The 60,948-nt window shown below is 44.9% G+C and overlaps 1 protein-coding gene across 1 annotated transcript; it reads left to right on the forward strand.

Moving 5' to 3' along the window:
• The first annotated feature begins 27,310 nt into the window (after positions 1-27,310).
• On the forward strand, positions 27,311-60,663 carry adra1aa (adrenoceptor alpha 1Aa). The gene is made up of 2 exons (XM_080216907.1): positions 27,311-28,223; positions 60,167-60,663. The coding sequence occupies exons 1-2, from the start codon at positions 27,311-27,313 to the stop codon at positions 60,661-60,663; spliced, it is 1,410 nt and encodes a 469-aa protein (XP_080073033.1).
• Positions 60,664-60,948: the final 285 nt, after the last annotated feature.

Below are 60,948 nucleotides of genomic sequence, written 5' to 3' on the forward strand. Positions count from 1 at the left end.
GATGGAGGTGAACTCGTTGGGGTCTTTTAAGAGACTTCTGGATGAGTACATGGGATTTAATGGGATTGAGGGTTATAGGTAGGCCTGGTAGGTAGGGATATGATCGGCACAACTTGTGGGCTGAAGGTCCTGTTTGTGCTGTAGTGTTCTATGTTCAACACCAATGGTTTTCTCTGGAATGGTCTTATTTCAGTGAAGTTACATTTGTCCACATAACAGTCATTGTGCTTGGAAGAGTAATTACATTGGTGAATCACTTTGAGATGTTGACAGTTCTGGTCACCCTATCATAGAAAGGATATTATTAAACTAGAAAGGCTGCAGAAAAGATTTACTGGGATGCTATGGGGACTTGATGGTTTGAGTTATAAGGAGAGGCTTGATAGACTGGGACTCCTTTCCCTGGAACGTAGGAGGCTGAGAGATGGTCTTATGAAGATCTATAAAATAATGAGGGACACCAAGCAGCTAGATAGTCAATATCTTTTCCCAAAGGTAAGGGAATTTAAAACTAGAGGCCATAGGTTTAAGGTGAGAGGGGAAATATATAAAAGTGTCCAGAGGGGCAATTTTTTCACACACAGGGCAGTGAGTGTCTGGAACAAGCTGCCAGAGGTAGTAGTAGAGGCAGGTACAATTTTGTCTTTTAAAAACATTTAGATAGTTACATGGATAAAATGGGTACAGAGGGATATTGGCCAAATGTGGACAATTGGGATTAGCTCAGTGGTTAAAACAAAAGGGCAGCATGGACAAGTTGGGCTGAAGGGCCTGTTTCCATGCTGTAAACCTCTATGACATGATGGACTGAGCTCAATCAATGTCACAATCACAGCATCTAATGTGACCAAGTCCAATCCCACATCCTCTCCACAAAGAGCGTCTATTTCCACCTCCATAACATGGCCTGCCATCACCATGCTAAAACCCTCATCCATATCTTTGTTATCTTCAGACTCAACTGTTTTAATGTCTTCCTGGCCAGCCTCCTAGCCTCCTCCCCCTGCAAGCTCAGCCAGTGATCGTACATTATCCTTCATTAATTCTTCACATCTGTCACCTCTGTACTCACTGACCTGCACCAGTTCCCAGCCTCCTTAACTGCACTGACTTCATTTCTTCCACTCGGCACGTTGGCACAGTGGGTTAGCACTGCTACTTCACAGCACCAAGGGCCCAGGATCAATTCCCTGTTTGAGTCACTGACTGTGTGGAGTTTGCACGTTCTCCCCACGTCTGCGTGGGTTTCCTCCGGGTGCTCCGGTTTCCTCCCACATTCTGAAAGACATGCATTGACCCAAACAGGCACTGGAGTATGGTGACAAGGGGAATTTCACAGTAACCTTCATTGCAGTGTTAATGTAAACCTTATTTGTGACTAATAAATAAAACTTTAAACTTTATCAATGTCCCAGCCTCTGAAATTCCCCTCCATTGTCCTCTTCTCCTTTAAGACCTCATTTCAAATACATATTTTTGGCTAGTCTTGTTTGTAGTCTGGTTACACCATTTTCAGATGTTAAAGTTGTAAATGGCAAGTATTGTTGTTTCACGGCAGAATATTTAAAACTCTGGAGAGGTAAAGTTGAAGGTGTTTCATTTTAAGCACTAATTTTAACGCGTTAGGCCAGACCATGCCTTCAATCACTGGGATGTTCTGCTCCATCACCCTCCCCATCAGTCAGGCTTTCCTTTCCAAAGGAAACACCAGAATCAGTTTTAGCTCCATAAACCCAAGGATCGAACTAGTGAACGCTGCTTCCCTGAGAGACAAATTAAGTATAAACACCAATATAAAAGCATTAAAAGGTGTTTTGTTGCAAGCGAACACCAACTTGACTGAACAGTATTAATGAGGAAGCTGGGACGGCAGTAATTGATGAGCTGAGAGACATGTTGACATTGGGGGCCTTGTCTGACAATGGAGATTGTGAAAGGGTTATTAACAATCACTCACAAGTGATTCTGGTTGTGGCACAGAGTCTAAATTCAATCAAAATTAATTTTGCAAGAAAGACGGGAGTAAAAATAGAAATGTCACTTTGTGCAACTCCACTTTCCCCGCCTCGTACACCAGGGCATTGATGGAGCGAGCTCAAATCCCTCAGTTTCCTGATTTGATTGTACAGCTCACACATCGATTCCAATGCTTGAACGTGCTGTTTTAAATATTAACCATTCAGACAGAATAGTACATGGAGGATTTGACAGGAATACCAGTAATGCCAGTACACAAGTAAAATGCCAAGTCATTTTAATGCCCGCTTGCATTTTGAATCACACTGAATTCTGTCGAAGTTACAGGGCAAGAATCATGCATTCAATCTAACTGGTCTGCGCAATATTTGTACTCACCTCCCACAGTATTCCACTGTACTCTGTTTATCTCTTTGTATCCTGTCCCCTGTAACCCTCTATTCCCTCCTCCTTCTGGTACACCTCCAGCCTCCCCTTGAATACATAAATGCCACTGCGAGGGAGTGAGTTCTACTCTTTTTTAAGTCATTCGTGGGACATGGACATCATTGGCTGGCCAGCATTTATTGCCCATCCCTAGTCATCCTTGGAGGGCAGTTGAGAGTCAACCACATTACTATGACTCCGGAATCACATGTAGGTCAGACCAGATAAAGGTCGGCAAATTTCCTTCCCTAAAGGACATCAGTGAACCAGATGGGCTTTTCCAACAATCAACAATGGTTTCATGGTCATCATTAGATTCTTAATTCCAGACATTTTTTTATTGAATTCAAATTCCACCAGCTGCTGTGATGAGATTTGAACCCGGGTCCCCTGAATATTAGCTGAGTCTCTACAGGAATAGTCTAACAATAATATCACTAGACCATCACTTGCCCTAAATTTTGCCACTGCTTCATTTCAAAAAATAATCCAAACATTCCTTACTGAGTAAATGAGTTCTCTTCCATTTACATCCTCTATCTTGACTTGCCTGACTTATTTCACAATGATACTCAGGGCTCAAATTAACTTAGTTTATCTGCACCCTTTAGTTATTTTTTCAGTGACAGTCAAGTCACCTCTGAAATGAGTTGAGAGGCTGGAAGCCTCTCCATGTGCAATAAGAACTGAAGAAAGTGCACATGTTGCTTTCTATCAGGAGGCACTGAAGAACAGAAAGGTGTACAGAGTCCTGACCACCTCTCTTTTGTTTTCCATTTCTCACATCAACTTTGGACTTAGAGATGAAAATCCAGCCGACAGTGGCATCCCACACCAACTGAACAGGTATTGAGAACAACTGCTGAGATGCACATGATCCTGGGTGTACACAAACAGCTACACCTGTCACCAAAGCCAGGTGAGGAAGTTCGATAAGTTGCCTTGAGTGCCAGCTACCTGACCTTAGACTTCTCAACTTTCAAATTCATTCATCCAGACGCAGCAGACACATTGCCATTGCAATCTCTTGGCGGACGTATCTTCCAGGGTCTTGGAGTTAAAGACTTTAAGATGGGCTTTTGCGTGTAATGGTTAATAGTTCTTCATTTGTCCATCCAATTGTTGATGCTAAAAGATGGGTTTATAAATTCTATGATCAAGTGTATCCAAACAGGCGCCGGAGTGTGGCAACTACAGGATTTCTGTAACTTCATTGGAGTGTTAATGTCAGCCTAATGTCTGTATGGGCTTCCTCTGGGTGCTCCAGTTTCCTCCTACCCTCCAAAGATGTGTGGGTTAGGTTGATTGGCCATGCTAAAATTGACCCTAGAGTAAATGTCTGTGGTTACAGGAAGAGGGCCTGGGTGGGATTGCGTTTGGTACAAATTTGATGGGTTGAATGGCCTTCTGTACTGTAGGGATTCTATGATAAACTCCCCATTGCTCAAGCAAATGAAAAGCTGGAAATTGAAAGATTCTGGTTTGAGCGTCACTCCTCACTGTGCTTTTTCAATCATTAAAATTTGTGACAATTAAATAAATTATAAAACGTTTTCCACCTCCATCAGCAACCTGTGTAAGGTGCAGAAATCTGGCCCATAACCTGCACTGGCATTTTCAGGCAGTAAACATAAAGGACTGTCAGGAATGAGTCCTGCATACCCTCTCAGATGGACAGAAAAGATCCCATTGGCCACGCTTTCAAACAAGAATGGGTCTCTTCTCCCTGACGCTCCCTTATTCCCCCAATCAACATCACCAAAAACAGATTACCTGATCATTATCACATTGATGTATATGGAATCTTGCAGCATGCAAACCGGCTGCTGGGCTTCCCACACTACAATGACTGCATTCCCAAAAGTACCTCAAGAAAGTGCCTAGGCATATCCTGAGATTGTGAAAGGTGCAGCCTCAATGGAAATTAATTCCAGCTGAGATCAGGTCATTCAACATAGACCAGGGCTTAAACCAAACACCTCACAAACCTGCATCACTCCCTCACCCTTTACTCACTCTGCCCTCAGGCAACCTTTTTATTCCCCCCTTCTCGAATCCAGTTTGAATGGGAATAACTCAATGTTTATCCCTGATAAGATGAAATGGGTGGCACAGTGGTTGGCACTGCTGCCTCACAGCGCCAGGAACGCAGGTTCGATTCCAGCCTTGGTCACTGTCTGTGTGGAGTTTGTACGTCCTCACACACTCCAAAGATGTGTGGGTTAGGTTGATTGGCCGTGCTAAAATTGACCCTAGAGTAAATGACTGCGATTACAGGGATAGAGCCTGGGTGGGATTGTGGTTGGTACATATTCAATGGGCCGAATGGCCTTCTGTACTGTAGGGATTCTATGATAAATTTCCCATTGCAAAAAGCTGGAAATTGAAACATTCTGGTTTGAATGTCACTCTTCATTGTGCTTTTTCAATCATTAATATTTGGAGTTCATGTCAATTTGTCTTGCTGACAATGCAGGCAGATGGTCAAAGGCACAGAATATCCAACTTAACATTAAGTAGTTTTGCGCATTTTATCTTTTGGGGGCATTGCATGAGTGTTGAGTCAGTGGAATCTAAAAACAGTTCCACATTTACATATTTAGAGGCACAAGTGTCACATTGAGCATCACTGTTCTCTACTTCCGAGCAAGGTTGGAAAACCGCACAGGTCACGATGCAAGATTGCTTCAATCAATCCAGTTCACTGTCAAAACAATAAAGGCTCCAATTGTGATGGTTTATTCAGTCTCTGCAAAAACCTCTGACATGGCAAAATTCAAGTTCCAAGACAAATTGATTTATTATAGTCATGTATTGGTACACAGTGAAAAGTATTGTTTCTTGCACACTACAGAGACAAAGCATACTGTTCATAGAGAAGGAAAGGAGAGAGAATGTAGTGTTACAGTCATAGTGAGGGTGTAGAGAAAGATCACCTTAATGCAAGGTAGCAGGGAAGAAGCTGTTTTTGAGTCAGTTGGTATGTGACCTCAGACTTTTGTATCTTTTTCCCAAAGGAAGAAGGTGGAAGAGGCAATGTCGGGGGTGTGTGGCGTCCTTACTTATGTTGGCTGCTTTTTCGAGGCAATGGGAAGTGCAGACTAAGTCTAAGACTTTAAGGACTTTATTTTGAGAAGGATCTCTGATATTAGATACTTGTTGTCAATAATCAATCACTTTTAATGTCTTGCCTGGTACATTTTGTACAGAAGGCAGACATGGTGGTTTGTTGCTCGTTGCTGCCTGGGGTACCTCTCCTCCTCCAGAACAGAAATCAATCCTCAAAATAGCAATTGCTATGACTTTGTTATTTCACTTGTTCTAGAAACTTACGAGAAAAAGAATAAAAGAGGTTACATTTATAAAAGTTCATTTCAGCTCAGGAAATTGAACCCCGTCTGACAAATCAACAGGCTTGGCATTTGCTGTTCATCTTTTCAACCTCGATGATGTCCTAGACTATGAACCTTCACCTGCATTTCTCAATGTAGCCAAGTCTCAGTCGTGCTGCACCTTTGGGTCCTGACCAACATCATCTTTCCAGAATGACTCTCCATCACAAAGATTTCACCTCATCAATCTTTTTTCACCAACCAAAGAAATTGAATCAAATTAACTGAGGGGCGAAGATTTCACCTAATCGTGGATCAACACAATTCAGATCAACAGTTCGGATCATTCAATCAGCTTTGTAGTCATAATGTTGCGCTGATAAGTGATTATGACAAATCAGTAACACGGAAGGCTTATTTTTACCTATTTTTGCAAGGAAAATGGCCCATTTGTTCACAGTAATTTAGAACAACCTAATGAAATCCAGAGCACAGCAAACTGGATTGGAGTTGGAGAAATGAGAATCCAGGATCCAACTCCCTGTCAAGACACCCGTGAAAATGGTCTGGGACATTTCAAACAAACTTTTACTGGTCTGATAATAACCTGTGCAGCTCTCGTGTCACCAAACAAAACATTCTATCTTTACTTCCTGCTGCAAAACCAAATGAATTTGCAAAGAGGAAGTCAGGCCAGGACTTTGATGGAATATTTTAATGGAATATTACACCAGAAACATGCAGCCAACTTTCTCCTTCAGATCCTGGCTGTCACATAGCCCACCCCACCCTGCCCCACCCTGGCCTGCCCCGCCCTGCTCCACCCTGGCCTGCCCCGCCCCACCCCACCCCGCCCTGCCCCACCCTGCCCCGCCCCGCCCTGCCCTGCCCCACCCTGGCCTGCCCCACCCTGGCCTGCCCCACCCTGGCCTGCCCCACCCTGGCCTGCCCCACCCCGCCCTGGCCTGCCCCGCCCTGCCCCGCCCCGCCCTGGCCTGCCCCGCCCCACCCTGGCCTCCCCCGCCCCGCCCTGGCCTGCCCCACCCCGCCCTGGCCTGCCCCGCCCTGGCCTGCCCCGCCCCGCCCCACCCTGGCCTCCCCCGCCCCACCCTGGCCTGCCCCACCCCGCCCTGGCCTGCCCCGCCCTGCCCCGCCCCGCCCTGGCCTGCCCCGCCCCGCCCCACCCTGGCCTCCCCCGCCCCACCCTGGCCTGCCCCACCCCGCCCTGGCCTGCCCCGCCCTGCCCCACCCCGCCCTGCCCCACCCTGGCCTGCCCCACCCTGCCCTTCCCCGCCCTGCCCCGCCCTGGCCTGCCCCGCCCCACCCTGCCCTGCCCCGCCCCGCCCCACCCTGCCCCGCCCCACCCTGCCCCGCCCCACCCTGCCCTGCCCCACCCCACCTCACCCTGGCCTGCCCCGCCCCACCCTGCCCCGCCCCCGCCCTGCCCCGCCCCACCCTGCCCTGCCCCACCCCACCTCGCCCCGCCCTGGCCCGCCCTGCCCCGCCCCACCTCGCCCCGCCCTGCCCCACCCTGCCCTTCCCCGCCCCGCCCTGCCCCACCCTGCCCCACCCCGCCCCGCCCCACCCTGCCCTTCCCCGCCCCGCCCTGCCCCGCCCCGCCCCGCCCTGCCCTGCCCCGCCCCGCCCTGCCCCACCCTGCCCTGCCCCGCCCCGCCCCGCCTCTGTAATGCAAATATCCAGCACTAACCATTTCTCTCTTTTCCTTTCCAATTTAACATTTCTGCAAAAGAATCATGGCTTCAGTCAATTAAAACATCAAAGACCATTTTCCTGTTATGACAATTAATCAGCTGCTCACATTTAATTTCAGAGTTAATGAGAAAACCAAACAGGAACAAGGCTGGGATCTAATTCAGCAATTTAACTAATTTAAAGGATTGTTATTTTGGAGAGGAGGAAGAGTGGTCTAATTAACCACAAACATCTCTGCAGTTTGGGTCTGCTGCTAACTCTACAAGCATCATAAAATCACTTGCACTGTCCCCACCAATACAGCCAAGCAGGACTGTTCCTCCACAGAAGGCAGGTGCAAGTGTTACTTGCTGATAGTTTGCCGAGTCACTTTTGGAAGGAGGTCCATCCTCTGAGGCCAGATGCAACTTAACACCATTCCAAAGCCATGGATGTTGACTTTGAGCACAATCTGTGCTTTGCACTTTAAGATTCAGCAGTTTGAAAGGAAATGGATGAGTGGTTGTGCACTAGGTGTACACCCTGAGGGTTCACCATGAGCAAGCTCAGTGGCCAACTGCCTCATTCCCCACAACAATTCATTTTTCTTTGTCCTTTAACCTTGAGTCATTACTCTAGAATATAGAACATTGAACAATACAGCACAGTATAGGCCCTTCAACCCTCAATGTTGTGCCGAGCTATGTCTAAACCCAAGAACAAGCCATCCCACTCCCAGTCACTCTGTTGACTCAATGAGGTACCTCAGCACCACTTGGGCCTGGCTTTTGGTTCTGTGGGTGCTAGCTGTCCTCAACATCTCAACACAGGAAATAGGAGCAGTAGTAGGCCATTTGGCCCTTCAGGCCTGCTCCACCATTTAATAAGATCTTGACTAATTTGTTTGCGTTTTGATTTCCACATTCCCATCTACCCCCAATACCATTTGCCTGACAAGAATCGGTCTCTACCTCTGCCTTAAAAAACATTCAAACATCACTGCCTCCTGAGGTTGTTCCCTCACCCGGTCTTTCTCACATGCACTGAGATGCACATGAACTTTCACGGTGAGAGACATCACAACCAAGTCAGGTGTGGCCCTTGTCTCTATTTGACAGCAGAGGCTGTGGTCAAGAGTGGGCTGCCTTTCCCCAGCTAGAGCCCAGAGACCTTGCCATTGTGGACCTCAGGTTGGTGTTTGCCCAGAGACCAGCGCACTCAAGGCAGATCAGGCAGTCAGCACGCAGACTCCATGGTCTAGTGCTACAACTGAGCTGGATCAAGAGAAGCACTGGTGAGAATGGTGAGGGGCTCAAACTGCCACCTCTACTCCCAGTGGGTAATTGTCTGCGAGCAGCACACTCGTCTCTAGTTCTACTCAGACTTACAACTTAGAACATAGAACATAACAGCGCAGAACAGGCCCTTCGGCCCACGATGTTGCGCCGACCAGTTAAAAAACAATGACCCTCTAACCTAAACCAATCCCTTTCCATCCATAAACCTATCCACGGATCTCTTAAACGCCCCCAAACTAGGCGTATCTACAACTGCAGCAGGCAGGGCATTCCAATCCTTCACCACCCTCTGGGTAAAGAACCTACCCCTGACATCCGCCCTATAACTACCACCCCTTAATTTAAAGCTATGCCCCCTCGTGCTAGCTTTCTCCGTCTGAGGAAAAAGGCTATCACTGTCCACCTTATCCAAACCTCTAATCATCTTATATGTTTCAATAAGGTCCCCTCTTAGCCGCCTTCTTTCTAATGAAAACAACCTCAAATCCCTCAGTCTCTCCTCATAGGATCTCCCCTCCATACCAGGCAACATCCTGGTAAACCTCCTCTGCACCCTCTCCAATGCCTCCACATCCTTCCTATAATGTGGGGGCCAGAACTGTACACAATACTCCAAGTGCGGACGCACCAGAGTTCTGTACAGTTGCAACATGACGCTGTGGCTCTTAACTTGATAAAGGAGAATGGGGAAATAGTCTTCATACCCGGTTAAACACAACTCAAAAGAAAATCCCTGTTTTTTGTAAATGTTGTGGGGTGTACAACACAAAGTACTATGGGCTTCTCAGGGTGGCTCTCAAATGGCCACTGACGATGAAGGGTTGCAGCAGTGTTTGACTGCACATCTACCAATGCATCACCAAGGCTAGAGTCATAGCGTCAGAAAGATTCACAGCATGGACTGGTCATTATTCTTGGGCAGGTTGTGTTGCAGATTGATAGGCAAAGAACAGGCAACTGGGGCTAGTCACAATGTGCTGAATGGCCTCCTTCCATGATGTATGATTCTTTGTTCAAATGTTTCCTGTGTGGAGATGCCTCAAGGACAAAGCTTGTGGGTTTACTATCAAATAAATTGGATGGTCTTTAACCTGGTGTTGTGAGACTTCCGACTGTGTTTATCCCAGTCCAACGCCGGCATCTCCACAGCAAAAACATCCCCACAGACTGACCAGCCACTCCTAATGGACCATGTCTCGAAAAACATTCTGCCCATTTAGAATGGCAGAACTTGAACTTGTTACTTCCCCATTGTGTGTTGCAAAATTTAATAAAGAAATTACAGGACAGAATGTAAGCCAACTTGTGACTAATAAATAAACTAAACACTGCTACGGCCTCATCTCAAGTCCAGTGGCTGGATTCAGGTTGCAAGCAGACCCTCCCACCATACCACCGCACCCCCCCACCCCACTCCCGAAATGTGCTTTGAATTTTGCATGCACAGGATGATGTCCCATCAGGAGGTGACCCGCATTAATCTTGCCTCAAACCTCATAGGGGAGAGAGGGATAAGTTTGTCAAAGCTTTTTGCCTTGCAATGATCAGGACAGTTCACAAGAAGACCAGGTATAAAAGGGAGCAGCAGTTGATACTGCTCCAGAAGAGGGGTTTTGCTGAGTTTGACCCCACCCCTCTACTCCCAACCGGAGTCCATTGAAGACATTGAAACCTTGAAACTGCACTCAACTGATCTCACGCATGCCTATTGTGGATTCTGAAAGAGCTGCCTGACTTTCACATATCTCATCGCTTTGCGAGGCCTGAAGACCAACCTGAACATCGATGTCAATAACCCTGACAATAAGGTAGAGATCATCATCCTTAACAAGCATGCAAATAGAACGCACACTATTCTCAATGATGGGTCCAAATTCATGTCCATTGGACCTTTCTTCTAACAACCGGACGGTCTCACTTGAAGGTAAGCTCACAGAAAAACAGCCTGCTGGACTAATGTCAGAGCGATAATAGAAATCCGACAGTGCAGAAGGAAGCCAATCAGCCCATCGAGTCTGCACTGACAATAATGTCAAGTGAGCAATGGGACACAGTATTGCTAGTGATATGCAAATCCTGTATGGATAATCCCACCCAGCCCCTATCCCCATAATCCCACATTGTTATCCTGCTAATCCCTCTAATCTATGCCTCCCAGGACGCCTAACCTGCACACCTTTGAATTGTGGGAGGAAACCAGAGTAACTGGAGAAAATCTACACAGACACAGGGAGAATGTGCGGACTCCACACAGACAGTGACCCAAGCCGGGAATCGAACCCAGGTCCCTGGAGTGTGAGGCAGCAGTACTAACCATATACATATACATGGTGAAGGACTCCTTCAGAGAAATCCATACAGGATTTGCATATCACCTGTAATACTGTATCCCATTGCTCATTTGACATTGTCAGGATATCTTTCTTTGGATACGAGGACCAAAACTGTTCATGGTAATCGAGGTGTGGCCCAACTAACGCCTTGTGTAGTTTTAGAAATACTTCCCTATTTTTATACTCCATTTCGTTTGAAACAAAAGCTAATACTGCATTTTCCTTCCCTATTACTTGCTGAACTTGCATGCTAGCTTTTTTTGCTTTATGCACAAGGACTCCAAAATCCTTCATCATTCTGCAGTCTTTCCCTATTTAAATAATATTCAGCTCCTTTATGCATTTTACCAAAGTGCAGAACTTCATATTTTCCAACACTATATTCCATCTGTCAAGTTTTTTTGCTCACTCACCCTTGCTCCCTCTGTAGATTCTGCATCACCTTCATCACTTGCCTTGCCACCTATTTCTGTGTCATCCACAAACTTGGCAAGAGCATAGTCCCTTCACTGATCCAAGTGCAGGCTGCAGGATAATGATGACTCTGAACAGATCATTTTGCGCTGAATATCACTCAAGCTCACGGACAGGCCTCAGGGCGTCACTTTCAGCTCCAGAAAGTGGCCAGTCCACCTCAGAATACTCTGCAAGGGCAAGAGACATCTCAAAGATTTCTGCAACAAATGAAGGTAGCAGTTTCACGCTATTAACTGTGGTGGGATTTGCCAGGATGCTGCTTCAAGCCAGAAATACATTCTGCCCATCACACAGATGGGTATTGAGAATTGAAATCTCATGCTGGGTATGTATGCCATAGGTTCCAAGGATTGGTGGATCGTATCAAACAGCATATCTCTCCTGTTGTTTACAATGGGCAGGGTACAGACCATACTTAACCATCCCATGCTTGCAAAATTCAAAGCACAGGGTCGAACATGTGATTTCGCGATTGGACAACATTTGTTCAATAATTCTCAGCATGCTAAGAATTATGGTGACAACCAATTTAAGATTGTCAGTTGAGCTCACAGGCTGGCATGTTTGCATGCACTGGAAGCTACACATGTTAATATGCGGTGCCCTGTTCTTTGTCGATAGAAATAATATGCACATATTGCACTTGTTTCCGTTGAACCAAATAAGTGACAGCCATTCACTGATTCATTCCACAGGGCAATGTCTTGATCAATCAGGACCAAACTGCCTGGTTTCACTTTCAAACAATGTCTGGCAGTTAACTGTCAGCCACCCTCCACTGGAGCATTCCCCATGGCAATGCTTCTACCATTCAACACCCTCTTCACATACAGTATAAATTGTTTTTCCCTTTTCATTTAGTAATCTTGCAAACTGTCCTGATGAGTGCAAAAGAAAAAGATCTGACAGACATGGCTCTGTTCTCAGCAGTACTCAAGTTCTGGACAACTTCTCGTCTGCTTTAGTGTTGCCTGGTTCCAAATGGCATCAGATAGCATTTAGAACTGGAGCAATCCTGCCTAGATCTTGAATGTATTCAGAAAGCATAATATTCCATAAATCATTGAGGGACTATCACATTGGGCATTGGAGTACATTTTCCAATGGAGCCATGTTAGACATACTTGCAAGTCCTTTGCTGTTTATTTCCCCTGCTCCATGATGGTTACATCAAGAAAAGGAACCAATCCTTGAACTGGCAAACGCTTCAACCCTCTGAAGGAAATGTGCCCCCGCCACCTTTAATGCGTTGTGGTGTTAAGGCAACAACGAAGATGTGATCCTATTTCTACTTCACCCCTGGCTGGTTGTCTCTGTGAAATGGAGATCCTCATTAATCCTGGTTAACCTACACTGAGTGAAGGAGAAGTGGCTTTGTTTTGAACAGTGTCCAAATTTCAGCAATCAGTTGTATCGTCCAGTGTGCATTTGCTGACGAGGTGTTCACAGGCACAACTCAAGGGCAAGCCAATCTTAAATCAAATGATTAAAGCACTTTTGTTTACTGATCTGGGCGGTACAGAGAAATGAAAGGGGAGATATGTTCCAAATTCTGCTGACGATAAGCTATCAGCTGATTTCCTTCCAAAAGGTTAAAGGTGAATTCAGGTTGTTGTGCATGGAAGACACAGATAATCGTACCTGCAAACGATGACCTAGTGACGGTGCTGATGGTGGATGGGCTGATCCCAAATCCCAGAGAGGAGTCAGCAATGTCAACTTTTGTAAAACTTGTATTAAATTCAAAGGCAGAATGGAGTTGGTGGTCTGATTACATTTACTAAGAAATAGGAACAGGAGTCGACCATTTGGCCCCTCAGGTCTGTTCCGCCATTCATGGCTGGTGCAACCTTGCTCACGTCCACTTTCCTCCCCTTTCCCTACAACCCTTAATTCCCTTACTGATCAAAAATCTATTTATCTCAGTTTTACTATGTGCAAGGACTCTGTCCCCACAGTTCTCTGCGACAAGGAGTTCCAAAGATTCACAGCCCTCTGCAAGATGAAATTCCTCCTCATCTCAGTTTTAAATTTTATTCTGAGACAATACTGTCTGGTCCTAGAGTCTCCCATGAGGGGAAAACATTCTGTCAGCATTTACCCTGTCAAGCCTCTGAAGAGTCCTATCTGTTTCAATGAAATCACCCTCATTCTTCTAAATTCCAATGAGTAGAGTCCCAATCTGTTTAACCTTTCCTCATGAGACAATCCCTCCATAATTGGGATCATCCTAGTGAACCTTCTTAGAACTGTCTCCAATGAAATAATATCTTTTCCTAAAATAATGGGACTAAAACTGCTCGCAGTATTCCAGATATGGTCTCACCAACACCTTGCATAATTACAACAAGGCATCCCTGCTCTTATTCTCCAACTCCTTGAAATAAGAGCCAACATTCCATCAGCAAATTTTATTTCTGCTTGGATACAAGGCCCATGTGATTGACATTGTCATGAAATGAGCTTTGAGAGGGAAAGATTCCATTGGATGATATCATTCTAGGAGCGGGTGCAAGTTTCCCTGTGTACCATTGAATCTCACAGAAACAGTTAGTCTGTTAAGAACCTGAGAGAGAGAGAAAGAGAAAGAGAGAGGGAAAGAGAGAGAGAGAGAGAAAATAAAGACACAGAGGCAGTAAGTCGATTATTCACCTGCAAGGTGAGATCAAAAACCTGTGCTCGGATTGAAGAGACCAGGAAGATTTGCCTAGCTTTGCCTTGAGGAAGTGAAGAATGTTATCTCCAATTTCAATGAGATCTTGATCAATTGGGCCAGTGGGCTGATGAATGGCAGATGGAACCTAATTTAGATAAATGCGAGGTGATGCATTTTGGTAGATTGAACCAGGGCAGGACTTACTCAGTTCATGGTAGGGTGTTGGGGAAAGTTACAAAACAAAGAAATCTGGGGGTACATGTTCATAACTCCTTGGAAGTGGAGCCACAGGTGGACAGAGTGGTGAAGAAGACATTCAGCATGCTTGGTTTCATTGGTCAGAACATTGAATACAGGAGTTGGGATGTTTTGTTGAAGTTGTACAAGACATTGGTAAGGCCACACTTGGAATACTGTGTGCAATTCTGATTACCCTATTATAGAAAGGATATTATTAAACTAGAAAGTGTGCAGAAAAGATTTACTAGGATGCTACCAGGACTTGGTTTGATTTATAAGGAAAGGCTGGATAGACTGGGACATTTTTCTCTGGAGTGTAGGAGGCTGAGGGATGATCTTATAAAGGTCTATAAAATAATGAGGGGCACAGATCAGCTAGATAGTCAATATCTTTTCCCATAGGTAGGGGAGTCTAAAACTGGAGGGCACAGGTTTAGGTGAGAGAGAAGAGATACAAAAGAGTGCAGAGGGACATTTTTGACACACAGAGGCTGGTGAGTGACTGGAATGAGCTGCTAGAGGTTATAGTAGAGGTGCGTATAATTTTGTCTTTTAAAAAGCATTTAGAGAGTTACATGGGTACGATGGGTAGAGAGGGATATGGGGCAAATGGGATTAGCTTAGGGGTTTTAAAAAAAAGGGCAGCATGAGCAAGTTGGGCCAAAGGACCTGTTTCCATGCTGTAAACCTTTATGAATATGAGTCTCTATTTCCAATTCATCGCGCAACATAAAAATCAGTGCAGGAGGTTGAATTTATCTGACCAGAAAATAAACTGTTCACCTAAGGAGCAGAGTAAAATATAACCAAGGCATAAAGATTTTTGATTGTTATCTTTCCTGCCGTTTTGGGTTTAATTTGCCAATTGAAATAGAATTTGTTCCTGTTGTTTGTTGTCTTGCAAGTCATCAGTCTCTGTGGGAATCGGAACAGCATGTATAAGTTCAGATGAGAAGAGACAGGAGTCTGGTACTTGCAGATGTGAGGCAGAGCCAGCATGTTGATATTATACCAGAGGTACTCTTTGCCTCAGGGACAACGCTTCTTGAAATGTTAAAAGCCAGTGATTCCAAATTTATTTGTAAAAATATTTGAAGCAGTCCAGTGGCTCAACACAATTTTGTTTCAAACTTTGACACCCATCAGATTCACTCAACACTTCTGGAGACACCAAAACAAGCAAACTCCGAGGATCAGGTCACACGTTTTGCTTGCACATATAAAGCTGTTGATAACTTCAAGTGGTCCCATGGTACTTACTGCTCATGAACTACTTTTCAAGTTGTAGAAAATCTAACAGCCTATTTGCACAGAACAAGCTGGAACAAACCGCTGTGAGATAGTAACCAAGTGATCTTTTTGAGAGGTGTCAGTTGAGGGATAAACACTGACCAGGTAGGGGACAGAATTCTCTGTTTTTTGTGCACTGCCAGGTGATCTTTTACACTCACCTGGAACAAAGTGGTCTTGAAAAACACTCTCTTAACATTAATTCTGAGCCAAAAGATGAGCTTGGCATGAATTGTTCAACAGGGATAGTCAGTAATGTGACACCACTCTACTTTCTCTTACTTAAGGGCTTGAAGATGAACATGCTGATGTCTAAATCATATACCTGATATCAAACTGGCTCACCCACTGTTTTAACTGTCCCAGGCCACCTGTGACACCAGGATGTTGTGTCAGTATACAGCTGGTAAACAACCTTCACTTTACCAAGAGGCCTAAGGCACTGAATCAGATTTGTCACTTCTGATATAAAGTAAAGTTTGTTTATTAGTGTCACAAGTAAGGCTCACGTTAACACTGCAATGAAGTTGCTGTGAAATTCCCCTACTCGCCACACTCTGGCACCTGTTCAGGTCAATGCATCCTAACCAGCACGTCTTTCAGACTGTGGAAGAAACCAGAACACCCGGAAGAAACCCATGCAGACACAGGGAGAACATGCAAACTCCACAGACAGTGACTCAAACCGGGAATTGAACCCGGGTCCCTGGCACTGTAAGGCAGCAGTGCTAACCCACTGTGCCGCCCCATATCTATCAATGTGACAAAAATAACACCAGAGAAATTGAGGGAATGAGTGTTAGCTTCAACGGCTGATGGATTCTTTCATCTTTCTTTCCTCCAGGAATCTTATAATAGATGTTATTCATGATGTTTTAGTCAGTAACCCATGAAATTAAATGTTTGTTTTATTTTCTGGCTCAGCTATGTGCAATGATTTGCTGAAATGTCTTCAGGAAAGATTGTCTCTTGCTTCTCTGAGTTTCCTGAAATGACTGTGCCTTACTGGAAGATTGCCTTTTGGAGACTGACAAATCAGAGTAGGCAGAATGTTATGATTCATAACTTTGATTTTGGGTGTGTCGCAACCTGGTGAACAGTCTGTAATCCTAAACTTCAGTTTTTGAAACTTCTGCAGTTAATTTTTTTTTGTTCATTTGTGGGACATGGGTGTCGCTGGCTGGCCAGCACTTATTGCCTTCCCTCGTTGCCTGAGGGCAGTCGTGAGTTACCCACATTGCTGGAGTCAACATTGATAGTCAGTAATGTGACACCACTGCACGTTACATTCCCTAATGGACATAGTGAACCAGGTAGGTTTCTCTGTCATTCGACAATGGTTTCATGGTCATCAATAGATTCTTAATTCTTGATATTTTTCACTGAATTCAAATTCCACCATCTGCCATGGTGCGATTTGAATCTGGGTCTCCAGAACAATCACCCTGGGTCTCTGGATTAATAGTCCAACCACAATACCACTAGACCATCACCTGAGATAACTACTGAATTAATCCTGCATTTCTCATTATGCAGCTGCAATAAAGAAATGTTCGTTCTGTTGGAAATTCTGTGTGTTACCTCGTGTTGGGCCTTGGATTCCCAGAAGGGAATTTACCAGCTGGGAAAATACCTTTTACACCAAATACACTGAGCAAATTTTTGAAAAATGACATTCAGTGTGGCATGCATCTAAAAGGAGGGAAATAGAGCATTGGTGGATGACATGATGAAAATGTTTGTCGAACACAGGGGGGAGGCACCAAATAACTCAATCAAGAAAACAAGCCTTCACTGTTAATCACTAGATAGCAGAAAAATCACACCTCTAATCATTTGTAGCCAAATGTTGAAAGTTATTTTTTTTACTTCAAGCTGGATCAGCAGGCATCGCAATTTGTCAAGGTGACTGTCCAATTTAGTCTCGCCATTGACTATATTTGCTTCCAATTTGTCTTTACCTTGTTCTTTAAATTACAACCTAGTCCTGAATTATGAGATTATGAGGAGAGACTGTAGAAGGTAATGTTTTTCTGTTCAGAGCAGAGGAGGCAAAGATAAAATTTGACAGATGTATCGAAGATGATGATGGATTTCAGGTAAATATTTATTAGTGCCACAAGTAGGCTGACATTAACACTGCAATGAAGTTCCTGTGAAAATCTCCTAGTCGCCGCACTCTGGCGCCTATTCGGGTACACCGAGGGAGAATTTAGCATGGCCAAATGAACAAAACCCAATCAATTCTACATGAATAATTTCTCTTACATCAATTGCCATTTGTAGAACAGTACAAATCTTCACTTTGTACACTGGTATGGTTCCTAATTTTACTCCTGATGGGTCTGGCTGCAGTTTATAGACAATAATTCTAGTTTCAGACTCTCCAACCAGTGATAATAGTATATCTCAATCTCACCTAACTCTTCCCTTTAACAACTTGATAACTCAAATCACCCCTGAATGTTCTCATTTCCAGCCTATGTATGGAATCTATCCCCATCACTTTGAGCCCAGGTGTCATTGGGGTCAATCCAGGCTGCATTCCTCCCATTTATTCACAAAAATCACCAGAATAGTTCACAGTACCCGAAGTGTCAGGGCTTCATGTAACTAAGAGGCCACATTCTGTCAAAAAAAAATCATCGAATCCCTACAGTGTAGAAGGAGATCATTTGGCCCTTCAAGTCTGCATCAACTACAATGCCACCCAGGCCCTATACCCTCTAACCCACATATTTAACCTGCTGGTTCCCCCAACACGCGTGTCAACGTCACATGGCCAATCAACCTAACCCATATTTCGGACTGTGGGAGCAAACCGGATCACCCAGAGGAAACCCATGCAGACATGGGGAGAATGTGCAGACCTCACACAGACAGTGACCCGAGGCCAGAATTGAACCCGGGTTCCTGGAGCAGTGAGGTAGCAGTGCTAACCACTGTGCTACCCTTAAAGACTGACAAGGCAATTGCTTTAAATGTTGCATAGAAGAGTGGACCTGAATGCTGAAATTGCTCTACAGAACCGTTCCATATCACTCACTCCCTCCTCTCTTCTTCTACTTACATTCACCAAACTACATAAACTCCGCATCAACAACGTAGGCAAGTGCCGTTTGCTCTACATCGTACTTGAGAAATTATAACAAAGCCCAGACAGGCAACACAATTGAATTCTTGGGAAACATTCATTAACATTATTCCAATATCCTGATGTTTTGCTCATTTGTTAAGTTATTCAAACAGCTGTTAAGGATCATCTCGAAGAGCAGTATTTCACAGAATGGGTTCGATTCTGGGGAGGACAATTGGCCCATTGTGTCTGCGCTTTGTCTCCGAATGGACACCTCATCGAGTGTCATTGTTTTCTTGTGAGCACATCAACTCAAATCAGTTTAATTAAAATGACACAGTGTCTCATTTGCTGGCAAGTTATTGTGTCAAAGTGAGGCAGGGAATGCTTTCTGTTTTTCTGCGTGATGGACTCAGTGGGATGTTCCAGCCCTGCCACCAAAAGAGAGCATGCTGGAAAATCTCAGCAGGTCTGGCAGCATCTGTAAGGAGATAAGAGAGCTGACCTTTTGAGTCCAGATGACCCTTCACCAAAGCTAAAAGGTATAGAAATTGGGAGATATTTGTACTGTCAGGTGAGGGAATGAAAGATGAGTCACAGCCACAGAAACAAGGAGAGAGGCTGCTAATGGCAGCCCATAGAGAGAATAGAAGGCATGAATGGCCAAAGGGCAGGGAAGCTGAAATCAGACGGTAAACTGCGACAGATGGTATTGGGGGGAGGGGACGGGGGGATAGGTGGGAGAGAGGTAAAATTGAGAAAAAGGGGAAGCAAAGGGGGAACAAAGGGTAATCTGGACTCGAAATGTGAGCTCTTTTCTCTCCCTACAGATGCTGCCAGACCTGCCGAGATCTTCCAGCATTTTCTCTTCTGGTTTCAGATTCCAGCATCTGCAGGAGTTTGCTTTTATCTTCTGTTCCAGTCCTGTCCACCCCAGAAAAAAATCACGGCCGGGTCAGAATGTTTGACAGTCCAGTAGAAGGAATTCAGGTGGGGGAGCATGACTGGAAAATCTCACCCTTTGCTTCCCAGTTTCGTTAGAATTCAAGGTGTGCACATTTCTGGGTCAATCTAATACCCCGAAATGAATGATTTTACAAATGCTGCATCTCAAATGTGCATGGCCACCTAGAAAGAATGTTCAGATTGTCTGGATCCAAGCCTTACTTTCTTGGGAAGTGAGACTTCAATCTGGGCCACGCAATAACATATCTCATTTCCATGTGGTATCTTTGTCGGGATTATTCAGCGGGCACACACACAGTAAAAGACCACAATTAGTAATGAGATAATAGTAGGCAGAAGAACATTGAGCTCCAGAGTATTGGGAGATCTCAATCCTTTTCTTTGTATGGTGCCAGCTGGATTGTAAACTTTTGCTGAAACAATCAGAAAAAAGCAGATGGAGTCTCAGTTTACCAATTTATCCGAGAGGCAACTGGAGCCCTCCCTTGTTAATACCAATGGAGTTTTAGTTTAGATTATCAACTGGCACTTCTGGTCCGAATGTTGGAAATTATATAAAGTTTATTTTATTATTGTCACAAATAGACTTACATTAACACCGTAATGAAGTTACTGTGATAATCCCACAGTCGCCACACTCCAGCGCCTGTTTGGGTACACCAAGGGACAATTTAGCTTGGGCAATCCATCAAACTGGTTTGGACTGTGGGAGGAAACAGGAGGATGCAGAGGAAACCTACACAGACATGGGGAGAACATGCAAACTCCACACTGATGGTGAGCCAAGCCAGGAATCAGGCCTGGGTCCCTGGCACTGTGAGGCAGCAGTGCTAACCACTGTGCCACCTCCATCTGTGTTATCCAGAGTCAAGTTTCACTGCCAGTGAAATCAAACTGTGCCCCGTAACCAAAGTAAATTAATGGCTCTGATCTTTGGACTGCCTCTTCACAAAATAGATTTTGCTTTCAACAGCACAGCAGTGGAATTGAAGTTTTGGGGGCACTTTGATTTTTTAAAAATTTATTCATTTATGGGATGCAGATGTCACGGAAAAGGCCCACTCCTGATTGTACTGAAGCAGTTGGTGGTGAGCTGCCTTTTTGAACAACTGATGTTCATGTGGTTTTTATGTATCCACAATGTTAGTTAGTCGGGAGCGCCAGGATTTTCACCCACTGATAGTGGAGGAATTAGTGTTGTATTTCCAAGTCAGGATGATCTGTAACTTGGGAGATCTTGGCGTCTCCTCTTTTGCTTCGAGGAGAAGAGACCAGGAGGTGTTGTCAAAGTTGCAACGGAACTGGAGGACCCAAGTTTCCTTCTGCTCAGTTTCCGAGTTCAGCCAAGTTTTGATACTTGCTCTGCAATGGGTAATGAGTAATCCAAGAGTCAGATCAGGTATCTGTCATATACCCTCTCTCTCTTTTGAAGAATCCACAGCCCACGTCCTAAATCTGAATTGGTCTGAACAGCGTCATCTTTGGAGTTGAGGATTATCTCATCACATCAGTCATGTTCTCATTGAATGGCAGAGCAGGCGCAGAGCAGGCTTGATGGGCTGAATGGCCTACTTCTGCTCCTATGTCTCATGGTGAAATAAAGCCTCTGACTTGATGAAATGGTGGCCAAATTGTGTTGACGTTGCTGTAAAAGAGATTGATTCCTTTGGCCTTGTGATCTTTCCCTGTTCCTCAAAAGGATTTTTGCACAAAATCTGGGCCAGTCATGTTTTGCCTCCTGTAACTGAAAAATGTGTCTAAGATGAACCAAAGCCCAGCAGTGCAATGAATCGAGGGATGGTTTCATGGTGGTCCTCTTTTTTAAGCAAACCCTTGGGATCAAAGATGATGTGATTTCATTTCTGCTTTGATGAGTTCAGAGGTGTCTTATCAGTCCATTGTGTAATCTGTAGGCTCTGCTGGGTGCTGGCCAGTTGGTGTAGATGGATTGTTTGGAGATTTGTGCTCTCACTCCGAAGCCTCAACCCTCCTCTTCCTGTCTTACTGAGGAAGTCGCACAATGTGTGCGGTGCTTTTCCAGATGGGCCTCCTCCATTTTGATGAATCACCAGCCAGGGTCTCCTGTGAGTTGGTAGGGATGTCTGATCTCTTCAGCAATTCTTCGAGAACTTTCCAAAGGTATTTCCTCTGTCCTCCTGATAATCTACTCGGAAGGAGACTAGTTGCTTCAGGAACCAAGTGTCAGCCTTAGGAACTCCCTGCCCCACCCTGCAGAGCTGGTTTTAAGTGATTAGCACCTGGATGCTGGGCAAATTGAGTTGCAGGAGGATGTTGATGTTGGGCTGCTTTTCTTGCCAGCAGATTAGCGAGATCTGATGAAGGTAGAACTGATGGTACCTCATGGTAATGCCTGGAGGCAGCACGGTGGCACAATGGTTAACACTGCTGCCTCACAGTGCCAGGGACTCTCGTTCAATTCCCTGTCTGCATGTTTTCCCCATGTCTGCCTGGGCTTCCTCTGCATGCACTGGTTTCCTCCCACAATCCAAAAGATGTGTTGGTTAGGGTGCATTGGCCATGTTAAATTCTCCCTCAGTGTACCCGAACAGGCGCTGGAGTGTGGCAACTCGGGGATCTTCACAGGAACTTCATTGCAGTGTTAATGTCAGCCTACTTGTGACACTAATAAATAAACTTTAAAAACTTTTAAGGTCGCAACAATTTTGGACAGGTAATAATAACTGGGTGCAAAGTACTTGCTAGACTAACCTTTACAAAATACCATTATTCTTTCATTGTTTTGTTTCTGAGGCCTTGTTGAGATGATCGTCTGCCTCGTGTTGCTATGCAATTTGCTTCTTTTTAAGCCAGATGCCATAAGTTTAATTATTTCTTACATGCTGTGTGTCCTTTAGGTTTCTCTGTTAATGACTTTTTCTTGAAGAATGTTCAATGGAACAAAAACTTAACACCTTCTAATGATTTCATCTTTCCTCTCTTTTCAAACAAAAATAAAACAATCCAGTTTCCATGTTAAATTTTCTATCACTTATCGTCACTGTCTGCCAGGACAATCTGTTTGGCACCTTCAGCCCTCTGTGGGTGAAGCAATTAAATCTAATTTTTCATCCTACGAACCTGAATCTGTGACCTCTAGTTATGGTCTGCGGTTATGTCAGGCATGTTACAGTACCTCAATTAATCTGTCCAGTTCAGGAGTTATTTCTCATTCATTTACAGAATGTGAGCATCACTGGTGAGGCCACTGTTTATTGCCCATCCCTAATTTCCCTTGAGAAGTTGGTGGTGAGCTGCTTTCTTGACCACTGCACTCCCTGTGGTGTAGGCACACCCACACTGCTAATCGGAAAGGATTTTGACCCAGCAAAAGTGAAGAAATGGTGTTACATTTCCATGTCTGGTTGTTGAGTGACTTGGAGGGGAACTTGCAGGTGGTGGTGTTTCCATGTCTCAGCTGCCCTTATTTCGACTCAATAGTAGCGATTATAGGTTTGGGAGGTGAGGCCTAAGGAACCTTTGCTGAGTTCCTGCAGTGCATCTTGGAAATGATGCACAGTGTATGTCAGTGGTGGAGGGATTGAATGAGGGCGTGAATATTTATGGAAATAGGTTGCTTTGCCTCGGATAGTATCAAGCTTCTTGAGTGTTGTTGGAGCTGCACTCATCCAAGCAAATGGAGAATATTCCATCACCCTAACTTGTGCCTTGCAGGTGATGGACAGGCTTTGGGGAATCAGGAGGTGAGTTACTCGCTGCAGGATTCCTAGCCTCTGATCTACTCTTGTAGCTATATTTGTACGATTAGTTCAGTTCAGTTTGTGGTCAATGGTAGCCCTTAGGATATTGATAGTGGGGGATTGAAAAAAGCAACTGAAGCTCGTTAGGCTCCAACCAGCCAAGTGGTTTATTCTGATTCCCTTTGACTCCAATTTTATTGGGGCTCCTTGATGCCACACTTGATCACATGCTGACATGATGTTAAGGGCAGTCACTCTTACCTCACCTCTGGAATTCAGCCCTTTTGTCCACGTTTGAATCAAGACTAACGAGGTCAGGGGCTGAGTGACCCTGGAAAAACCCAAACTGTGAGTCAGTGAGCAGGTTATTGCTGAATAAGTGCAGATTGATAGCGCTGTTGATCACCCCTTCCATCACTTTGCTGATGATGGAGAGTCGACTGATGGGACAGGAATTGGCCGGGTTGGATTTGTCCTGCTTCTTGTGAACAGGACATCCCTGGGCAATTTTCCACAGTGACTGGGAAATGCATTGGAACAGCGTGGCTGGATGTGCAGTAACTGCTGCAGCACAAGTCTTGTCGGAATATTTTCAGAGCAGTATCCAGCGCCTTTGGCCATTTCTTGATGTCATCTGAATTGAATCAAACTGGCTGAAGACTAACATCTGTGATGTTGTGGATACCAGGAAGAGGCCAAGATGGATCATCCACTTGGCAATTCTGACTGAAAATTGCTGAGAGTGCTTCAGTGCTTTGCACTGACGGGCTGGGCTCAATGTGGATGGAGTGTGTGGAGTCTCTTCCTGCATCAAGTTGTTCAGTTTAACCCAGTGCCCTGCACTGAGAGGCAGCCATGCTCACCACCATGCCACTGCGTCGCCCCACTATGCCACTACATCTGCTGGGTTGGTCCTGCTGGTGAGACAGGACATGATGTGGAGATGCCGGCGTTGGACTGGGGTGAACATAATAAGAAGTCTCACAACACCAGGTTTGAGACCAGAACTCTCCACTCAGAACCCAGCACCCACCCTGCCCCCCCAGCACTCCCTCCTCCCCCCTCATGTCCGAGTGGCCATTGCTCCCACATTCTCTCCCATTCATCGCCATAAATAATTGGATCTCCATCTCTCCTATGAGGCTCTCACTGGGGTCCACGCTGGCTCTTCCCCTTGGCACAGATGGGCACTGCCAGGTTGGCACGGTGCCAGCCTATGCAAAGGGCGCAGTGCTGGTGCATTGTCATGCCACTGCCTGGCCTTGTCCCTCTCTCCCAGGGACTGCACTTACCTTCTATGCGTCCCCCCCTCCTCAGGAGAGGGGGGAATCCACGTGACAGGTTCATGTCTGGGTGAACCTGTTGTAAACCATGCCGTTGTTCACACCGACATGGTTTGAATATCTGGCAGAGGAGGGAGTCCTTAATCATATGGTAATATATTAAAACCGTGAAGGTGAGTATAGGGAGAGGGGGATATGGTGTGAGCCTGACTACCTCACTGGTGGGGGGGGCAAGGAAAATCTAAAATCGCAATCTCGCTTCCAGGGTTTAGCCGAATCTTGAACTCCATCGCCGTTCCCATGGATGGTGAGTGTGGGCTCAAGGTTGCCCCGGACATTTCACTGGGAGGCAGTTTAGAGAAAGTTTACCAAGATGATCTCCAGTATGGAGGGATTGTCTTCTGAGGACAGGTTGCATCTCTACTCATTTGAATTGAGAAGAATGAGAGGTGATCTCATTGAGACATGTCGGATGCTTCAGGGACTTGACAGAGTCGATGTTGAGAGGATTTTCCCCTCATGGGAGAGTCTTGGACCAGAGGGCAGAGTCCCAGAATAAAGGGACGCCAATTTAATACTGAGATGAGGAGGAATTTCTTTTCTCAGAGGATTGAGAGCCTTTGGAACTCCTTGCCAAAGAGAACTGTGTAGGCAGGGTCCTTGTGTATATTTAAGGATAAGATAGACAGATTTTTGATCAGTAAGGAAATAAAGGGTTCTGGGGAAAGGGCAGGAAAGTGGATGATCCTTTGGAATGGCAGAGCAGACTCGAGGGACTAAATGGTCCTATTTCTTATGGTCTTATCAAATGTTAATTCGCCCACCAACTCCATTCTATCTTAGAATTTAATATAAGTTAAATAAGTTGGCTCCAGGGGCTGAATGATCTACTCCTGCTCCTATTCCTTATGGTCTAACGTGGACTAATTTAAATGATCCAATGCAAGATTACAGTTTGATGATTAAGTTTGCAGCTCAGTGGTGAACATAGATTGCATCACCTCTGCCTCATTAGTCGAGTCATTTGAATCTCGCAACGGCTGGAAGCTGCTGTGAGAGATTGGGTAAAAAGTCTGACAACACCAGGTTTAAGTCCAACCGATTTATTTGATAGTAAACTCACAAGCTTTCGGGTTTGTCCCTTCATCAGCTGAGTGGAGAGTTGGACTTAAACCTGGTGTTGTCAGACTTTTTACTGTGTTCACCCCAGTCCAACGCCGACATATCCACATCGTGAGAGATTGGACCAATCCGATGGGTTAATTCACAATTCAGTGTGATGAAGGAGAGTAATGTGTTTTGTGTTTAACTACATTGCGGCACTGGCTCCATTGTTGAGATCATTGGCTCTCCACGTTGCACCAAAACAGTTGTTGAAGATATCAAAGTACAGACAAATTAGGAGGAAGCTGAACCACCACATTGGCAGGGTGGGTGTATACCGGCGGTGGGGCTGGAGAGATGGGCAGAGAGAAAAGGAATGGAAGGATATGTTGATTGGGTTTGATGAAGAAGGCGTCTGGAAGGAGGCAAACACAATGTGGACATGTAATGGGGAAAAAGCAGGATGAGACTACTGAGTGAGCTGATTGTGATAAATGGTGGAACAGGCTGGAAGGGCCAAATGGCCTCCTCCTATCTTCACTGCAATTAAGTTGCCAGTATGTGTTCAGGTACACTGAGGGGGAGTTTAGCATAGTCAATACACATAACCATCATGTCCTTTCGGCTGTGGGAGGAGTGTCGGGGGGGACCCACGCAGACACTGGGAGAACGTGCAGACTCCCACACACACAGTGAGCCGAGCCGGTCCCTGGCGCTGTGAGGCAGCAGTGCTCACCCACTGTGCCGCCTAGTTAATAAAGTAGGGGAATCAGTGGAGCAAAAGGCATTGGCTGTCTCAGTAATCAGAGAGAGATTAGCAGAGTGTAGGGAGCAGAGCCGCGGACAGTTCTCTCTCTCTCTCTCTCTACATTCAGGATGGGCAGATCCTGAGTCCGTTTGATATTTTTCCTGGGGATTTGGAAAGGACGTTCCCACGCTGGGAGACTCCCAGAGACTTGGGGGGGACAGAGTGGGCGGTACATCTTCTCCACCCCTCTCCCTCCGGCAGCTGCTGACACTGAGAAGGAACCTTCACAATTCATCTCCCTGCAGCCTGGGGTGGGGTGGGGTGAGGGGGGGGTGAAATCACTAACAGCTCCCAGCATCAGACTCTCAAACTCTCCTGGAGGGGAGTTTTAACCCTGTCTCTCACCGTCTGCCTGCTGTTGGGATACTTGGCTCTCTCTCTCTCTCTGTGTGTCCTGTCCACCAGGGGAATGTGTCTCCTGTTGTGAAATTCCCGCCTGAGGAAAGCCCATGGGAACAGACCTGTCAGCGGGTTCTCAGGTTCTCAGATGGTGACTGAGTAAGAGCGATCCTCTTCCCCGCAGGCAGAGACAGAGGGAAATCTCCGGCTACTTTGGTGAAGAAGATTCCTCGGGATTACAGGAAGAACAGATTTCCCTCTTGCCGCTGATCTTGGGGATCAGCAGGATTGAATATGAGACTCTTGTCTGAAAATAAGACATGGGTTCTGATAGTTAACTGTTCCAATTGTCACTCCCCAGTGAGTGTGAGCCGGGCTGTTACCCTGGGCATGGTGCTGGGTTCCTTCATCCTCTTCGCTGTCCTGGGGAATATCTTGGTCATTCTGTCGGTGGTCTGTCACAGACACCTCCAGACGGTCACTAATTACTTCATCGTGAACCTAGCCATGGCTGACCTGCTGCTGGGCTGTACCGTGCTGCCTTTCTCAGCTACCCTGGAGATCCTGGGACACTGGGCATTCGGCAGACTCTTCTGTAGTGTCTGGGCAGCTCTGGATGTCCTGTGTTCCACCGCCTCCATCATGAGCCTGTGTGTGATTTCCATTGACCGCTACATCGGGGTCAGCTACCCGGTCAGACATCCCAGCATCATGACAGAGAGGAGGGGGGTCCTCACCCTGCTGGCCGTCTGGCTCTTGGCCCTGGTCATCTCGGTTGGTCCCCTCCTGGGCTGGAAAGAGCCGGCGCCCCCGGATGAGACCATCTGCAAAGTGACAGAGGAGCCGGGTTATGTCTTGTTCTCCGCCTTCGGTTCCTTCTATGTGCCGCTGACCATCATCCTGCTCATGTACTGTCGGGTCTACATTGTGGCCAGGAGGGAGACCAGGAGCCTGAGGGCGGGTAGGAAGAGGGAGAGGTCCCAGGAGGATGAGGTGACCTTACGGATCCACCGCAGGCTATCACCGCCGGACAGTTCACCCCGACCTCCCCAGCTCCACTCCCGAAACAAGGGCTCTCACCTCAGGACCCAGTTCTCGGTGCTGCTCCTCAAGTTCTCCAAGGAGAAGAAAGCCGCCAAGACGCTAGGGATAGTGGTGGGGGGCTTCATCCTCTGCTGGCTCCCCTTCTTCATCGTCCTACCCTTAGGTAAGGAGCAACTTCTTTCAAGGGCTCCGGGTTTGGAATGGGAAATGTGAGTAAAAGTTGGTTTTTTTGTGGGTTTTGTTTGACTCCAGTGAACATTATTTGTTAACAATGACAAACAGCAAGGAAAAGTACACTTCTCTTACCATGACCTTGGTGGCAACATGGAAAAAGTTTACTTCATTCTCGTTATCTGATAACAGGGCTGTTCTGGAGCAGATTAGAGTTGCGATGTTACAGTTGAAACCTGTGACCTTCCGACGACTTGGACGTCAGGGGACATTTACAATCTTTATATTTTAGGTGGTGGAGTACCTTGTTTGTATGTGTCTGATAGATTAATCCAGTTATCTGTCTGAGGCACCAGAGGGTGAACAATATTTAGCCATGGGTTAAACGCCTATGTTAATATTTGTGTTTTTGTCCCTGTCGCACACATGAACACATGGGGTGGGATTGTGGTCAGTGCTGACTCGATGGACCGAATGGCCTCCTTCTGCACTGTAGGGATTCTCTGATCTAATATGAAACGTGGCTTGTTACTTGTGCCCCTTGACATTCCGATGGCATTTTCGTCATTGAATTTCCGACAAACTGTTACATTGTGGGGATTACCATTGACCAGAAACTGAACTGGACTTGCCCTATGAAATACTGTTACTACAAGAACAGTTCAGACGTAGTCATCCTGCAAAGAGTAACACACTTCCCTGATTTCCCCCAAAGTCAGCCCACCTTCCATCAGGTACAATTCAGGGGTGTTAAAGAATACTCTGCATGAGTGCAGCTCCAGTAACATGCAGGAAGCTTGACACCACACAAGACAAAGCTTCCACATATATTCATCCCTCCACCACTGATTGCTCAATGTGCATCATCTTGAAGGTGCACTGCAGGAACTCAGCAAAGGTCCTTAGCTGTCACCCAGATGGACAAGAGCAGCAGATACCTGGGAATACCATCACCTGGAGATTCCCCTCCAAATCACAAACCATCCTGACTTGGAAGTGTATCACCATTCCCTTACTGTCACTGGGTCAAAATCCTGGAATACTCCCTGCCACCACCCACCCACCCACCCCCCTCACCTTGCCAACACAGTTCCCCCCTCCTCCACCCCGAACAGCACTGTGATGTACTAACAGCAGAGACTGCAGGAGTCCAGTTCAAGAAAGCAGCTCACCACCACCTTCTCAAGGGCAACTAGGGATGGGCAATAAATGCTGGCTGAGAAAGTGAAGCCCATGTCCCATGAATGGTTTAAAAAAAAACTGCCTTCAGTGTAATGAAACAGCCAAGGTCCTTCACAAAACAGGATGTGAAACAGAACCCCAGGGGTAGATAGGGGAAGGTGATCTAAAGTGGGAGAGATCATCTGAGAGGTAGAAATAGAGGGGGAAAGACAATCAGCTTTGGGGAGGGAACTGGAGAGCGTAGACCCTGGTTTTGCTAAAAATCAGAGATGTTCAAGAGAGCAGGCGAAAGTGAGCTCAGGTATCTAAAGCGTTGAGGCTGAAGGAGTTAACAGGAATGTGGAAGGTGAGGAGACCACGGACAGATTTGGAAACAAAGGTCATTTTAAAATTGAGGCATTACTTAATTGGGAGCTAATAAATTTCATAGAATATAAGGATGTTAGGGAATGGGGAGAAGGGTAAACAGAAGTGGAAGCAAGTAAGGGCATAGGCAGTAGATCTGAACACAAAATACAAACTCAGTTGGTAGCAAAAGAGAGCACTCATTCTTAGATTTATGTTGCTTAATTTCAAGACAAATAATTTTTTCAGCAAATAAAATTTCCCTGAATTGCAAAGTAATTCACCAAGGCTCAGTCCTTAGCTTTTCAAGAAAAACAGCAAATCTTTGGTTCAACAATTCTGAGGCCCATTCTGTGTTTCCAAAACAAGTCCAGACAGAAATTAAAATTTAAAATGGAAATGGCAAATAAGCAAAAAAAAATGCTTGCAATCCACACAACGACAGTATGTAAACACAGCATTTAAAACTCGGAGAGGTTGACGGAGTTTGAAAGGATTAGTTTGAAAGGATAGTTCCAGCTCTTGGCTGTTCCTTACATTTGGCAAGGTACAGAGGATTAAAAAATACATTTTCATATAAATAAATGAATATCAAAGGGAAACGCATGGCGCGAGACTGCCAATGTCTGCGGAATTCAGTGGGTAAATTTGAAAGTAGTAATACAATACTATAGGATGAAAAAGGAGTGAAAGATTTTCATCGCTTGGACATTCTGGGAAAGAGTGAGTTATTGTAAAACATACTGGAAGTTGTTGTTGCAACAGAATGAGGATTTTGGGTGAGAATGCCAGAGAGAAAGACAGAAGGCGGGGCTGGGGATGCAGACAGAGAGGGACAGAGTAAGAGAGAGATAGACAGAGAAAGAGTGACAGAGAGAGACACAGACAAAGAGAGAGAGATGTGTAAACAGACAGAATGACAGAAAGAGACTGAGACAGAGAGAGTCAGAGAGAGATGGGGAGAAACCGAAGGAAGGTATCAGAGAGAATCAGACAGAGAGGGAGAGAAAACACTTGAGGATGGAGAAAAATTTGAAAAATCAAAGTGAAAGACAAAAAGCCTAAAGCAGAAATAGAAGCGAAGAACAGATAAAGACCCGCCTTTACAATTAATTTGAATAATGGTACAAAGGAGCAACTAGTAGGTTTAATAATCTGGAATGCAAAGCATCTGCTGCAATAAAATTCATTAATCTTTCATTTAGAAACATAATGCTCAGAGTTTTGGCCCCATCCTGAATGGGTGTTTTTTTCAGAATTATTATTGTGCCTTTCTTCAATGTCAGAAGGAGAGAAAATGGATCAAGAGATGAGAGAAGGCAGTAAATTAAGTTTTCAATGCAAACTCAGAATTGAAGCCACGGAAATGATGTCATGAAGCCCACTAAACAGTTGCCAGGCAAAAGACATCAGGAAAGGCATGATTAAAAACAAAATTGGGACTTTTAATTCTTTGGCACAGAGCAAGGTGACAAATTGTAATTCTGAAAGTGAAGCAGGATGTTGGAAGAAAAATGAAAAGATCTACAACAAGAATCATTACAGGAAGTAAAGTTAGAAATTATTAATGTCTGTGCAGTAAACTTGTAATGCCTCAGCAAGCTACCAGAAAAGGAAAAGATGTGGGTTGATAACTCCAGTTGAGGCAGTAGCATTGATACAGGTTCAATGGTGTGGAGATGCCAGCGTTGGACTGGCGTGGGCACAGTAAGAAGTCTCACAACACCAGGTTAAATAAAGCCCAACAGGTTTATTTGGAATCACAAGCTTTCGAACTGCTGCTCCTCCACCAGGCACAATGGGTCAGACATCGGATTTTGGATTCTATAGAGTTAGCACCAATCGCAAAGTTCAACATTTCTAAACATTGTCAAATTGCTTATTCAAGCCAAAGGTGCAAGAATTTTATATTATAATCTACAAGTAACAACCCAATTTTTTTCAGCTTCTGGCTTCATCGTGATTTCTGTTCAACTTGTAGACCACGGCTCCCAACTAAAATATTTATTAACAGCAGGTGTTACTAAATTTCACCTGTTGATAGGGTATTTGAATCACATTAAAAACATATTCAGCAAACTGGCACAGATGTCAAGACCTGTCAGATGTGTCATGTAAGCAATCACACTTGCTGCACCTGGAGACTGATATTCAAACCATGTAGTGAGCGTTCGAACCTTACTATTTAGTTTGGTAAATGTTTCTGCCTCGCACCTTGGGACATTTTCAAACTTTGGGAAGTTCTTTACAAGTGCAGGTTATTCTGTTGCTGTCATTTGAGATGGGAGTTTTATGTTGTAGGGTGATTAAACCTTGGGGGTGAATGGAGATTTGTGAATTTTGCATATGGATCCAGATTGAGGAGATTGATCAGTTATACCACTCAGTGCCTCTTTCAGTCAATTGCAAGAAGTGGAAAAATGATTAATACAACTGCATTATGATTAGCTAATGTTTCTCTAACCAGTTCAGATCTCAAAATAACTCTCATCAACTATTTGGAATAGATCATAGAATTCCTACAGTGTAGAAGCAGGCCATTCGGCCCATTGAGTCTGCACTGACTCTCTGAAAGAGCAGCTTACCCAGACCTTATCCCTGTAAGCTTACTTGTTTACCCCACTAATTAAACTCACTTACACATCTTTGGGCTGTGGCAGGAAACCCATGCAGACACACAGAGTAAGTGCGAACTCCATACAGTCACGTGAGGTCAGTATTGAACCTAGGTCCCTGGTACTGTGAGGCAGCAGTGCTAACCACTGTGCCACCCATTGGTGGTTGTTAAATTCTGCAACATAAAATATTCCATTCAAGCGAAAAATCATCCCGAGTGAAAATGGCACAATTCTTCAGTGCTGATGTAAAAGACACCTGTCTCCTACTTTATTTTTCAAGGCATTAGCAAGTGATTCAAACAATAATACTTGGTGCCTAGTATTTTCTACTTCTCCATGTCTTCTTTCATCTGGATCTTTGTCCTTCTCAACTTCCTTTTCATTGGGGAAAAAATATTTTGGTCTTGAAAAATGCAAGAATGCACAAGTTCAATTCCTGTTGGTACTGAATGTGGGGAACTAGTCTGCTGAAAATCAGAATTACTCGAATACTCCAGAATTAAAGTTTTGAGTTTGTAAGAGGCATCACTTCCCAGTCAGTTTTAATCTTGTTGCAAGAAGGTAGAGATAGCTCATGCCCTTCAGCCCAACTTAGCTCATAAGTACTGACAGTTCTCCACATTTCCATCAATCATGCCTTTCTTTGACTTTGAGACTTTCCTGTATCTTGTGATACACGAGGCTGGCACAGCATGTGCTTAGGTTTCCTTAGTTAGGTTCTCCTGCAAGAGATCACAAGCCTGTCACCAGGGACTGCAGAGCTCGAGGAATTCCACTCCACATCAAGCACTGCTGACCAGGAGACTCTTCTGTTCTAACCACTTAGCATCAGCTTACTGAAAGGATTGGGTAGTCAACCTGTTTGGCCACCATGTCCAAAGCTGCTGGCTGAGAGGCAGAGACCACTGCACCATCAAATCTTATCACCATGCTTTTCAGCAGTTCCTTCAATAAGTTTGGGGTTCTACTTCCTTACCACTGCCTGGAAATCATTCCCCATCTTGGCAGCTCTTCTGCGAAGTCCGCTGGATTATTTGCATGAGTTTAACCGAGACTCTTTTCCTGACGTTGATGGTTTAATTTTCAGTCTGTATTTGCCATTTCTTCATCATTTTAAATACCCATGTCATGTTTTGGACTTTGTTCACTGAAAAGACTTGGTGAAAAATTCTTCTAGCTTTGCACTGGTGTTGGTTCTTAGAAACACAGCGTATTAAAGCAAGTTAAAAAAGGTCAATGGTTAAAATGCTTTGAGCTAGACATGATGTTTCTACACAGACTGAAATTGTTGGCAATGTTTTCCAGTGATCTCAGCAACCAAAAAAGAGAACCTGCTACTGTTGGGAAACACAACATGTTCTGAATTTACTTTCCATCATATTTGGTGTTGTGTATGTTCGCCTCAAGTGTGAAACAAAACAGCTGCAAAACAAACCCTAACTTTTAACCACTTGAAAAGGTTAATTCTTAAACATTTCCTTCAAAGTTGCACTTCTCTATTTTCTCATTTTCTTCATGATATCCCAACCCTCAGACAGCAATGAAGCTGGAGATATGAAATACTTGGCCACACCACCAAATTCAATTAACCTGTACTGAGACTGGGACACAGCATGCATTCTCCGGATAGAAAGTTGAAATAACCCAATATTGAATGGATTATTTCTGGGCACCTACATATTCTAGCATCAGACCTTTCCAAACGGGCAGCTATATTTGTGATGCTTTAGATTTGATGATCATGTGGTAAATGTAACATGTAGGGATGCATCCCTTCTCCTGTTCAACATCCTGGCATATCTCCTGTTGGGATACAGGGGGTCAAATCTTATCAAAATTTCTTTTAAGTGTCAAGATCAGACTGAAAACCAGTGTGAAACCCTCCAGGTACACGGACCAGTTTTCTCCCCAGATCTTGAGCCTCTTGGGCCAAGAAAAACGAGTGGGCAGGGTTTATCTTGTCACTCTGGTGGGGTGGGGCCAGAAAAACATAAGAACTAGGAGCAGGAGTGGGCCATCTGGCCCCTCGAGCCTGCTCCGCCATTCAATAAGATCATGGCTGATCTTTTCACGGACTCAGCTCCACTTACCCACCCGCTCACCAGAACTCTTAATTCCTTTACTGTTCAAAAATGTATCGATCCTTGCCTTAAAAACATTCAATGAGGGAACCTCAACTGCTTCACTGGGCAGAGAATTCCACAGATTCACAACCCTTTGTGTCAAGAAGTTCCTCCTCAACTCAGTCCCAAATCTGCTCCCCCTTATTTTGAGACCATGCCCCCTAGTTCTAGTGTCACCCGCCAGTGGAAACAACTCCCCTGTTTCTATCTTATCTATTCCCTTCGTAATCTTATATTTTTCTATAAGATCTCCCTTCATTCTTCTGAATTCCAATGAGTAGACTATCTACTCAGTCTCTCTTCATAAACCAATCCTTTCAACTCTGGAATCAACCTAGTGAATCTCCTCTGCACCCCCTCCAGTGCCAGTATATCCTTTCTCAAGTAAGGAGACCAAACTGTACACAGTACTCCAGGTGTGGCCTCACCAGCACCTTATACAGCTGCAACATAACCTCGCTGTTTTTAAACTCCATCCCTCTAGCAATGAAGGATAAAATTCCATTTGCCTTCTTAATTACCTGCTGCACCTGCAAACCAACTCCTTAAGATTCCTGCACAAGGACACCCAGGTCCCTCTGCACAGCAGCATGCTGCAATTTTTTACCATTTAAATAATAGTCCATTTTGCTGTTATTCCTACCAAAATGGATGACCTCACATTTACCAACATTGCACCCGATCTGCCAGACCATTACCCAATCACTGAGACTTTCTATCCCTTTGCAGACTTTCAGCATCCTTTGCTCTGGCACTCATCTTAGTATCATCTGCAAATTTTGACACACTACACTTGGTCCCCAACTCCAAATCATCTATGTATATTGTAAATAATTGCGGTCCCAACACTGATCCCTGAGGCACACCACTAGTCACTGATTGCCAACCAGAAAAACACCCATTTACCCGCACTCTTTGATTTCTGTTAGTTAACCAATCCTCTATCCATACTCATACATTACCCATAATACCGTGCACCTTTATCTTATGTCTTTGGTGCGGCACCTTGTCAAATGCCTTCTGGATATCCAGATACACCACATCCACAGGTTCCCCACTGTCCACTGCACATGCCATGTTCTCAAAGAATTCCACTAATTTAGTCAAACATGACCTGCCCTTCATGAACCCATGCTGTGTCTTACCAATGGGACAATTTATATCCAGATGTCTCATTATTTCTTCCTTGATGATAGATTCAAGTATTTTCCCTACTACAGAAGTTAAGCTAGCCAGCCTATAGTTACCTGCCTTTTGTTTACCTCCTTTAAACAGTGGCATCACATTTGCTGTTGTCCAATCTGTGGGAACTACCCCAAAGACCAGCAAATTCTGGTAAATTACCACTAGTGCATTTGCTATTTCTCCCACCATCTCCTTTAGTATCTTGGGATGCATTCCATCAGGACCAGGAGACTTATCTACTTTTAGTCCCATTGGCTTGCCCAACACTACCTCTTTTGAGATAATGACAGTTTCTAGATTCTCACCTGCCGTAGCTTGTTATCAATTTTTGGCTTGTTATTTGTGTCTTCCACTGTGAAGACCAACACAAAATACCTGGTCAATTTTCTCATTTCCAGTTATTACATCCCCCTTCTCATCCTCTAAAGGACCAACGTTTACTTTAGCCACTCTTTCGTTTTATATATTTGTAGAAACTTTTGCTATCTGTTTTTATATTCTGAGCTAGTTTACTCATATAATCCATCTTACTTTTCTTTATAGCTTTTTCAATGGCTTTCTGTTCACCTTTAAAGATTTCCCAATCCTCTAGTTTCCCACTAATTATTGCCAATTTATAAGCATTCTCTTTCAACTTGATATCCTCCTTTATTTCCTTAGATATCCATGGCTGATTATCTCTTTTTCTACAGCCCTTCCTTATCACTGGTATATAAGTTTGCTGAGCACTGTGAAAGATCATTTTGAAAGTTCTCCACTGTTCCTTAATTGTCTCACCATAAAATGTTTTTTGCTCCCAGTCTACCTTAGCCAACTCCTCCCTCATCCCTTTGTAATCTCCTTTGTTTAAGCTGATATTGGATTTTACCTTCTCACGCTGCATCTGTATTTTAAATTCAATCATACTCTGATCGCATCTTCTGAGAGGATCCCTAACTGTAAGATCATTAATTATTCCCGTCTCATTGCACAACTCAGATCGAGGGTAGCTTGCTCCCTTGTAGGTTCCATTACAAGGAAGCTATCGTGGAAACATTCAATGAACTCCTCCTCAAGGCTGCCTTGATCAACCTGGTTTGACCATTTGATATTTGGATTAAAATCCTCCATGATAATTGCTGTACCATTTTTATCTGCATCAGTTATTTCTTTGTTTATGTCTCACCCCACCATGATATTATTTGGTGACCTACAGACTATGTCTGTCAGTGACTTTTTCTCCTTACTATTGCTAATTTCCACCCAAATGGATTCAACTTTTTTCTTCTCCCATAGAATCTATATCATCTCTCACTATCGCCTGATGTCACCCTTAAATATCAGAGCTACACCACTTCCCTTACCTTCCTATCAGTCCCTCCAGTTTGATACCCCTGAACATTTAACAACCAGTTGTGATCATCCTGCAACCATGTCTCTGTAATGGCCACCAAATCATACTCACTCACAATGATTTGTGCCGCCAAATCATTTTTTGTGGCTTCTTTTTGAATTTTAACACTTCTATTAACAACATCTCCTGAGTTCTCCTTCCTTTTAACCTTTTTCCTGACGTTTAATGTAGTTGGAACCTTCTCCCCACATTTAGTCCTTCCTCCCTCCTCCTCACGTACATTTTTATTCCCCGGCATCTTAGTTTAAACTCTCCCCAACCACTCCCTCGAGGACATCAGTCCCAGTCCTGCCCAGGTGTAACCTGTCCAATCTGTACTGGTCCCACCTCCCCCAGAAGTGGTCCCAATGCCCCAGCAATCTGAAACCATCTCCTGACACCATCTCTTCAGCCAAGTATTTATCCGATATATCCTCTCATTTCTACTCTCACTGCCACGTGGCATCAGTGGTCATCCTGAGATCACTATCTTTAGAACAAAGAACAAAGAACAACCCAGCACGGGAAACAGGCCCTTCGGCCCAACGAGCCCGCACCGCCGCATCACCCTACACCTATTCTACCCTGCATGTCTACGAATGGAACCCCTAACTTAGCCAGATTCAGGGGAGAATAGTGTCAATTTGGTAAAACCAATCAGCCTAAGAGCACACCTTTGGGGTGTGGGAGGAAACCGGAGCGCCCGGAGGAAACCCACGCAACCACAGGGAGAATGCGCAAACTCCCACAGACACAGGCCCAAATCCATGTATCTGCACAGCTAGCAGTGCTAATCACCGAGCTGTTGCGGCGCCCGTCTACCGGTCCAGGATCAAGCACACACACCGACACGAAGTACTAGGCCACTCCCGGAACTTCCAAGAGCAGCCCACGCACGACCCACCGTGTGCATGCCCCTCGTTTGACAACAAGGTGGACCTCCACCTGCAGAATAAAAAGACAAAAACGTTAATCTTACAAGCCTGCTTTTCCGGTGTCTCCCGAGGTTCTAACCTCATTTAATAGCCCCTACCATAACCCTCCATCCTCGTTTCACTCATGTGTCTATCTAACTGAACCTTAAACGAGTCCAACGTTCCTGCCTCCACCACCCTACTCGGTAGCGCGTTCCATACCCCCACAACTCTCTGCGTAAAGAACCTTCCTCTCACTTCCAAATTATACCTCTCCCCCCTCACCCTTAAATCATGACCTCTCGTGTTTGTACCCAGTCTAGGGAGCAGTCTCTCACTATTAACTCTATCTATTCCCTTCAGTATCTTATATACCTCTATCATGTCACCCCTCAATCTCCGTCTTTCCAAGGAGAAAAGTCCAAGTTTCTCCAACCTTTCCTCGTAACCCAGCCCCTCCATGCCAGGCAACATCCTGGTAAACCTCCTCTGCACCCTTTCCAGAGACTCCACGTCCTTCCGGTAGTAAGGTGACCAGAACTGGACGCAGTACACCAAATGCAGTCTAACCAACGTTCTGTACAACTGAAGCATTAGACGGCAGCTTTTATACTCTATACCCCTTCCTATAAAGGCTAACATTCCATACGCCTTCCTAACAACCTTCTCCACTTCTGACGCAACCTTCATGGATTTGTGAACCTGCACTCCCAGGTCCCTCTGTATGTCTATACTCCTAATCTGTCTAACTTTTATCACATCCTCTCTGCATTATTCCTTCCAAAATGCATCACCTCGCATTTGTCAGGATTAAATTCCATCTGCCACCTATCTGCCCAATGCACCAACCTATCTATATCCTGTTGTATCACCTGACAATCCAGTTCAGTACCCGCCAACCCTGCCATCTTGGTGTCATCAGCAAACTTGCTGATCACACCACCTACGCTCTCTTCCAAGTCATTTATGTATACTACAAAGAGGAGAGGTCCCAGTACTGAGCCCTACGGCACACCACTGGTCACTGGCCTCCAGCCCGACAAGGTCCCCTCCACAACTACCCTCTGTCTCCTATTACCCAGCCAGTTCTCAATCCACCTAGCTACCTGGCCTCGTATCCCATGCGCCTTAACCTTTTCTACCAGCCTACCATGAGGGACTTTGTCAAACGCCTTACTGAAATCCATATAGATGACATCAACGGCTCTCCCATCGTCAACCGTTTTTGTCACCTCCTCAAAGAATTCCACCAGATTCGTAAGGCAAGACCTCCCTCTAACAAAGCCATGTTGCGTATCCCTAATCAGATCGCAACGCTCCAAATGCTCATACATCCTACCCCTAAGTATTTTTTCCATTAATTTCCCTACCACCGATGTCAAACTCACTGGTCTATAATTTCCAGGGTTATCCCTACTACCTTTTTTGAACAGCGGTACTACATTTGCTACCCTCCAGTCCTCTGGGACCTCACCTGTGTCCAAAGAAGAGACAAAGATTTGCGCCAGAGCCCCAGCAATTTCATCTTTCACCTCCCTAAGCAGCCTGGGATAAATACCATCAGGCCCCGGAGCTTTATCCGTCCTTACGCTACCTAAAAGCCCTAGCACTTCCTCCCTCGTAATAGATATCTCCTGCAACTGATCCTCAGCTCCCTCCAAGAGACCGCACGATTCCGAACCCCTCTCCTTCGTGAATACCGACGCAAAGTATTCATTCAGGAGCTCCCCCATTCCCTCCGACTCAATACATAACTCTCCACTCTTGTCCCTAAGAGGACCAATCTTCCCTCTAACTACTCTCTTGCCTCTAATATAGGAATAAAATGCCTTTGGATTTTCCTTAATCCTACCAGCCAAAGCCATTTCATGCCCTCTCTTCGCCCTTCTAATTCCCCTTTTTAGCTCCCTCCTACTCTCTCTATATTCCTCCAGCGCACTCTCCGTACCCAGTCGTTTCGACCTAACATACGCCTCCCTCTTCTTCCTGACCAAGTCTTCAATACCCCCTGTAATCCACGGCTCTCTAATCCTACCTTTCCCATCCTTCCGCTTAACCGGAACATACCTCCCCTGCAACCATTTCATTTTGCCCTTAAAAGCTTCCCACTTGCCAACCGTGGACTTTCCAGCTAACAGTCCCTCCCAATCAGTGTCCTGCAGCTCCCTCCTAATCCTACTATAGCTCGCCTTTCTCCAGTTCAGCACACTCCCGTTCGGCCGGCACTCGTCCCTTTCCATTTTTATCCTAAAGTAGACGGATTTGTGGTCACTGTTAGCCACATGTTCGCCTACCTCTACCTCACCCACCTGCCCCGGCTCATTACCCAACACTAAATCCAGTATAGCCCCTCCCCTAGTCGGGCTAGTTACATACTGCTCCAGCGACCCTTCCAAAACACATTTCACAAACTCCTCTCCCTCCGTACCCCCAGCTCTAGGCCCCCTCCAATTCACTCCTGGAAGATTAAAGTCACCCACTACAACCACCCTATTCTTCCTGCACCTATCCAAAATGCCCCTGCAAATGCCTTCCTCCACTGACCTCGGGCTGTTGGGTGGCCTATAGTACACCCCTAGCAATGTGATCTCTCCCTTTTTATTCCTCAACTCCACCCACAGTGACTCAATCCCTGTCTCTTCCATATCGTCCTCCCTCTGCACTACTGTGATGTTTTCCTTTACTAACAGTGCCACCCCTCCACCTCTCTTCAACCGTCCTCTGTCACACCTAAAACACTTGTACCCAGGAACATTCAGCTGCCAGTCCTGCCCTTCCCGTAACCACGTCTCCGTTACAGCCACCACATCCAACTGCCTCACAAACATCAAGGCCCTAAGCTCATCCGTTTTCCCTGCCACACTCCTAGCATTGAAACAGACACAGTTCAACCCACAAGTGTCCCTCGGAACCTCCTTCTCCCTGATAATTTGAGGTCCAATTTCTTAACTTTCTTCCTAGCTCCCTGTCTTCTGCTTTTAGGACCTTTCTTTAAACTTATGTCATTTTATATGACCACTGGCTATTCACCCTCCCCCTTCAGAATGTCCGGCAGCCACTCCAAGCCACCCTTGACCCAAGCACCAGGGAAGCAACATACCATCCTGGAGTCCTATTTGTGGCCACAGAAACACCTGTCTATTCCCCTTACAACTGAATTCCCTTTAATTGTTGCACTGGCACACTTTTTACCCCTCCTGTCTGCAACAGAACAAACCGTGGTGCAAGGAATGTGGCTGCTGCTGCTTTCCCCAAAGAGGCCAGTCCCCTCAAAGTATCCAAAGCCGTATATCTGTTTTACAGGGGAATGGCCATACACTGCCTGCCTCTCTCTCTTGCTCTGTCACCCATTCCCTTCCTGCCTGCAGAGTCTGAGCTTGCGGTGTGACCAACTCTCTATATGTGCTACCCACAATACTCTCTGACTCAAGGCAAGACTATTTAATGTGTATTTTGTAGTGTCACAAGTAGGCTTACATTAACACTGCAATGAAGTTACTGTGAAAATCCCCTCGTCGCCACACTCTGGTGCCTGTTCGGGTACACCAAGGGTGAATTTAGCATTGCCAATTCACCTAGGCAGCACGTCTTTCAGACTGGGGGAAGAAACCGGAGCATCCAGAGGAAACCCACGTAGGTACAGGGACTGACACCAGAGATCAGGGTGCTGTCTTTAAAACGGCACCACAACTAGAACAGAAAATAAACTCCCCGCTCATCCCCGCCACAAAAGGTATTGGGGGTTTTCCCCCTACAACCCCCACCCCGCCCCTCGACAATCAACTGCTGGGATCCCCCACCCCCCACAACCTCCCCACTCAACCATCATTGCCATCCCGCAGCAGTACCTGTTCTCCCCCTGCCACCCCATGGGGGTCCCAGTCTGACCCACCCCAGGCACGGGTTGGCACAGTGCAAATCTGAGTGTGTATGTGGGGGGGGTGGGGTGGGTCAGTGAAAGAGGGCGATACTAGAGCATGACCCCCCGCCTCAGAGGGATCCTTTCAATTGTTTCTTGTTTGGTTAAACCTGTTGTAAAGGTCAGGTTGACGAGGCGTGAGTATTTAGTCTGTCAGGGTGAAATCATATGGTGGAGGCCTGTGAATAATACTTAATTAAAATCTATTCAATGAGGTTCCCATCCTTTTCACATTATCAAGTTTGAGGGGAGGGGAAAAATAAAGAAATCGAGAAACGAGATTTTCTCCAGAGAAAATCGTGCTTCCCGAGTCTCTCGGGATTTTCCACACACATCCCCATTCTCTCTGACAGCAAACATCAGCTGAAATTATTCCCCCCACAGTAAGCCTCATCGCCTTTCTCACCTTGTATTCATCTCATAAAGCACAACACTGCCAAAATAAACCTATTGACCTGGTTCGAAAACTTGCAGAGTGAAATCATGTAGAGAATAATAATATTCTGGTGGTTATTCCAATGATGCAGAGATGCCGGCGTTGGACTGGGGTAAACACAGGAAGAAATCTCACAACACCAGGTTGTTGGACTTTAACCTGGTGTTGAGAGACTTCTTAGATTACTCCAACTAGCAGCATCTGTAGCTCCCATCAAGGATCTGTGTTTGGGCTTCAAATATTCATCTTTATTGATTGACTCAGATGAAGGGATTAGAAAGTCACATGTAGTATTCAAGTTTTCCAAGTTGTAAACAGAGCAGACAGAAGCACAGTTAATAATGTAACTGAATGGGCCAAATGAAATTGAGTTATTGGCAAGTGCGAGGAATTGCCCAGTGTAGCAGGAACTCTCCTCCTTGCTGCACAGACACTGCATCGCACAGTGATTAGGGATCACAAAAAGCCTTAGTTTATGCAGTGCAAACCTCCAAACAACCTTGAAACAGAGGAGCAAAAATCAACACAAAAATAAATCAAATGTGAGTCAACATTTTTATTGAATAGAAAACTTATCTCTGAATTAAGAACTGCAACACTTGTGTTGCAATAACCTGTGTATATTGCAATCATTTGAAGAGATGGATGACTGATGATAAAACTTGTTTTTTTTAAGTTTGGCCTGACACATCGGGATATAAGTGTAGATAGCTAACTAGATTTATAGAAAAATAAACAAGATTTGACAGGTTTGTGTAATTAGTTTCTGGAGTATCTGTGTTGGTTTTGAATTCAATAATTCCTGGAGCAGCCACAATGGATAATGCAAAACCATATCAAACAGAGAATGGCTAGTCAAATACCTTTTAAGATGTTTTGGAATAATTTCTCAAAATGTTTTTGATGATCTGAATATTCCAGCCATAGTAACCTCACTATCTGCCATTTACGTAGGGTCAAATGGGTTCACAGAATCCCCACAGCACAGAAAGAGTCCATTTGGCCCATTGGGTCTGCACTGGCAACAATTCCACCCAGGCCCTATCCCTCTAATCTACACATCCTGGGACACTAAGGTGAAATTTAGCATGGCCAATGCACCTAACCTGCACATCTTTGGAGTATGGGAGGAAATGGGAGCACCCGGAGGAAACTCATGCAGACACAGGGAGAGCGCACAAACCCAAACCGGGAATCGAACCTGGGTCCCTGATGCTGTGAGGCAGCAGTGCTAACCCACTGTGCCATCCAGTTAAAAGCAAATGGAGTGTGTTTCATCCTTAGTACTACTGCTTCTGGTGACTGTTAATATATCTGCACATGTCCTGTTTACAACATTTTATATAGTTACAAATTTTTACCAAAACAATAGTTTAGATGTTTTCATAGTGTAATTAAAATAATAAAACCTCAAGGTATTTACAAGAGGATTATAAAGCAAAGCATGATACAGAGGCACATTTACATTTTATCAGCTCAGACAACTGGACAGTTGATGAAGAAAGTACATTTTAAGGTGTGTCTCTCAAAGGAGGAAAACGAGATGGGGAGCCAGAGAGATGGAGGGAGGGTGTTTCACAGACGGAGACTAAAGGAACTCAAGGCACAGCCACCACTGGTGGAAAAATCACTGGAAATACACGAGAGGCCAGAATTCGAGTGCGGATACCTTGGAGAGTTGTGGGTTGGAAGGTAAAATAGAGATGGCGAAGGACGAGGCTACAGAGGGATCTGAAAACAAGAATTGTAAAAATCTAGATGTTGCTCGAATGGAAACCAATATAGACCAGCTAGACCGGTTTCAGTAGGTGAGCAGGGCTTACTGCGAGTTCGGGCACAGGCAGAGTTTTAGATGATGTGAAGTTTATCAGAGAGCAGCCAGAAGTGGACTCGGATCAGTGGAGAGCTAGCTAAGGCATGATTTGATTTTATATTTGTCACATGTATTAGTATACAGTATATACTGTTTCTTGCATTCTATACAGATAAAGCATACTGTTCATGGAGAAGGAAATGAGATCGAGCGCAGAATGTAGTGTTACAGTCATAGCGAGGGTATAGAGAAAGATCAATTTAATGCGAGGTAGGTCCATGCAAAAGTCTGATAGCAACAGGGAAGAAGCTGTTCTTGAGTTGGTTGGTACGTGACCTCAGACTTTTGAATTTTTTTCCCAAAGGAAGAGAGAATTGTCTAGGGTGTGTGGGGTCCTTAATTATGCTGGCTGCTTTGCCGAGGCAGCAGGAAGTGTAGACAGAGTCAATGGATGGGAGGCTGATTTACATGATGGACTGGGCTACATCCATGACCCTTTTGTAGTTCCTTGCGGTCTTGGGTGGATCCTGAGCCATACGAAGCTGTGATACACTCAGAAAGAAGTCTTCCTATGGTGCATCTGTAAAAGTTGGTAAGAGTTGTAGCTGACATGCCAAATTTCCTTAATCTTCTGAGAAAGTAGAGGCGTTGGTGGGGCTTTCTTAATGTAGTGTCAGCATGGGAGGGCCAGGACAGGTTGTTGGTGATCTGGACACCTAAAAATTTGAAGTCTTGACCCTTTCTACTTCATCCCCGTTGATGTAGACAGGGGCATGTTCTCCTTTACGCTTCCTGAAGTCAATGACAATCTCCTTTGTTTTGTTGACATTGAGGGAGAGATTATTGTTGCCGCACCAGTTCACCAGATTCTCTCTCTCATTCCTGTACTCTGCCTTGTCATTGTTTGAGATCCGATCCACTACGGTGGTGTTGTCAGCAAACTTGAAAATCGAATTGGAGGGGAATTTGGCCACACAGTCATAGGTGTATAAGGAGTATAGTAGGGGGCAGAGAACACAGCCTTGTGGGGCACCGGTACTGAGGGTGATTGTGGAGGAGGTGTTGATGCCTACCTTTACTGATTGTGGTCTGAGAGTTAGGAAGTTCAGGATCCAGTAACAGAGGAAGGTGCCGAGGCCCAGGCCACAGAGTTTGGAGATGAGTTTTGTAGGAATAATGGTGTTGAAGGCTGAGCTACAGTCAATAAATAGGGGTCTGACATAGATAAGGAGGACACGTAGCTGTTCCAGAGATGAGTGCAGGGCCAGGGGGATGGCGTCTGCTGTCGACCTGTTGCAGTGTTAGGCAAACTGTGGTGGATCCAGGTAGTCCAGGAGGCTGGAATTGATTCGTGCCATGATTGGCCTTTCAAAGCACTTCATAATGATGGATGTCAGAGCCACCGGCTGCTCGTCATCGAGGCATGCTGGTTGGTTTTTCAATAGTTTATGGTTTTTCATGAACAAGAGTTTCAGCAGAACATGAGCAAAGATGGAGTGAAGCCACGCAATGCTTCGGATCTGGAAATGGGTGGTTGTGGCAGGGACATAAAGATACACTCAGGGTTAAACGTGATAACGAGATGCCAATAAACTGGATTAATCTGAGACTGTTACTGGGGAGAAAGATGGAATTTGTTGCTGGGGAATGGAATTTGGAGTGATGACTGAAAACAATGGCTTCAGTTTTTCTAACAGGCTCACCGAGAGGGTGCTGGTGAGGCCACAGCTGGCGCAGCGTGTGCGGTTTTGATGTCCGTTTTGGAGGAAGGATGTCCTTGCTATAGAGGGAGTACAGCAAAAAAGGTTGACCAGTTTGATTCCTGGGATGGCAGATCTGTCATACAAGGAGAAATTAAGTCAGTTAGGATTGAATTTATTGGAGTTTAGATGAGTGAAAGGGGATCTCAGAAAATGTATAAAATTCTAACAAGGTTAGAGAGAGTAGATTTAGAAAGAATGTTCCCAATGGTGGGGTCGTCCAGAACATGGGGTCATAGTTTGAGGATAGAGGAGTAAATCATTTTGAACTGAGGTGAGGAGAAATTTCTTCACCCAGAGGGTGGTAAATATGTGGAATTTGCCATCACAAAATATTTGATGCTATAAAAGGTTGTGAGATTTCAGGAAGAAATTCGATATAGCTCTTGGGGCTAAAGGGAACAAGGAATATGGGGGAGAAGGGGGCCAGGAATCAGGATGTTCAGCCATGATCATAATGAATAGCAGAACAGGCTTGAGGGGCCGAATGGCTCACTCCTACTTCTAGTTTTGAATAAAGTATTACACAGGAAATTCACTCAATAATTAACATCTGATGGCTGGGATATAACAATTTGGATTCATACTGCTTTTAACATAGGTTGTCAGCATAGATCACTGAAAGTTTGGTCTCAGCAATAAGTTTTACAAGGTTTTCAATGAAGAGACAGTGAGAATTGGATCAGTGAAGAAGTTGAAGCAATACTTTATTACAAAGCCGAAACAGTTTAAAACATTGCTGCCAATGGTGTGTAAAGGGAGCAGGAGCTCAGCATTATCGGAGGGTTGTGTGGCCAGTGGAGGTTGCAGGTGTGGTGGACGGTGAGGCAGTGATGGATAAAATTCTTCAAATTTCATCATTCCAGGACCGTAAGCCGGTGCATGTCAGCGAACAGGTCAGGGTGTCGGGGATGGAGGACTTGATGCACAATGGGAGAGTGCAGAGTTTTGGAGAAGTGTGTGTATTCTCAGGATCCCAGTCAGCCTGAATTCATAACCCTCTCCTGTTTCCTCTGCAGCCAGTCCAGAAAGTCATTCCCTGCAAGTTTCCTAACTTAAACTTGAAGAAATTTCTGCTTTGTTCATGTGCTTTTACAATGTTAAAAAAAAATCACTGCCTAAAACATTGATGGGGAGTGGAGCGTGGTTAGTTCAGCTGGCTACTTAGCTGTAAGGTGATGCTGAATGATGCCAATGGCACACATTCTGTTCAAATCCCAGCAGTGATAATTCATGGAGACCTGTTTGCTTGACTTTCCCTTGCTTGCAGAGTGGTATCCTGCAAGCTACAAAACCACGCTCTCTCTCTCATCTGGAGATGCCAAAGGTCCAATGTGAACCATTGTTAATTATCTGAAAAATTCAGCACTCCCCCAATGTAATCTCTCTCTTCAACTGAGGTGAAAGGGGTTTGACTTCTTTATACCCTCCTTGTTTTTTTTTTGTGTCAGTTTGATTTAGCATTTACTGCTTTCTCAGTTTAATAACAGGTGTAATTATAGTTAGGTATTGTGCAAGAGCTGCTGTGCATTTAATTAGAACAGAGAGCGTGTCCTTTCATCCGTCTTCAGCAAACCAGACAATGCACTTTAAATCTGTGCTTGCTGCATCCATCATCAGATAAAGGCTCATCAAAACTAACCCTTATGCAATGCACCAAAAAAAAATCAAAAGGTTGAATAAATTTTTGATTTTAAGCAATTTCAGGGAAGCGTTCACACAAAAGCTAGTTGATTTCAAACAGCTTGACTGCAGCAAAATCAGTGTTCTTTATCGATCTCTGTTAATCAATAAACCACTCAGACAGAACTTGCCACCACAGGCAATGGCTGAGGCAAATAGGACAGGGACATTTAAGGGGAAGCTGGATACATGTGGGAGAAAGGAAATAGAATGTGAGGTCAAGTAGGGACAGGAGGAGGTTCATTTGGAGAAAAACACTGGGGTTGATGTGTTCGTCTGAAGGGCTTTCTGTGCCTTCAAATAAGTAATTTTCCATATAAATATTCCAGGTTTTTAACATTTAAATGGAGGCTGTAATTATTACATTTTTATGACATTGCAGATGTAAATACGCATCTTCAAATTGTTTCTCTGCTCCCAAGTTAGTGTCCCTGTCTTCCTCATTAAATGGACAGGATTGTGGAATGATGTCCCTAAAGCTCAAATCACAATCTCATGTGGGAATGAGAAATTTGAATTATCCTGTCACTGAAAGCCAATGTTCCTGGCAATGGCACATTGAAACAGAAACATTTAATTTGCCATTTTCACTGCTCAAATCACACAATACACCAGACATTAGCATCAAAGCACACTGATCACAATGACCAACTTTCCAAACTCCTTCCACTTTCGACAGAACTTGATTTAATCGATGACAGACACAGCAGGCAGAATTTTCAAAAAAAAAGGCAAATTGTCAGGTTTTGATTGAAAACTGGGCATGTTTCTCCCTGGAAACAGTCTGATTTTCTCACTAGTTCTCCTGAGAAAATGAAAACAAAACGGATTCGTGGTGGTGGTGGTGGGGGGGGTGGTGGTGGGGGGGGTTTGGTTTGCACCTTCCATTTGGTGGGGTGGGGCCAAATTGCATCCAACAAGGCCTTGATCCCCCCTCCTCAACCAACAGCACCCCCCACCAATGGATATCCAGATCTTCCCCATAGATATCAGGATCCCAAGGGGTAAGGAAAACAACCAAGTCTTACATGTGGAGGGGGCAATCCCCCACACCATGCAAGCATCAGGGGAACACCCCTGACCCTCCCTGGCATTGGGGAACACCCCTCTCCCCATTCAGAGTCTCCTTATCCACCTCGCATTCACAGTCTCTGTCCACTCCCCAACCCTTTGTAAAATCATGTGGAAAAGTAAAGCTTTAAGTTTAGACCGCAGTTTTGTCGTGTTAACCATTTTGAGCTCCTTTCCGTTATTGTGAGTCCATTGTGCTAGTTGTTTCATTACCAGACAAGGGGGAGAATGATGATTGAATCCTGACCATTAGATCTGGCCTAACTCCTCGCCACAAAGTCATCCCTGACCACTACTGCAGACTTCTGCAAATAGTTTCCAAGTTAGGGAAAGGAGCGGAAATGACATTCGTCTCGATCATAATTTACAGAAATGCCAAGTTTTACGATGCATATTTTAACAACAAATAACTTACTGTCAAAGGCACAGTGGAGAGAGACGCAAATAACCAAACTGAATCCTCTTTCATGTGCTCTAAGTATTAAACCTTTCCTCCCCAGAGCATCAAGTTAACATTATTTGTGATGATCCACTTCACTGGAGTCATTCCACCACAAATCTCATTCTTCTATTCCATATCTCACAAAATTCAATATCTGACAAAAATACTATTCAATTATCTGCACCTGCCTTCCTCTTCTAATAACATTCAATATCAGGAGTTGTCTACATCATCGGGTTATTATATTCAAGCTCTTTAGCAAGTTAAGCACAAAGAATATTGCCTTCACAAGACAACATTTTCTTTCCCTCAAGTTTACAGGAAATGTCACTGATACCCCAGTGACTTTAAATTGCAGATAAGTTACTCCTGGATAACTGCTGGAAGATACTTGAAGAAAACTCTAAGATGCATTAGTTTCCTTCTCCATCCCACATGTCCCTGCCACCCCAATTCCCCATCCCCCTCCTTCATATCGTCCCCATCTATGGGGCAACACTTGCAAAACAGTAATGCTGAGGTAAGAACCAAAAAAGAATTAAATCTAAACTGCAAGATTCAACAACTTTGTAGCTCCGCAAGAGAACTTCTTCGATCCACCTCTTGCTGCAGGTATTATAAGTCAAACTGACCCTTTAGCCTCCATTCACCCAAACGTTATTTTATTCCAACTTGGGGCAGGATGGTGGTACAGTGGTTAACACTGCTGCCTCACAGCGCCAGGGACCAGGCTCAATTCTGGCCTTGGGTGATGGTCTGTGGAGAGTTTGCACATTTTCCCCGTATTTATGGGTTTCCTCCGAGTGCTCCGGTTTCCTCTCAGTCCAAAGATGTGCAAGTTTGGTTGATTGGCCATGTTAAATTGCTCCTTGGTGTCAGTGGGATTAGGAAGGTAAAGGGATGGGACCAGGCTGGGATTGCTGTCATTGCAGGCTCAATGGGCCAAAGGGTCTCCTTCTACACTGTAGATTCTATGATTCTTCCTCCACGTTCAAGTAACTCATACCAGAGGTCAAAGATAAAATGTTTGAAAGACTGGAACTTAGTACTCATTTTCTTGAGATGATGATGTGACAATTCCACTTTGCTTTTCATCAAGTTATCTAAAATGTTTGCATTTTAAAAGAAAAGTTAGATCAAGATATAATGGGTTTTAGGTAATTGCAAGTCAACCAAGTACAAAATCCTTCCAGTATCCATTCTGATACAGGAGACCATGAGCTCAATTTAACATATCCACTTTTTCCTACCTCAGTCCATCTGCTGCTAAAATTCTCACCCATATCTTGGCCACCTCCAGGCTTGTCTTAGCCTATTATTTTCTGATCAGGCTCCCATCATCTACAGTCTCATGTTCAGTTTATCCTGTTCTGCTCACCCACCTCTCCTTTGCTTGACAACCTACCAAGACTTCTGTTTGCCCAATACCTGCAATTCACATCCACCTTAGATCTTAGGGATCTTAGAACCTACAGTGCAGGAGGCGGCCATTTGGCTCATCGAGTCTGCACCAACCACAGTCCCACCCAGGTCCTATCCCCTTAATCCTACACATTTACCGTAGCTAGTCCCCCCTGACAAAAAAAGGGGCAATTTGGCATGGCCAATCCACCTAACCTGCACATCCTTGGACTTGTGGGAGGAAACCAGCCCACCCAGAGGAAACTCTCACAGACACAGGGAGAATGTGCAAACTTCACACAGACAGTGACCCGAGCCAGGAATCAAACCCAGGTCCCCGGCGTTGAGGCAGCAGTGCGAACCACTGTGCCACCCTGTTGAAGTCCTTTGTGGCCTCACCTTTTCCCATCTCTGTAACCTCCTCCAGAGGTTTTTTTTTGTGTCACAAGTAGACTTACTCTAATGCTGCAATGAGGTTACTGTGAGAATCCCCGAGTTGCCACACTCCGGCACCTGGTTCGAGTGCACTGAGGGGGAATTTAGCACAGCCAGTTTGTCTTTTTCTAGTCACTTGAGCATTCTGCACTGCTGGCAACCATGCCAACAACCGTCTCGGTCCCATGTTCTGGAATTGGTTCCAAAACTTCCATCTATTGATCAAGCTTCTGGTCACACCACCCATCTCTTTCTTTAGCTTATTTAGGCCTAATATTTTTCTACTCCCTTTCTTTGACTTACTGCCAGGAGTTGGCTATCACAGTCTACCTCAAGCCTGCCTTCACAAGTCAATATGTGCATTGGGATCCACACGTTATCATATTGGTCTTCGCGGTAACTTCGTAAATAGGTCTCAAGAGTCATTTTTTCACCATGCGGGCTTGATGCTGTAATGGGCAAAGGCATCTTGCAGGATAAAGGTTACCCTAAACATTTTGTACTGTGTATCACTCAAACTCATCATGGCCATTTGGCCCTGAAAGGGACTCAATCTACTTCAAGACTATCCTGGAAGGGCAAGATATCTCAGAGATGTGAGTAACAGGTGAGGCTAGCTGTTTCACGCTGTTACCATGCAGTCGTAACACAAGTGGTATTTGCTGCTAAGAGCATGCTATCATTAAGCCAAAAAGATGTTCTGCTTATCACAAATAAGTAATGTGATATATGTATCTCAGTGTCAGCATGATGCTCGGTATGCATGTCATAGTTTCCAAAGACTGGTAGATTGTATTAAATAGCATGTCCCACCTGTGATTCACAACAGGCAAGGTACAGACCGTACCAACCAGCCTGAGCTTGCAAAACACAGAACAAGTGTCCAAGATTAAATGTGATGCCATGATTGGACAACATTTTGTGAAATAATCCTCAATGTGCTAAGAATTACACTGAAAATCAATTTAAGATTGTTAGTCGGGCTCACAGCACGGTGCATGTGTGTGTAGTGGAAGCTACATAGAGGCCCCTGTGTTTTTTGCAGAAAGAACAAGATCATTCATGATCTGATTGAATGGCAGAGCAGGCGCAAAGGGCTGAAATGCTTCCTTCTGCTCCTAATTACTGTGTTCACACGTTGCACCCTTTTCAGCTAAAGAAAATAAGTGATAGCCATTGCCCTGGTTTAAACTTCAAACAATGCTTGGCTTTGACCTAATGTGGAGATGCTGGCATTGGACTGGGGTAAACACAAGTAAGAAGTCTCACAACACCAGGTTAAAGTCCAACAGGCTCTGCCCCAAAAACTAGTGGTGTTTGCTACCAAAAAAGGACTTTAACCTGGTGTTGTGAGACTTCTTACTGGCTTTTACCTGCCAGTCACCTGAATTCTCTGTGGCAATGCTTCTACCAATCATCATCCCCTTACCAACCAGTCAGCACCTCCTTCTTAATAAATTGTTCTATCTCCCTCATAATCAGTCTTCCTGTGAAGAGCCCTGATGAAGCAAGACAAGTAGCTTCGATATCTCTTTTTTCCGCAATAGTCAAGCTCTGTGCAAACAAATAACTTGATGTTCTTCCACTGAACACTTATTGCTGTTGTCAGATGTTCCTCCCATTCATGATGACATTGTGTAAACAAGTCAGGACTAAAATTACTCGGTGTGGAGCTTAGCTGAATACCAGGATTCTTTTAGCATTGCTCGTTCATTATACGAGTGTCTGGGGCATTGTTTGTGACGAATATAACAGACCTGCTCCAAGTTCTAGATAGACAATTCCCTCAGTCCAACTCTCTGCAGTGTCATCTCATTCCACACACAGCTCACTGCTGTTCTCAGTCTAAGTTACTGATGCAGTATATTACAACCCCAGAAATAGTTGCTTTCAACTAACTCCCGTGTAATCTGATCAGCCCAAGTTAAAAGACGAAGCAAGATGGGACACTCATACCAGCCCAATAATTTTTATTATTTGATCACACTTGGGTCTCGATGTAACGAATGTATATTTGAAAAGCAATCGCAATTACTTTTGACACAGGAGGTATTCCCTTTCTCAAAAAAAAATCAAGCATGTCCTGTGTCAACCAACCTTCGGAAGATGTAGAAACATAGAAAAACTGCAGCACAAACATGCCCCTCGGCCCATGAGTTGCACCAAACATGTCTCTACCTACTAGGCTTACCTATAATCCTCAATCTTACCAAGTTCTAAGAAATGCTTTCCTTTCACCTCCCGCTACATCCCATACCCATTTTTGTTTTTTCTGGCTCCAGTTATAAATCAGTGCACGTCAGCAAGTGGAGAGCATGGATTTAAGGTGATTGGCACAAAAACAGTCAGAGAATAAGTTTAATTGGACAGTTTTACCTAAGGTGTAGGAATGAAGGGCTGGAGGGCTTCCTTCTGTGCTGGATGACTATTACAAAAAAGAAGAGATATCGAAGCTATTTGTCTTGCTTCATCAGGGCTCTTCACAAGAAGACTGATTATAAGGGAGATAGAACAATTTATTAAGGAAGTGCTGGTAAAGGGACAATGATTGGTTGATGCATTGCCACAGAGAATGTGTAAGGTGACTGACAGCTAAAAGACGAGCATTATTTGAAGTTTAAACCAGGCAGTGGCTGTCACTTATTTTCTTTAGCAATGTGTGAACACAGTAATTAGGAGCGGAAGGAGGCATTTCAGCTCTTTGCGCCTGCTCCGTCATTCAATCAGATCACTGATGATCTTCTTCATTCTTTCTGCAAACAGGGGCCCATATGTAGCTTCCAGTATACACACATGAATTAGCTTCAAGACAGAAGATATATATTTACATCCCAGTTATCGTGACCTCACAAAATCCCTCAGAGCTGTCAATGCTGTTTTCATGCCGGCAGATTTTTTTTGATTTAACGAAATACTTCAAGGGACTTTATTGAGTTATGTGGGAAACACAGCAGCCAATTTGTACACAAACAACAATGTAGTCATGGCCAGTATATTTGTTTTTGTGATGGTGATAGAGGGCTACAAATTCATAAGGACACCTGTTCTTCTTTGAAATTGTGCCATGGGATCTTTTCCATCCATCCTGAGTGTGCCTCAGTGTCACGTCTGAAACACAGTCCCTCCAACATTGCAGCACTTACTCTGTCCTGCACTGGCGTGCCAGGTTGAATTGTCATGCTCGACAATGCACCCAGGATGATCTCAATCAGAGCTCGGGATTGCTAACTACTGAGCCATGGCTGACATGAAAGATGTGGAGATGCCGGCGTTGGACTGGGGTAAATACTAAGAAGTCTCACAACAGCAGGTTAAAATCCAACAGGTTTATTTGGTAATAAACACCACTAGCTTTCGGAACACTGTTCCTTTGTCAGGTAAATGGAGAGTTCTGATCACAAACAGGGCATATAAAGGCACACACGGTTTACAGAATACTGATTAGAATGCGAGTCTTCACAGCTGATCTGCTATTCAAGTCTTAAAGGTGCAGACAATGCGAGTGGAGATAGCATTAAGCACAGGTTAAAGAACATAAGAACATAAGAAATAGGAGCAGGAGTAGGCCAACTAGCCCTTCGAGCCTGCCCCGCCATTCAATAAGATCATGGCTGATCTGTCTTGGCTCAGTTCCACATTCCCGCCCTCTCCCCATAACCCTTAATCCCCTCGCTTATCAAAAACCCATCAACCCGCGTCTTAAAAATATTTAGCGAGGCAGCCTCCACCACCTCAACAGGCAGAGAATTCCAGAGATTCACCACCCTTTGAGTGAAGAAGTTCCTCCTCAACTCTGTTCTAAACCGCCCCCCCTTTATCTTGAGGCTGTGCCCCCTAGTCCTACCATCCTTTCTGAGCGGGAAGAGTCTCTCCACCTCTATCCTATCCATCCCATTCATCATCTTATACGTCTCAATGAGATCTCCCCTCATTCTTCTAAACTCTAACAAGTACAAGCCTAGTTTATTCAGCCTCTCCTCATAGCTCAACCCCCTCAACTCCAGCATCAGCCTAGTAAACCTCCTCTGCACTCCCTCCAAGGCCAAAACATCCTTGCGTAAGTACGGCACCCAAAACTGCACACAGTACTCCAGCTGCGGCCTCACCAATGCCCTAAACAGCCGCCGCAAGATCTCCCTACTTTTATATTCAATCCCCCTCGCGATGAAGGCCAGCATCCCATTCGCCTTCCTGACCATCTGCTGCACCTGCAAGCTGGGTTTTTGCAACTCATGCACACGGACCCCGAGGTCCCTCTGCACCATCGCCTGCTGCAGTTTTTCGCCACGTAAGTAATAATCCTTCCTACCATTATTCCTACCAAAGTGGATCACCTCGCACTTGCCAACATTAAATTCCATTTGCCATTTCCTGGCCCATTCGCCCAGCCTATCTAGATCCTTCTGTAGACTCTCACCACCCTCCGCAAAATTTGCCTTTCCACCAATTTTGGTGTCATCAGCAAATTTTGACACCCTCCACTCGGTTCCCTCCTCCAGATCATCTACATAAATGGTAAATAGCTGAGGCCCCAGCACCGACCCCTGGGGCACTCCACTAGTCACCATCCGCCAATCCGAATAGCACCCGTTGACCCCCAGTCTCTGCCTCCTATTTGACAACCAATCCTCTATCCACGCTAACACCCTACCCCCAACTCCATGCACCCTGACCTTCTGCAATAACCTCTTGTGAGGTACCTTGTCAAACGCCTTCTGAAAATCAAGAAAGACCACATCCACCGGCTCTCCTCTATCCACCGCCCTAGACACATCCTCATAGAACTCCAGTAAATTTGTCAGACACGACTTCCCTTTAACGAAACCGTGCTGCGTCTGCTCTATCAAGCAGTTCCCCTCAAGATGCCTCGCTATTTCCTCCTTCATGACGGATTCTAACATTTTACCTACAACAGACGTTAAACTAACCGGCCTATAATTCCCCGCCTTTTGCCTGGCACCCTTCTTAAACAATGGCGTAACATTAGAGATGTGTATTGTCTCCAGACAGAACAGTAAGTGTGATGTTGCAAGCCCAGGCAAGTCATGGGGGTTACAGATAGTGTGACATGAACCCAAGATCCCAGTTGAGGCTGTCCTTGTGTGCAGAACTCAAGTTACACTATCTGTAACTCCCATGACTTACCTGAACTTGCAACATCTGTAAAGACTCGCATTCTAATCAGTATTCTGTAAACTGTGTGTGCCTTTATATTCCCTGTTTCCAATCAGAACTCTCCACTTACCTGACGAAGGAACAGCATTCCGAAAGCTTGTGGTGTTTACTACCAAATAAACCTGTTGGACTTTAACCTGATATTGTGAGACTTCTTACTTTGACATGAAAGACAGAATCCACATGTTGTTGTGTCAGGAAATGAAAAAGGAGAGAAGCCATGGCAAGGGTTGGCACATGAGTTGTCGGTCAATGTTCTTTTCATATTGACACACATATTCATCTGATACAGCTGCAATAAACCAGGGTGTCAGATAATCCCTGATGCCTGCCAAACATTTGAGTCCCTGTCCACAGCTGAGATTCTTGTTTCTGTTCATACTATTTTCATTGCTGCTGAGCAGAGCATCTTGAAATACCATTTTAAGAACTCAAAACACACACCATTAAAAAAAAGCAGCATCCTTTTTTATATAACTGAAGCAGAAGACCATAAAATCTGACAGGCAACAGAGGCTCGAACTTAGTCATCCAAAGCGCCTTGAAAGCGCAATGATTCATCATGCACACATTGTCACTCTGTTACTGGAGCAGATAACATTTCTACCGTTAATTCAAGACCCTCCTATCTTGGTTAATTAAATGGCAGGTTAGGATAAGTACATGCAAAGCCAATTATATTTCAAGCTTAGTGGGGTCTTTGTGAAATCAGACTGGTTCCATGTTTTTTTGAAAAGAAAAGTTGTAATTTGAATTTCTGAATTTCACACAAGAATGTTAAGGCAATGCTACATCCTCCTGTGCTGCTTGCTATCTCTCTCCTCCAGCCTTTCAGGTCTATCCTGCTGCAGAATAATCTATTTGCAGCCTGTCGGCGGTCACAGTAAAAATAAACTAACCAGCTATTCAGCTCAGGGTGGTGAAGCTGTAGAAGGCTGTGGAGGCCGGGTCATTGAGTGTCTTTAAGACAGCAATAGATAGGTTCTTGATTAATAAGAGGATGAGGGGTTTGGGGAAAAGGCAGGAGAATGGGGATGAGAAAAATATCAGCCATGATTGAATGGCAGAGCGGACTCGATGAGCCGAGTGGCCTAATTCTGCTCCTCTGTCTTATGGTCTATTTATCTGAATTGCTGCTCATACTAACCATGAAAACAATAAATAAGAAAATATCAGAAATAGAAGGATAACACCACACAAATCAGCAATATTTGAAATGCCATCAAGGTTATGGACCATGTGCTGGAAAATGAGATGAGAATAATGGCTTGTGCAGACATGACAGACCGAAGGGCCTCTTTGCTGCGCAGCAAAACTATGACTCTAACCTTGTTTTTGTTAAAATTTGCAAATCTCACCACTACTTTAAACCCCCTCACCATGATTTAATTTGAAACTCTCTCTCCAACCTTTGTTGTACCACTCACCAGGGGACAGTCCCAGTGGAGCTCAGGTAAAGACTATCCCAAAGTACAGCTCCCACTTTCTCCAGTACCATGTAACTATCTAAATGCTTTTTAAAAAACAAAATTGTACCCACCTCTACTACCTACCTCGGGTAGCTTGTTCCAGACATACCACCAAAAAAATTGCCTCTCTGGACATGTTTGTACCTCTTCCCTCTCAGCTTAAACTTATGCCCTCTAATTTTAGACTCTCCTACCTTTGGGAAAAGATATTGACTATCTACCTTATCTATGCCCCTCATTATTTTATAAACCTCTATAAGGTCACCCCTCAGCCTCCTATGCCTCAGCGAAAAAAGTCTCAGTCTATCCAGCCTCCCCTTATAACTCAATCCATCAAGTCCCAATAGCATCCGAGTAACTTTTTTCTGCACTCTAGTTTAATAATATCCTTTCTATAATAGGGTGACCAGAATTGCACACAGTATTCCAAGTGTGGCCTTACCAATGTCTTGTACAACTTCAACAAAACATTCCAACTCCTGTATTCAATGTTCTGACCGATGATACCAAGCATGCTGAATGCCTTCTTCACCACTCTGTCCACCTGTGATTCCACTTTCAAGGAGCTATGAACATGTACCCCAAGACATCTTTGTTCTGCAGGTCTCCCCAGTGTCCTACCATTAACTGATTAAGTCCTGCCCTAGTTCAATCTACCAAAGTGCATCACCTCACATTTGTCTAAATTAAACTCCGTCTGCCATTCGTCAACCCACTGGCCCAATTGATCAAGACCGATTGTCCTGAACTCTAGCACCAGGTGGGCAACATGGCCTTCGGGCTGGACCAGGATTTTACAACCTTGCTCAAGTGAGGCCCATAAAATCCTGCCTGAGGCCAGTGGAGAATTTCATTCTGCGAGCCTTGTGCGCCCCAATTCCGGCAGGGGGCGGGGGGGGGGGGGGGTGGTGGTGTTTAAATTCCAGCCATCTATCTCTACAGTGTATTATATACTGTCAAAGTATACTGTCCCTACTCAAACTACTTTACTTTAGAAATACAGACAAGGTTTAAACAAGAATAAAAATTCCATTTCCAAATATGGGTCAATGGGCACCTTCAGTTCAATCACAAGATCAGACACGGTCCCAAGTTCAGTCACATATCAGTGATTGATGGGCAGTGAAATCAGGTAACCCAATGGTTTACAATGCTGGTCACCATGGCAGATTGGGAAATTGAATTCAAAAAAATCAGCAACCAGAAACATTATCAGGAGATCTACAAGTTCATAACACAAGTTCAACTGCTTGACCAATGTCCCCCAAAGTGGAAGCTCCTGTGCCTACCGTAGATATTTCTCCAGCCTCATGCCATGTGGTTAGCTCCCCATTCCCTGAGGGTAATAAAAAACAGGGAATAAAATAGTGCATGACCAGAACCAGGCACACCCTAAGAACACAAATGTCCAGGCAAGTAAATCCAAGTAAATTTGTTCACACTTTAAAATTATTGAACAGGATTGAACAACATTCTAGTTATGATTTCTTAAAAATAATTTTCATCCAGGATTTTCCAAGAGCTTCTGCCCTTTTTCTGTCCTAATTGGGGTCCAAGTGCACTTGGATGATCTTTCAGTTGGGGCAACTGAGACATTAGTTTTGCTCTATTGAAATTTTGTGCTGGCCTAGGAGCTTTGAAAGGAAGACTCATGTGCATGCAACCTTGGCAGAGTCAAGTTCCTTCATTCAAACTGGGGGCAAGTCTTCACCATTACATGGTGTTCAGCTTCACAATCACATGGATAGATTGTTGATTAACAAGGGGATGAAAGGTTATCAGTGGTAGGCAGGAATGTGGGGTTGAAGTTACAATCAGATCAACCTTTATTTTATTGAATAGCAGAGCAGGTTCCAGGGGCTGAGGTGGTCTGCTCCGAATAAGTACGTTCCTTTGTTGGGATGGGGCCAGGTGTAACCTGCAAATTTAAATTTTGCGTGATTTAATCCTCCTCCATCATTTGACACCATGTACCAGTTTTCCACATGATTCTGTGAGATTAGGCACATCAGCAGTGTGACTGGTATTTGCATTGACTGAGGACAACTACATTTTGCTTTTTAATTACCTTCTCAAATTCAGCGTTCTAAATCCTACTTCCGTGCTAGTAAGTATGGAACAGTGTGTATTTTTCCCCATTTGCTGTGACCTTTAGCCAGCAGCTGATCAAATTAAGCTGCAATTGAAATACCAGCTTTAGTTTGCAAACCCATCACTGCAGACTGTCACATAATTTAAAGAGGAGTCGGGGGGAGGGACATCATGCTTCAGTGAATCACTGATGAACGTTAGAGAGAGTTTGGTGTCAAGTTTTTTTTTGCACGGAGAGTGGTCGGTGCCTGGAACTCGCTGCCGGGGGACGGGTACTGGAAGTAGGCATGATTTGTCATCTGGACAAATACATGAATAGGATGGAAATAGAGGGATATGGTTCCCCGGGAGGGTAGGGGGTTTTAGTTCAGTGGGGCAGCATGGTCAGTGCAGTCATGGAGGGCCGAAGGGCCTGTTCCTGTGATGTAATTTTCTTTGTTCTTTGCTCAATGCAAGTGCACACCTGAACTAATGTCTCTTTTCTCTTCCTTGGTCCCACAGGTTCTTTATTCCCTGCCTATAAACCTCCAGAGACCATCTTCAAAATAGCCTTTTGGTTGGGCTATTTCAACAGCTGCATCAACCCTATCATTTACCCGGCTTCCAACCACGAATTCAAGAAGGCCTTCCAGAATATCCTGAAGGGTCGCTGCCACCACAGGAAACAGGGGGCCACTTTGAAGAGCAGTAGCATCAGCACAGGCAGCAATCACAGTGGAGGTGGGCACAAGGAGGTGGTGCGGATTCCTGTCAGCACGGGGGAGGCTTTCTTCAAGATCTCCAAGTCGGATGGCGTCTGTGAGTGGAGGCTGTTCTCCACCCTGCCGGATCAGGGCACCAAGGACAGCCAGGGGCCCTTTGCTGGGAGAGCTGGGACAATTTCACACTGCTGTTGCGGCAGCACTAAGGGTGTCCCCGTGTCGGACTGTGAAGCCCACAGTGCACCCACTTTGAAACTCCAAGCTTACTCAGCGGGTGATTGTGGGGACCCTGTTTGAGTGAGTGACACCCCTCCCCTCAGTGTAGGGGGCTGGGGACCCATTTACAATCTCACAATTCCACTCCACAAAGCGTATAAATTTGCAATCTCACACATCAATCACTTTCATCCATCCACCTCCAGCGAGTGTTTATTCACCCCGTTCCCTGTCCCCCCACTCCCCCCCCCTTCTGTGGATAGCTGGTGGTAACAAGAGATCTAACCTGAAGGAGCAGTGCTCCAAAAGCTCATGATCCCAAATAAACCTGTTGGACTTTAACTTGGTGTTGTGAGACTTCTTACT

Source organism: Carcharhinus amblyrhynchos, chromosome 34 (genome assembly GCF_965287045.1).
Source record: "Carcharhinus amblyrhynchos chromosome 34, sCarAmb.v2.hapA, whole genome shotgun sequence".
Lineage (NCBI taxonomy): Eukaryota > Metazoa > Chordata > Chondrichthyes > Carcharhiniformes > Carcharhinidae > Carcharhinus > Carcharhinus amblyrhynchos.

Coding starts and splice junctions, on each gene's coding strand:
- adra1aa (XM_080216907.1), top strand. CDS start 27,311: ATGAGACTCTTGTCTGAAAATAAGACATGGGTTCTGATAGTTAACTGT. Junction 28,224..60,166: donor CTTCATCGTCCTACCCTTAG/GTAAGGAGCAAC, acceptor TTGGTCCCACAG/GTTCTTTATTCCCTGCCTAT.